The sequence below is a fragment of the Sceloporus undulatus genome, chromosome 2 (genome assembly GCF_019175285.1).
Source record: "Sceloporus undulatus isolate JIND9_A2432 ecotype Alabama chromosome 2, SceUnd_v1.1, whole genome shotgun sequence".
In the NCBI taxonomy this organism is placed as follows: Eukaryota; Metazoa; Chordata; class Lepidosauria; order Squamata; family Phrynosomatidae; genus Sceloporus; species Sceloporus undulatus.
In genome coordinates, this window is record NC_056523.1 from 161,620,821 (window position 1) to 161,692,909 (window position 72,089).

The 72,089-nt window shown below is 42.9% G+C and overlaps 2 protein-coding genes across 4 annotated transcripts in view; both read right to left on the bottom strand.

The window, feature by feature from the left end:
- RAB11FIP4 (RAB11 family interacting protein 4) overlaps nucleotides 1-6,402 on the bottom strand; it is a 274,208-nt gene extending 267,806 nt beyond the window's left edge. For all 3 annotated transcript variants that reach the window (XM_042453654.1, XM_042453653.1, XM_042453652.1), the window contains exon 1: nucleotides 6,136-6,402. In XM_042453654.1, coding sequence (XP_042309588.1) covers nucleotides 6,136-6,276 — 141 coding nt within the window. In that variant the 5' untranslated portion in view covers nucleotides 6,277-6,402. The remainder of the gene's footprint in view (nucleotides 1-6,135) is intronic.
- Nucleotides 6,403-26,830: 20,428 nt separating this feature from the next.
- On the bottom strand, nucleotides 26,831-58,321 carry SCPEP1 (serine carboxypeptidase 1). The gene is made up of 13 exons (XM_042447574.1): nucleotides 58,195-58,321; nucleotides 51,946-52,011; nucleotides 50,449-50,609; nucleotides 47,289-47,444; nucleotides 45,906-45,980; nucleotides 42,489-42,561; nucleotides 39,681-39,718; nucleotides 39,024-39,152; nucleotides 37,849-37,942; nucleotides 35,984-36,097; nucleotides 32,396-32,533; nucleotides 29,392-29,555; nucleotides 26,831-28,592 (listed from the first exon to the last, which is right to left on the bottom strand). Exons 1-13 carry the CDS (start codon nucleotides 58,247-58,249, stop codon nucleotides 28,527-28,529), a joined length of 1,329 nt encoding a protein of 442 aa, XP_042303508.1. The 5' UTR covers nucleotides 58,250-58,321; the 3' UTR covers nucleotides 26,831-28,526.
- Nucleotides 58,322-72,089: the final 13,768 nt, after the last annotated feature.

Here is a 72,089-nt window from a genome sequence, read left to right on the forward strand (position 1 = left end):
CCTAAAAAGACACCAGCATTCTACATCCACATCCAAAGTCTTCAGCTACATCACTACAAAGCAGCAGCTAAGAAACTCTTGGTTAATAAATTTCAAACAGGTAATGGAATGGACTGTTGCAGTGACCCAGAGCATATCAAACTCAGTTACTACAGAGTTATTGAATACTATTTTTTCTAATCTGCAGAAGCAAGTGTGAAATAAAAAGGTTGACAACTGATTGGAAAACCAGGCTCAACTTGCTGCTGGCTTTTAACAGCATCTTACTTTGCAGAAATAAACTACTGTAGTGATGCTTCTCATGATTTAAAGAGAAATGTTATTATCTGAACCCCTGGCAGATCAAGCTCCTTTTATAAGCAGAAAATCAGTGACTACTAAGAAGTTAGTAATGTTTCAATAGATGCTATGTAAAGGGAAGACAACTCCTTTCCTCACACATACACAAAGATGTAAGGCTAAATGGACCAATAGGGTAATAGTACAAACACAGGAAATCTTATTGTACAGTAAACTAAAAAATTACAACTTGTGTGTTGTCCTGTCTGGCAAAGATGTGTGGCACGTACATCCTACCTTCTAGTGAGTTTCAAAGGTGAAGTAGTTAGAGTATCAGTCTAGGACTGGAGAGATGCCTGTTCACATCTCCTCAGGCTTGAAATTTAAAGCATAACATGCAGTCTTGTACCTATTGCCTTCTCTCAGCCTACCCTACCTTCAACAGCTGCTCACTCTTATGTTAGTGAGGCAGCATACCCATTCCAACCTTTAGTTCAAACCAGGGTTAGGCAACCCTTTTGAGCCAGGGGCCGGGTTGCTGTCCCTCAGACAATTGGGGGTCCAAAGCCAAAAAATAAATAATTAATTAAATTTTTTAAAAATAAATAAATAAATAAATAAATAAATAAATAAACCGGGACAAATGTAGGACAACATTTTCAAATGGAGGACACTTTTTTAATAAAAAATGGAGGACACGTGAAAAAATTTGCTGATTTTTTAAAAAATGTTAGGATAAATGCATGTTTCTGAGGCTTCTATAGACAATTGCCCCACCATGCCCCTCACACGAGACGCCAAAGGCCCTGGTGGCAATCAGCGGCAGGACTGGGCTGGGGCCGGTCCCAAGGCCTCACCGCACCGCATCCGGCCCGCAGGCCGCAGGTTGCCTACCCCTGGTTCAAACTTTTAAGGAGTTATCTGAGGTAGTGAACCTATTTTATGGATAGAGTTCAGGAACTTGACCTTTGGGTTAAAAGATGGAGTGAGTTTATTGTGACACTGCTGTGGAAACTATCAGCCACCACTGCCATAATTTGTGGGACTCAATGGGATTAAGATGAACTCCTTGGGGAAAGTGAATGATAAAAATGTAATATAATAAACTGTCTCCCTCCACATAAACATGTAGCCCAGATCACTGGAAAAAAATATAACATTTACTTCAGGTTTTTCCATTTTGCTTTGCATGTGCTTGGTTCAAACTCTCCATCAGAAGGAAGTTGTCTATTTTCAGATAATGTCCGACTCATCTTGTTGTCCTCAGTCCTTCCCCAATGCTTTGTAACCCTGACCAATTTTAAGGGCTCTAACACAACCACAAAAACATCAAGACTGTCAAACCAATGTGACAATTCCAGGCAGTTGCAAGGATGCCACTAATGCAGCTGTACAACACAAACACTTGCATAGGGTGATCAGCTGCGGGACAACTGTACCTTTTAAGAGGTATGTACAGCCAGCATGGCATAGAGGCTTGAGCACTGGATGATGACTATGGAGACCAGGGTTTGATTCCACACTCAGCCATAAAACCCATTGAGAAATCTTGGGCAAATCACACTCTCTCAGCCTCAGGGGAAGGCAATGGCAAAACTACTCTGAACAAATCTTGCCAAGAAAACCCCATGACAAGTTCATCTTAGGGTCATCATAAGTCAGAAACAACTTGAAGGCACACAACAACAACAACAGTTTAGGGCCATCCCAAGACATTTCACATCCTGAGATGCTCCCTCTTCTTAGTCTAGACTACCAGTGGAATCCACTATACCTGAGTAAACAGTCTAGTTTTGTGGTCACAGAATGGCTGTGTGAAAGACACAACTCTGGGATAGTGGTTTGAGTGTTGGACTATGACTCTAGAGGCCACACTTTCAATACATGCTTGGCCATGGAAATCCACTGGGTGACCTTGGGCAAGTCACACTCTCTCAGCTTCAGAGGAAGGCAATGGTAAATCTCCTCCAAACAAATCTTGCAGAGAAAACCATGTGATAGGGTTGCTTTAGGATTGCCATAACCTGGAAATATCTTGAAGGCACGTCACCACCACCACCACCACCACAACAACAACAAGGACAATAGTGTGAAAGATACAGCTCTGAACCCCCAACAATAGTGAACAGGCAGGAAATTCAGGAGTAGCAGTTGAAGGCTGTTCCTGTGGCCCATTTGGATTACCTCACTCGGCCTAATTGTTCAGTTTTAAGCATCACATCAAAGCTCTCTTTTTGCAGAGCTTATGAGTTAGCAAATGAACATTATTTTCTTCCCATAGTGTTCTACCTTTGAACACACAATCATTGACAGATGCAAGCAAGAACCATAAAATGTTTATATACACACTCTCTCACACACACATCCTGTAGACAATGTTTTACATCTATTCTGTAGTTCTGCTTCAGGTTGGTATAAGCAGTTTTCATGTGATGTAAACCATTTTGAGGGTTATTATAATAAAAAATATCATGCACATAAAAGAAGGTTGCATCTATCAAATTATCTTCCTTCACATGAATATCAGAAGTACCTCTTTGCATCCAGTCACCACAGTTTTGCATGGGCCAGGCAATTACTCATTTCCCCCCATCTTTTATTCTAATGTAAATTTTCATGTAGCATGTCTACTTGGATTTTCTTTAAAGAAGGGGAAAACATGCACAAGACAACCGTATGGAATTTATGAGGTTGCCATAAGTCTACAGGTGACTTGAAGGCACATGCACACACAAGGTTCATTAAGACATTCTTAAAACCTCCCAAATTTTATCTTGATCATGGCAGTTAGTTAGAAAAGAGATGATATTTTTGCAAAGGTTTTTTAAAAGATTGCAAAAACAAGCAATACACACACAGGTTAGTTTGTGAAATCATTAAAAAAACACCAACAACATTGTTAAGCCCATTGGTGTCTTCATCCACTCATTTTAATATTTATACAACAACAGTACCTTGCAGCAGGAGACCCGCAGTGCAAGACTGACACAAGCAAGAACCAGAAGTATATTGCAAACAATAATTGATTCTGAGCATGTTTGGATCAGACATGTAAGTAAAAGCAATGAATGGCAACTTTAAAAGCTGCAATTTATCACTCATGGAAGCCAAATGCCATATTATAGTCCTTGTTGATAGGAATGTTGTCTTGTAGAGGCCATAGATTGTAAACCAACCAATCCCACCCACCCCCACCAAAAGAAACATCTTCAATGTTCAAACTGGTTATGGTATGTCCAGTTGTTCCATTCAGTAACAAAACCGATTACAATCTTAAAAACCAGTTATTCCAGATTTTTACATTTTAGTTTCCTATCTGAAGATTACAATGTAATGCTTCACTCTTCAAACCACTGGCTTTAAAATAATCCCACTGACTTTAGCTGGCTGCAACAATGTAATAATTATTTGGCAGTCCCAGGGCTCCATGCTTTGAACTTCCTTTACAAGACTTTCATCCCACTCTGTAGTACAACTATAGACCTTAATGACGCTAGTTCTCCAAGAGCAAACACTTTGATCAAGTACACCATACAAACCCTCCTTGCATTCACATAGGTTTGTGGCTAAACCAATACCGAAACAACTCAAGCATTCCTGCTCAATCTCTCTCTCTCTCTCTCTCTCTCTAATGCCATTTTAGATAAAACAAGTATGTTCTGTTTACATACTGGTAATAAAAGCAATAATTTGAACAAGAGCTTTTCCCTAAAGATATTGACATTCTTGGTGAAATCACTTGTTGAAACCTGTAAAGTCCTAGCAAAATCATGAAAAATGTGTATATGGGAGACAAAGCAGGTAAGACATGTACCTGTAGAAGGGAGTGGGGAACAGAGATTTTTTAAAGCCAAGTAGCCAACTGAAAGTGTATAGGAGTTGATGACAGGATAAAGGCACATTGTTTCCAGGAGAGGTAGCAAATAAATAAAAAAATGATGATGGTGATGATGATGATGATGATGATGATGATGATGATGATTATGATTGTCCAAGGTTCAATATCGCAAACAAAGAGCACTAAGAAGCAAATGAGTAATAGTCAGAAGTCACCAGTGCTCACAACAGGTACACAGGGCTGCTCTATATTACACATGGCAGCCTGCTATGGCTGCTCTAAAGTGCTGGGCACATTGCCTCCCTTCCTGAACATGTCCTACTACCACATGCAAGATTCAAGGCCATACACCTACCTAGAAGGCCTATGAGAGAAATGGCTTCTATGGGGTTCCTGATATCTCTGTACAAGGGCCTTGTGTTCTTCCGCGACACTTGTATATACCTCCTGCCCCTGGCACACAGGACTTCAGCCATAAAGTCCAGCGTTACAGGGCTGATAGTAGACTTGCCACCATTTCAATTTCTGAAAGTTATAGTCTACCGTGGGCCATTTGCCTCTTCTGCACGGGGCAGGGAAATATACTGTATATACCCAACTATAAACTGACCTCTTGTGTAAGTTGAGGGAGGCTTTTGGGGCCAAAATTATGGATTTTAATGTGATAAATTGAGGGTAATACATAGGGCTATGTAGCAAAAGATCTAAAGGATGAAGCAAAAGAAAACAGAGCCAAAGAATTTACAACATTCCAGCAGACATGTGCTCACACTAAAGGATGAAAGAGTAGAGAGGGGTTACTGCTTCCAGGTCAGATTACACTCTTGACTTTCACCTAGGGATGGTTCCTTGTTAAATAAGAGTTAAAGTATGTGTATTGACCCGTGGATAAATTGACTCTGGTTTTGTGGGTCAATTTTTTGACTAAAATTTCTAGACTCACTTGCGAGTATATACAGTAATTTCTAAGCACTACCCAACACCAACAGCAACAGGGGCATCTTCAAATTGCAAGGGAGGATTCTTGAAACATTGGGAGAGGCTTCCTCACAGTGAGAGCTGCCAGGCTGCCTTGGAAGGTGGCAGAATCTCCTTTGCTGGAGCTTTCCAAGCAGAGGTTGGACGGCCAGCTCTTCAGGGATGCTTTAGTTGTCCTGGCAGAGTCTGGGCTAAATGACCCCTAGGATCCCTCCAGGCTGACTTTCTGAACTGTAATCCCCTGGAAGGTTCAAGCCACACAAAGGCCCTTCTTTTCCTCTCAAACAGGTGGAATTACAGTGGCTAGAGGGAGAGATGTGGCATAGTGGTTTGACCATTGGACTACAACTCTGGAGACCAGAATTTGATTCCCAGCTCAGCCATGAAACCCACTGGGTGACCTTGGGCCAGTCACACTCTCTCAGCCTCAGGGGAAGAAGGCAAGGGCAAAACCTCCTCTGAAGAAATTTTGCCAAGAAAACCTCATGGCCTTAGGGTTGCCATAAGTCAGAAAATGACTTGATGGCACACAACACATGGAGAGAGGGGGAAAAAACCCTCTGCACATGCTTAGAGGCATGCTGTCACTTCACATCCTCCTAGCACCCTTCCTGGAAAATACCAAACCCAGGTCTATTCTGGTCAAGGAGGGCAGAAATCTGAGCAGAGGAAAGATTTAAGGGCAGGGTGAGCAGGCACCTCCTCCGTTTCTAGGACCTGTCCTACATTTCCACCTTCATTTCCCGGATCAGTTCCATAAGCCCCTCCATTTCCAGCCTGACTCGAAATTGATATTTCTAGGCGCTTTCATTTTGGCCCTGTCCTCCATTTTCCCCTCTGCGATGTCCTACATTTTGCCCTCCTTTGGGATGATGAGGCACCCTCTCCATCCGGTGCCTCTGAATAAGGGGCTTTGGGGGCGGACAGGGGGACCAAACTCCCCTTCCTAAAATCCCATAGAATGGAGAGCCCGGGCAGTTAGAGCGGGATGAAACCGGGCGATTCCCCCAATGTGGCTCCAGTCGTATGTAGTGCCTTACCTCCTCCTCCTCTCCCTGCCCAAACTGGAGCCCCAGGGCCACGAAATGCTCCACCCGGATGAAGCCATCGGCATCCTCATCGCAGACGTCAAAGACCTCCTTGAGCTTCTGCAAGAAATGCCTGAGGCTGGGGGCCTCCATGGCGGAGGGAGGGGAGGGGGCTCAGGTGGGAGCCAAGGGGGAAAGGCGCTGGCCAGCCATCGCAGCAGCAGCGGCAGAGGCAGCAGCAGACAGCCCTCCTGCAGCCATGCTCGCTGCCTCCAGCCCCAGCAGCTCAGTGACATCAGCGGAGGAGGAGGAGGAACAATGGAGCAAGGCGGGCAGGAAGGATGCACATCAAAGGCAGCAGCAGGAGGAGGATGGCTGGCTTGACTGGCAGGGAGGGACCCAGGGGGACCAGCCCTCCTCCTTTCCCAGCACATGTACTCCCATTTCAGCCCCCTCTTCCTGGAGGGATCCCAAACCGCCCTCCATTCATAGAATCATAGTGTTGGAAGAGACCACAAGGACCATCCAGTCCAACCCCATTTTGCCATGCAGGAACTCACAATTAAAGCACCCCTGTGACAGGTGGCCATCCAGCCTCTGCTTGAAGACCTCCAAGGAAGGAGATTCCACTACACTTAAGGGAGTGTGTTCCACTGTCAAACAGCCCTTATGTTGAGGTGGAATCTCTTTTCCTGTAGCTTGCATCCATTGCTCGGGGTCCTGTTCTCTGGAGCTGCAGAAAACAAGCTTGCTTCCTCCTCAATATGACATCCCTTCAAGTTTTTAAACAAGGGCTATCATATCACCTCTTAACCTTCTCTTCTCCAGGCTAAACATCCCCAGCTCCCTCAGTTGTTCCTCACTGAGGACATGGTTTCCAGATCCTTCACCATTTTAGTCACCCTCCTTTGGACACGCTCCAGTTTCTCAACATCCTTCTGAGCAGAGCTACGCCTGCTGCATCCATACTGCAGAAATAACCCGGTTTCAACGCCACTTTTAACTGTCCCATGCTATGGGATTCCAGCAACTGTACTCGGTTGTGGCCTCTTCCCATTGGGCAAACGGTTCTCACACCAGATCAACTCAATCAAAGGGACCTCAGGCCTAAATCTACAGGACCTAAACCGAGCAGCCAAGCACATGGGGTCTTGGAGATGTCACTACATGCTCCTAAGTATTACCCTTGACTATCTTATCAAAATCTATAATTTTGGTCCCCAAAGCTGCCCTTGACTTACACATGAGGTCAGCTTATAATTGGGTATATACATTTCCCTGCCTCATGAAAGAGAGGCAAATGTAGTAAAGACCAACAGTAGACTATAACTTTATGGAATTGATGTATCCATGGGGTCGCTACAAATTGAGATCGAAATGATGTCGGAAATGTGTTGCTGCTGAAAGTAAAAAGATGTGTGTCAATGCATCTTTGTGACCTATTTCATGGAGGGATTTTTGTGACATCATTTTGTGAAATCGTTATGCATAATTGTGATGACTTCTTTATTTCTAAACACTGTTCTTTTTTGGTTAACAGCACCCTGGGCCTTTTTATCCCACTGCTACCGCCCAAATTATGTCACTATGACTTGCTTGTAATCACTACTCTATTTAACTTGTGTTCCTGCCACTTTTATTCGACTCTTTAATTCTGTTTGGCTATTAGTAGCGTGGTAAATATATTCAACCAGCAGAAAAGCTTTTATTAAAATAATAACAAAACTTTATTAAGGGGATGTTTCAAACATTGTTTACTTAGTTGTAGATGACTAAGACAACTGTTACTTCAGGCATTTGTGTTACTTGTTTCACTTGAAGGTTTTCCTTTATTCGTTTCCACTTTATCACAATGTTTCCTTTACACAACTTTCCCCAGAGAATATTAGTTATTGTTACTCAGGACCCCCACACACAGACATTATTATTATTATTATTATTATTATTATTATTATTATTATTATTATTGCTAAAACTCCCTCACTTGGAGTGATGTACTGGAACTAAGTCCCTCACTTTTGAACTTGTTCCCTATCAGTCCCTGTCACAGAAGTAAGTTGATTTTTCCCAACTTTAGCTCTCACAGTCCCTAACCTCTGGACTGTCCCTCAACCGGACCCTAACTGTCTGAAAACAAAACCCTAACTGACTTCCAACTGTCACTAACCGCATTTTTCTCTTCTTACCAGCCAACCTTCTATTGGCTGCCACCAACTGATTGGCAGTTGTTAGCCTGGCACGATACTGCCTCTTCTTCACAGTAATTGTGTGATTTTTCAGGGATATCCACAGGATGAACTCCCAGTCTCTTTCGTGTGATAAGCTCCATATAGAAGTGTAAACTCCTGCTTCTTAGTAGGCCCTGAAGCTGAAACCATGCAGCTGGTGTAATGGAATATAGATTGTCCTGATATGGCTCAGGTCCAGGGTATTTTGTTTTTTAATGTTGGAAGCTGCCCTGAGTCCCAGTCCTGGGAGAAGAGCAGGATATAAAAGAATATAACAACAACAACAACAACAACAATAAGTGATGGGACCTAAGAGTGGGGTTGGCACTGTGCTCTGGGGCCACAACCAACTACACTTGTCCCTCCACATTTGCAGCATTGACTTTTGCAGATTTGATTATTCACAGATTTTATTAATACATTCTCTCTAGGAATATCTAGGTTCTCCAGCACAACTCTATGGTCAACTTTAGCCAAAAGTCACACTGAAGGACCTAGAGATTCCTAGGGAAAACACTCAGCTAGGCATTTGTAGCTCCTTCAGTGCAATTCTATGGTCAATGGCCACAGAGTTGCACTGGAGGACCCAGAGATTCCTAAAGAGGTGTTTTTGTGATTTGTGGTTTTTCTACATTCAGGTGGTTCCTGTGCCCCCAGCCCCAGTAAATGTGGAAGGACGAGCCCTGGTGGTGCAGTGGTTAAATGCCTGTACTACAGCCACTCACTCACAAACCATAGGTTGCGAGTTCAATACCAGCAAAAGGGCTCAAGCTCGACTCAGGCTTGCACCCTTCCGAGGTTGCTAAAATGAGTACCCAGATTGTTGGGGGCAATTAGCTTACAATTTGTAAACCACTTAGGGAGTGCTTAAGTGCATTGATAAGCGGTATAGAAATGTACCTGCTATTGCTATTGCTATTCACCCCAAGAAAGATCATACTACCAGCTTTCTCTCAGTTTCTCTCAAAGATGCTACAAGATCCCTTTGCATGCTAAAATAAATGATTTAGTCTTAAAGGTACTATAGGATTCCTTTTAGTTTTGCTTTCTTGTCCAGCCCCATAATGGCTTCTCCAGTTGTCTTGGTCTAGTTTCCATAAGACCTAGTCATCATGGCCAGTGGTCAAGGATTATTGTAGTCTAAAACATCTGGAGGGTATCATGATTACAGGAAAGAGCTGTGATTTGGAAAATTCTGTCTCTCTCTTATTTTAGGACTCTAGTCATATAAATGTTGATTAAAGCTTTCCAAGCTAGAACTGGAGACTAATAAAACCCAGGTACCTGGATGCCTGGAGTCTAGCCAGGGTTTCTACAACCTGCTAGCAGAAGCCTGCTTGTTAATGAGTTCACAAGGCTATTACAGCTCTTTTAACATCTCTTGTAATTTCTATGAGTGATGTTTTAGAATGTGTTACTTTGACATTGAAAGCCAGTTTTTCTCCCTCTCCCTTTTTCTAGGGATATTAACACCTAGGTTTGTGATCAAAGTGCATCTTATTCATTTCTTGATTCCAATAATAAAAATTATTCCATGCCCATTTTCTAGGCCTGGGAATTCTGAACTAGAAGGGAGCAGGGAAGTGAGTTAAGTCTCATTTTTCTAATACAATGCTTCTCTCTGCTTCATACCCAATCTGATGGGTTTCGTTTTTGGTATTTTTACTGGTGACTTTAAGAGTTTGCATTTTACTATCACCCCTTTTTCTTGCTATGGTTGAAGTGTGGGTTTTTTAGTGACATTGCACATTTTTGTAAGCTACCTTCTGTGTCTTTTTTAAGCAAGAAAGATAAAATATAAATCACCCACAAACACAACAATCTTGTCCCAACAGATGCTTCACTTGCTTTAACCTGAGTTGTCAAATATGTCCTTTCTTGACAAAGCATAAGAAATTAAATACATGGAAATTCAGAGTTACTGTTTGCCTTGTTTGTTGCGAGGAACGTGGAAATTCCATGTGCTTTACCAATCCATTCCTAGTCTTATCTTTACCATTCTATGTGCTCTTTGGACATAGTTGCAGGGGAGCTGGAGACTTTCCTCCTTCCTTACCATTCAAATATCTTCTGCAGTCACTACAGTCTCCATCATTCCTAATCAGTATGGCCAATGGCTAACATATCTGGAAGGCCCCAGGTTGCAAAAGACTGGGCTGATGGGCAGAGTGCTCAACTTGAATCAAGAATTGTTGCATTCAAATTTGTAGTTTGCGCCTTGGGTTCAAATCACAGTTCCTTGCTTGGCCATGCTTCCAACACTGACTTCACTATAACAGCATGTTTTCAAGGCTTTCAGTACTGGAAGGAATGAGACAGATTTGGACCCCATGAGAGAATAATCTGGGTTTGAAGAAGAAATAGTGATAGAAATAGCAACACAGCTATGTGTTTGGGGGAATCCGACCTTATTGATTTTTTCCCCCTTGCAGCTTTTGTTAGTGATTCTGGATATCACTACCCAGAGCTTGCCACACTGATGTACATTTCCTACAGAAGTAGGTTAACTGGATGGTTATGCTGTATGTAAGAAAGCAGAAACCTTTCCTTTCCTGACACTGAGGGAACTTGTCATGAGTTCTTTTTCTGCCGGTAGGAAGCATCACAGTTTGGTGGCTGCAGCTTCCCTCTGTCGGAAAAACAGGCACCAGGAGTCCGCCCTTTTGGGGCAGTCTGTCCCACACCTCTGTCTCATCAAATAAGATGATGAGTTAAAGGCAAGAGCTCTTTTATTTTGCTTAATTTTTTCATTAGTTAGTTAGGATATAGGCTTTCTATAGGCAAATATCAATATAAAGCCATTAGTAAACTTTTCTAAGTTTGTACCCTTAAACTGTCTGCATTGTTTGGTTTTTGAGTCAATTTTAAACCTTGGGGAAGCATCATCAGATTGGGGCATGCTTTTCTCCTACTCTGCTAAAGGCTAATTCTTAACAGTTTTAGCTTTTGATATTTTAAATATTTTTCCCACCCAAGGGCTAACATTTTGGGATACATTACTTTCCAACACTTATTAAAGTCTGAGCCACAGGTATAGCTTTCATGTTGCTTCACTACAGCTCCCCCCATCCCTAGGCTGAGCTACAGTGTCTGGGACTGATGGTTTTTTTTCATCCAGAGAAGTTAAAGTAGTCTGAGAACTGGAGAAGCTGGGCTGTTATGGGAGTGCAATGGTTAGGGGTTGGAAGTATATTGACTATTGAGAAAGAAAGGAGGGAAGAAAGCTGAAGAAACCTCCCTATCCATTGCAACCATCCTTTCCCCCCAAGATTAAACAAAGAGACCATTTCTTGGCATTGTTGGCTTGGAGAGCCAAACTGCCTTTTCTTAAAGTATATATATTTTTTGTTTCCAAAGCTTGGCTTGAACTGTGTCTCATGCTGCTACTAAAGTGTAGGCCTCATCTCATAAAACTGAGAAGAAAGTTCTCAGCCCTTGTCTTTCCCACAAAAAATGCCAAACAAGCCTGTTTGCTCACCTCTTATTAGTTTCATGGTCAAATTTGAGTCAGCACTGAGGCTCCAACATAGCTGGAGCCTCAAATACATTTGACAGTGTTGATTTATTTGTCTGCAAAAATTGTTGTTGTTGTTGTTGTTGTTGTTGTTGTTGGTTTCCCCCTCTGGTAGCATATTTTTGCACCAGGAAAAGCATAATTTTCTCAGAGTCATATATGTTATACTTTTTATAGTCTTCTGGTGGGGGGAGGCATGAATCTGTCCCCTTTTCAGCATTTGTTCCCTTTAAATCTTCTCTCCCTTTACTCTCTCTCCACTTCCTCAGAAAATCCAGTGTGCCAAAGTAAAGCAAGATATTGAAACAAACAAATAAGTAATTATTACTGCATACTGTGCAGTAGTGTTGTGGGATTGCTGAGAAAAACAAGAAAGAGAGAGATGTACAATCTTTCCAATGAAGATAATTTGTTTGCGCAAAAACTTCACTCCTGCCCCTCCCCATGCTCCTGCCTTAATGGATACAAATGTAAATGTGCACTTCTTTAATGGATCAAGTCCCAAGGTAATAGAAATACTCCCCCCCACCCCATTATACCATGTTATTTTCAGAGGTATGCAGTTGTGCATGGAATAAAAGTTAACAAAAAGGAGAAAAAGACACACTGCACTTCAGTTACAGCTCGAGTTTGTACATAGGGATATAAGTAGCTCCTTTAGATTGAGACTGGACTGCATAATTATAGCAATCTGATACCACTTTAACTGTCACAACCCCTTCCTAAGGGGTCGTGGAATTAGTAGTTTTGTGATGCAAATGGAATTCTCTGCTGGAGAGTACTAGTCCTGAAGCACAAGGGCTCTTAGCATTCTATGGACCTCACCAAAGTACAAATTCCATGATTAATAGTAGTTAAAATGGAACCAAACTGCTATAACCATGTAGCAGAGATACAGTTGTTAGTCAGGCTAGAGTAGACTTATTGAAACAACCAGCATTATTTATGTATTGACTTGCCATTCAAAAAATGACTGAATGGTTTTATTCTAGTTAAGACTTACCAATAGGGTGGCAGCCTAAGTCAGACTATTTACCTGTCAAGTATTGGAGTACTGTCTCCTCCAAGTAGCAATTTTTTCTGGGTATCAGACAAAGAAGGGTTTTTCTTTCACCCTCACCTTCCTTTCTTGGACATTTCCAGCAATGTAGAGAAAACCACACAGAATACAGACAGAGGCACCACAAACAGAATAATTATTGCATGGCAAGAGCTGCCAAATGAGATAACATAGAGTAGATGTAACACAGTAAGTAAGCATAACATATGTGCCAGTCCCAAGATGGCAAATTCCAAACCTCCTCATGAGTGTGCACTCCTATACAGAGAGCCATGGAAACTCACATAAAAATCTTAAGTGTAGTGCTTTAAGTATGTTGTTATAAATCATACCATTTTCCTAACTGTGCGAATAAAAACAAATTATACCTTGGGGAAAAGTAACATTAGTATGATGAAATAATTATATTTCAACTGAAAACTGCAGGGATATAGATATAGATATCAACAAGGAACTAGTGTAACCTTCCATTTTGAAGCCAAGCCCTCCCTCCAGTCCATCTGCCTTGGTCCAGGCCTCGGAGGTAGAGAGGAACTGCTGGACCTCTTACCCTTTCCCTCCACCACTCCCTTCTCCTTCTGTGTCATGTCTTTTTAGATTGTAAGCCCGAGGGCAGGGAACCATCTAACCAAAAAGATTGTATGTACAGCGCTGTGTAAATTTACAGCACTTCATAAATAAAGGATGATAATAATAATAATAATAATAATAATAATAATAATAATAATAATTTCAGAACATAGAAATTGTTTGTTAAAGTGGTAGGGGTGTAGTTAATGATAGCATCTTTCTTAAAAGAGTTTGCATATTCCCACCACATTGGAAGGGACAGAGATGGAACAGTGGATGATCCAAGCAGAATAAGGCACCTCAGGAAGCAGATGCTGTCCAAAGTAGCAGCCTCTTGACTGTTTTCTTCTGTCGAGAGACAGAAATGTGTGTGTCACATACTCTGTCCCAGGAATTCTAAAGTAGCCTTCTGCTTCATGGGTGGCAATGGCCACAATTGTTGATAACTGCCATCATGTCAAATTTGACTTATAGCACTCCAACAAATGAGAAATATACGTCACCCTTTTATCCACAGCCCTGCTCACATCTTGCTGAACAACTAAAGCCTTTATTGCATTGTTTATTGCAGACATGTTGCTGCAATCTGACATGGAAAGTCTGTGTTTCTCCCATCCTCCCAACACTGATACACTAAAAAAAACCCTCCAGCTAAACAGAAGACAAGGAAAAAAGAGGGGGCTGCAGTCACCCATGCTCACACATTTCCTCCTACTATGTCCCAAGTTATTATCACAGTGGCCATGCTGGTTGGGGGGATTCTAGGAGTCTGAAAAGTAACTCTTCTAAGCTCTGACCCCTACAAAGATTTCTTAACTTTGCCCACAAATGTAACATAACTGAGAAGCAATCCCTTGGTGAGTGTGTTGTGCATATAGATTTTGGGGACAGGGCTTTGAGAGAGCAGCAGTGTCTGCAGCCACAATGCAGGGTGGGCTCTGTGTGATGGCTTGTGGGGCTGACTTCAAGTGGGGTTGGATGCAAAATAACCCTGACGAAAAGCAGCATGTAGATGGATCATAATGTGTCATCTGCTGTATTAGTCACTACCAGAAATATCCTCCACTTGGATCACATGCTATACGAAACAGAGAATTTAGGGAAGGAGAGGTGCCTTCTCAGCTCCTGAAATATCACTTATGATGGGTTTGTCATCTTTGCTTGTTAAAGGTTAGTGACTTAGAAAAGAGAAATTTCGCTGCAAGGCTCTCTGGTGTCTCTAGCACTCGCCCAATTTTTATCTGAGCCAGATGTTTTTCAATCAATGTCACTCCTATTTATTTATTCAATGTGGAACTGGTGTCATGATGGCTTGTGTAGAAAATGCATTACCCAAAGGCTGGATGGCCTTATCGGTTGTAATTTGGGTTGCCTTCCAAGATGTAGTAGCAATGCCTTTAATGGTTTCACAGGCTGGGGAACGCACACACACACACTGTATAACATTTCTGAACAAGAGATTAATGAAGCATTGTTTTTTCATGTGTTTCTAATTCTATTCTTTCCCCCAAAACAATAATATTAGCTTCTGGCCCTAGGGCATTCTAATTAAGGTCTAGGGAGCTGCGGTTGTTCAACAGGATGACACTAGATTTTAGGCCATTGGAATCCACTGGGGTTAGGTTCCAGGACTCCCTTATGGATACAAAAATTCATGGATGCTCAAGTTCCATTAAATACAATGGTATAGTCAAATGATGTCCCTTGTATAAAATGGCAAAATCAAGCTGTGGATGTTTGTATCTATGGATAAAGAATTCATTGATACAGATGATTGTACGGTGACAGTACCTTATTCTAAACACACAGAATTTTCCTCAAAGTGTTTTTCACAGATTCAGCTCCACTCCAGTCCTAGCATCCGGTTTCCCATGAGCACACACTCTAGTTCAGAAGCTGCCTAACACCATTTCAAACTGTTTGTCCATTTAAATCAATATTGTACATGCTGAATGGCAGTCAGCTGCTTTCCAAGACTTCAGACAAGGGCCCTTCCCAATGCATCCCAGCAATACTGGATACTGAGCCTGAGATTATTCATGTGGCCAACCTCTGAGGTTTGTCCCTCTTCCTAAACCTCTTATGTTCTTGCACAATACAATATGGTTGTGGCTAACTATCTTTATTCTCAAAAAGGAAGAGATTTGACCTCTGGAACCTCTGGAAGTAATTAACTAAATGGTCCTAACGACATGGGTGGGTGGGCAAAAGATATCAAGCATTGGGTCTAACGTTGCCAACTGACCATTTTAAAATATTAAAGTGATAGTCTGTGCCTTCCAATGAAGAGCTGCTGCTACATTTACAGAAGAGTTTAAGAAATTGATTGAGGAGAAAGGATACCATCCAAAGGAGGTGTTCAACTGTGATGAAACCAGGCTCTCCCAGGGGAAAATGCCCACTTTTACATTCCTAAAACTGCAAAGGCAGCATAAAGGCATAAAATAATAATAATAATAATAATCTGTTTATTTGTATCCCGCCGCTTTTCTTTGCAGATCAAAGCAGTTACAGCAAGTACAACAGTGTCAATTTGTACAACACAGTTCATATATGAAAGCACAAACAATGCAATAAAACAAGTTAAAAAACAGGATAAAAAAATACAAAATTAAAAGCACAACAGTGGCTAGCATAAAGTGCAGGTGCAACAATACATCGGGGAGAGAGCAGATGTTACATGTCTGAGGGAAGCCTGTTGGAAGAGGAAGGTTTTTTAGCCTCTTCCGAATGAGTCAAGGGAGGTGACCGAGCGGAACTCACCGGAAGGGAGTCCAGGAGCTGCGGGGCCAAGCTGAAAAATGCCCTTTGTGCAGTCCACAGAGTTTTGTACGTGCTGGAACTCTCAGCAATTGCTTCCCGCGACCGGAGAGTGCGGGGCAGATTATATGGGGAGAGGGGCGTCCTCCAAGTACCCTGGGCCCAAGCCATTAGGGCTTTATAGGTAATAACCACACCTTTATTCGCCGGAAGCGAATGGCAGCCAGTGTTAGACTTGTAAAACCAATGTTATATGGTTGGTCCTGGGGCATCCAGTGACCAGCCTGGCTGCCATGTTCTGCAACTAATGAAGCTTCCAGGTTTGGTACAAAGGTTGCCCCATGTAGAGCACGTTACAGAAATCCAACCGAGAGATTACCAGAGAGTGTACCACCGTTCAAGGTCCCCCCGGCCCAGGTAGGATCGCAGCTGGCATATCAGCCAAAGCTGATAACAAGTGCTCCTGACTGTCGCATCCACCTGAGATGTCAGGTGGAATGACGAGTCCAGGAGCACCCAGACTGCGAACAGAGTCTTCAGGGGAAAGTGTGACCCCATTCAGGACAGGTGGACAAATTTCCATCCCTGGGTCCAGGGAACCTATCACGAGTACTTCCGTTTTCTCTGATTCAAGCTGAGTCTGTTTTCCCTCATCCAGCCCATTACTGACTCCAGACAGGCATCTAGAGGAGAAGATGCCATCCCTGCTCACTGCATCAGTCGGAGACACAGAGAAACATATTTTGGGTTGTCATCAGCGTACTGATAACACCGTGCCCCATGTCTCCCGGATGGATCTCTCCCAGAGGTTTCATGTAAATGTTAAAATAGCATGGGGGTCAGAAATCACTCCTTGAGGGGACGCCAGATGTAAGCGCCCTCCATCGGAGCACACGTCCCCCAGCTGCACCATCGGGAATCTACCCGAAAGGTAGGAACGGAACCACTGGAGCGCAGTGCCCCTGATTCCCAACTCCCTCAGGCGTTCCAAGAAGGATACCATGGTCAATGGTATCGAAAGCCACCAAGATGTCCAAGAGCACTAACAGGGACACGCTACCCCTGTCCATGCCCAGACGGAGATCATCGACCAAGGCGAACCATGGCAGTCTCAACTCCATAGCCCGCCCGGAAGCCAGTTTGAATGGGTCTAAAAACCAGTATCATCCAAGATCGATTGAAGCTGAATGCAAACCGCCCCTCGATCACTTCCCCAAAAAAGGCAGCAGACGAAACAGGCCGATAATTTTATGAATCAGGGAGTCTAGGGAGGGCTTTTTAACAGCATTTTACAATGGCCAATTTTAAGTGCTGGATGGAAATCGCGCCTTCCCTAAAAGATGAATTGATTATGCGGCGCAACATAATAGTTACCCGCGCAGCACCCCCCGAGGCGCAGCCAAGAGGACAGGAATCGAGAAAGCACGTTTCTTCCTAACACTTCTAAGAATCTTTCCACTTCCTCAGTATTCACAGACTCAAATTACCATACAATTGAGTCCACGGAAGCTCTGTAGACCTCTATTCTGGATCCTGATGAAATACTGGCATCAGCGAGATCAGCCTTATCCGAGAGGTTTTATCCGTGAAGAAGTTGTTAAACTCATCACAGCAGGCCTTGGATGGTTTTCTAAAATAGAGTTCAGGGAGGAGGGAAGCTGAGTAGAGCTCCCTCACTACCCGGAACAGCTCTGCCGGCGACGCAACTACTCCGCGGACCCGTACATGCACAAAGAAAGAATTCTTTGCTGCACTATCGCCACTCCCTAGGCCTTCAAAAGAGAGTCTAGGAGTGCCTTGTCGCTAAGTCCTTAATGTTTTCCCAGTTCGCGCTCTAATCGTCTCAGAACCCGCTTCCTTCCCCTGATGTCTTCCGTATACCAGGGCTGTTTTTTTGGAAGCAGGCCTGAGAGGAACCTTGGGAGCGTCGGTATAGCCTGGAGAGATCGTTCCCAGATGTTTGTCAGGCATCAACAGAATCGCGTCAGTTACCAACCATATACCCTCTAGGGCCTCTTGGATCTTGTGGGTTCCATCAGCCTTCGAGGGTGGACCATTCTAAAAGGTCCCCCACCCCCGGAGGGTCTGGGGTAGAAGCCTTGAATAACCTCAACCAGGAAATGGTCTGTCCATGACAAGGCGAGATATTAGTTACCTCCGCCCACGGATTCTCCATGTCCATACAAAAAGCCATATCAAGCGTATACCAGCAGAATGCGTGGGCCCCAAGACCAGTTGAGATAGGCCCATGGCAGTCATGGTAGCCATGAGCTCCAAGCTGCCCCAGATGGACCTGGCTGGCATCGAAGGGGATGTTGAGGTCCCCCAGGACACAAAGCCTAGGGGACTCCAACACGGCTCCAAGACCAGCTGTGTCAGCTCAGCCAGGCAGTCTATTAGCGCACGGGGTGGGGCCGGTAACCAACAGAACCCTAACTATCTCTGGCCTTTAGTCAGGTTAAATACATTCGATATAGGTAGTTTGCCGGACATGGCTCCTGATTATGGAAAGGGTGTTCTTATGGATCAGGCAACACCCCCCCCCCCACCTAACCTGGTCTGGTCCTTGACTGAGTACCTGGCAGGAAGGGCCTGGCCCACACAGCTTCACTTTCAGCCCAAGCCAGGTCTCAGTGATGCAGCCAGGTCGCAGCTCTTATCATCCAGTAGATCGTGAACTATGTGGGGTCTTATTTTTTTACAGACCTGGCATTGCACACGGGAGCAGAAACAGAATTTGTGGTACAGTGTGGACGACCCTCAGATCTCTTGGTTAAGAGTGGATGGAAGGAAGATAGAATTACGCATCGATCGCGCCTTCCCTTCTGAGACTCCACTCTCCACCGCTATATCTCCCCCCCTGCCCCACACACTCCAATTGGAGCCCCCGCTCACAACACCAAAACACCTCGCTACCTCCCCCAACTGCGGGCTCCCGCATCCATAAGCTCCCCCCCCACCAAGCAACACAGCACAGAGAATAGATACAGCGCCAATCACCTCTGCTGCGACACAGCTAGCAAAGGACCCCCCCCCAACGCCCTCTACGAGGCTGGCACAGGTGCACAGTTGCGCAGTTGTGGAGTGGGACCTCAGTAGGTGGCTTCTCTGGGTGGGTGCGCAGCTGCGCAAGCCTCACCTAACCCAGAGGGCCACCCGGCCACAGCAAACAGCAACAGGCCTTCAGGGGCACACAACAGGGATGGGACAAAGGAGGAGTCCAGCAGACTGGCTTTGTAGCGTGCCCCTGCCACCGACACGCCCCCTCTCCGCCTTCCCAGCTGTTACCCGGGCACTCCTCAGTCCTGGCTGGGAAAACGCTGAGTTGGGACCCGTAGGCAGCTTCTCTAGGTTGGTGGCGCAGCGGCGCAATCCTACACCCCACCCAGAGAGCCACCTGGCCACAGCAACACAGCAACAGTCCTTCGAGGGCACACACGGGGGGTGGGACCAAGTTCCTTGCCTCAGCGTGCTCCAGATGATAAAAGGCACAGGCACAAACACGGAGCCTCACAGCTTGGCTTGGAGCATGGAAGGACAGTTTAACTCGGTCCTATGAAGCAACTCGGTCATATGGTAAAGCCAGGCATAGTGTACCAGTCAAAGAACCCATGCATTCTTAAACCAAACAAACTATCACCGTGTTTTTGTAGCATAATAAGAAGACATGGGTAGACCTATCTTGTGTTACAGAATGGTTTCATCCCTTGAAGTTGGAAAAAGTGAAGGAAAGTGTGGCATGTAATCATATAACAGTAGACAATGCACTGGGGACCTGACTCTCTTTGCTATAAAAATGAAAATGCGTTGTGTTTTTAATCTCCCAACATGACTCATTGATTTAGACCCTTGACCAGAGTATCATTTATTTTGTCAAGACCACATAACACACTTCTGCTATTTGATTGCATTAGCAGCAATTAATGCAGCCCCTAATGTGGACATAATATGGTCCTGGAAATCCTTCATGTTGCTGATGCCATGACATTCATAAAAGCTGCAATGTAGAATTAAAATCAAAACTGTAATGCCTGCTGGAAGAATTTAGAAGTGATGCTGTGGAGATTTTCACACCCTTGTCAGGGATCGATGGAGAATTAGGAGAATCACTGATGCAGCAAACAAGTTGGTGAAGAAGGATTTTCCAATCGGCTGGATGAGGAGTGGAGGAGCACACTCAACATGAAGAATGTTAGCCAATGAGGAATTGGAGGAACTGTTAGACATTTCAGAGGAAGAGGAAGAAGAAGAAGGGAAGCAGAACCAGCAATGTTGGAGAATTTGCTGATGTATTTCAAATGGCACAGACATAAAGGACAACATTATGGAATACATTCTTGGTTGGACTCAGCATCATCCTATGTTACAACTTTTGCAGGAACACTGTGGGCTGTAGGAACCACACAGGTCATAGTCCAGAGCTAGAACCCGAAAACTAGATGCAGACCAGTGGATCTAGCCCTATCCCAGCCCAAAGGGCCTAAAAGGGTAAAGTAGTCCCTTGACATGAATGTTTAGTCGTAACCGACTTTAGGAGGTGGTGTTCATCTCTGTTTCTAAGCAGAAGAGCCAGCGTTGTCTGAGGCTGCTCTGGCTGGTCATGTGGCCAGCATGACTGCACCGACATGCTGTTACCTTCCCACCAAGAAGTGTGTACCTATTTATCTACTTGCATTTGCTGCTTTTGAACTGCTAGGTTGGCAGAAGCTGGGACAGAATAAATAATATAATAAATAATAAAATTTATTATATCCCGTCTTTTGTTGCCAAAATCAAAGTGGGCATACAACCTTTAAAAAATACAACAATAATGCAACCCCCCCCCCCAAAATAATTAAAACAGTTCTATCCATTAAATTACAGCATAAAATCTAAAAACAATAGTACAATGCAGAATACGGTGGGCAGAGTCTTCACTTATATATGTCTGTGGGGGATCTACGTGGTCGGTTCTATCCGGGAAGGCCGGCCGGAAGAGATCCGTCTTTACAGCTTTCTGCAGTTCTCTAGGTTGGTAACTTGACAGATCTTGTCCGACAGGCCATTCATAAGGTGTGAGTGATCATGGAAAAAGTCAGTGGGGGTAGCCGTCAATCTGTCTTTGTGGACTGCAACAAATTCCCCAGAGGATCTGAGTGCATGGGGTGGATTATACGGAAGGGGAGGGATTCCTTAAATAGGTGGGGCCCAAGCCATGGAGGGCTAAAAGTAATGACCAACTCCTGTACGTGCCCGGAAACTAATAGGCAGCACTAGTGACGGGAGCTCACCCCTCATGCAGCAACCAAGCCTCGAACTGCCAACTTTCTTTCGGATCTTCTGTTCATCAGGAACTGGCATCTCCAGCCACTAAGCTACCGTATCCCAAAGGCCATAAACTGGGTCTAAAAATGCAGGCTTTTTGCTGCTGAGTTCTAGGAAACTTCATGGCGATAGCCAGCAGACAGATGAACACACACGTCCATAACTGCCACATGTCTGCTGAGAAGACCCCCACATGGCCTGGATGTCAAATGGGGTGCCTGGCCAGTGGGGGTGTAACCAGATACCCGTTTCATCTACGACTGTGACAGGAGTTTTCTCAGTAGATGTGGTCGTGAGGCACGTATGAGGTGTTTGGTGGTAGCAGCTCGATGGTATAGCAGCAGGTAGGTGCGTAAACACCTGCCGTCACCATGCCAGCCTGGAACTGACCAGAACAGGATAAATACAGGCCTTGGCCCATGCTATTTTGCCCATTTTTAGGGCCATGATGGAGGGATGTAGCCGGATTTGGGAAAGGGGGGGGGTCCACTAAGTGCCACCATTAAAATGGGGCTTGGGTGCGGCGCGCGCAGCAGCAACACACCATCATTTTTATCTAACAGAAGGGGGGGGGGTCCGGACCCCAAGAACCCCCCCCTGGCTACGTCCCTGATTGATGAGTTAAAAAGAAAAGACAACTGGCCAATCACACAAAATCCCAAAAGGTTTCAGCAATTAAACCTTCAGCCTTTGTGACCCTCAACTACAGTCGTCCTCCCATACGTGGATGCCATAGCGTATTTGAGCATACGAGCATGGCAACACGGATTTGTTCTATGGCAGCGCACGTGCACACGCGCCGCCATTAGGAACAAAGTCCCTCTCCTCCCTCCTCTTTACCCCTCCTTCCTAACTTCCCCTCCCCCCTCCCACCTACCACCTACCTAAACTAACCTACCTTCCCTCCCTCCCTCCCTCTACCTGGGTCGCCGCGCCGCGCTGCTGCGTCCTCGCTGCTGCTGTCTGCCACCCCCTGTAAGGGGCCCGGTGCAGCCTGGAGGTCTCTTGGCCCCAGGAGCAGCACCCAGTCGTTTTGTGGCGGCGGAGGCCGAGCGCGAGGAGAAGCAGGCTTGGCCTCGTCCTCCTCGCGGCCTCGTGTCTCTGCCACCACAAAGGGCCGGCTGCTGCTGCCTGGAGGCCAAGGGGGCCTCCAAGCTGCAGCCGGCTCTTTAAGAGAGGCGGCAACCAAGGAGGACAAGGCCTGGCCCGTTCTCCCTGGTCGCTGCCACTGAGGAGAGCGGGCTGCAGCCTGGAGGACAGGGGCCCCTTGTCCTCCAAGCTGCAGCCGTCTCTTTAAGAGAGGGCGGCGACAGAGAGGACGAGGCCTGGCCCGTCTCCTGGTCGCCGCGCCGAAGGAGACCGGCTGCGCCTGTAGGCCCTTGTCTTCCAGGCTGCAGCCGGTCTCTCCTCAGCGGCGGCGACAGGAGAACGGGGCCAGGCTCCGTCCTCCCTGGTCGCCGCTCTCTTAAAGAGCCGTGCAGCTTGAGAGGCCCCTTGGCCTCCAGGGGCACAGCCGCCATTTTGCGTGGAGGAGACCAGGCCGCGAGGAGGACAAGGCAAAGCCTCTTCTCCCTCGCGGCCTGGCTTCCGCCGCCACAAAACGGCTGGGTGCTGCTCCTGGAGCCGAAGAGACCCCAGGCTGCATCGGGCCATTTACAGTGGCGGCTGGCGGAGCCAGCACAGGACCGGCAGTGGCCGAGCGACCCAGGAAGGAGGGAGGGAGGGAAGGTAGGTTGTTTTGGTAGGTAGTGGGGGGAGGGAGGGGAGTGAGAGATTGAGGAAGGGGGAAAAGAGGAAGGGGACTTTCTGTCAATGTACACGCGCCGCCATGGGACAGAATGGTGCTTGAGCATCCGTGGATTTTGGTATACCGCAGGGGTCCAGAACGAATCCCCGCGTAACCGAGGATCCACTGTATTGACATGGGCGTTCCTGAAACTGAACCATTAACACATCTGCTTCTCAAATCAAACCATCAACATAGTCTGGCTGCTATAATCTCGGACCACTTTTGATGGCCCTCCTTCCAATTCTGTTTCATCTCTTCTGACAATGATTTGAAAGTCAATATTGAAATTTTTCAGCGCTGCAATGCCTGTGTCATGTATTTCATGTAAGAAAAGCAGTGTTGGCTACAGTTCACATGTTTTGTTATCTGTGGAAGGTCCCAGGCGTATCCCCTGCAGATATGTTTTTTTTTAAAAAACCTATATATCATTATATTCAGATTTTGTTGAAGTAAAGAAGCAGAACAGCAGTATCATCTGGTGGGATTACTGCTTCCAGTAATGGTCAGGCCTTACCCACTATGGTTTAAACTGTATCGTGATTTTAAACCAGCATGGGTTCCTACTTAATTCAAATCGCTGAAGTGACAGGGAAGGGGACCTGGTTTTTTGCCATTGAACTGGCGTCAAAAAGACGCTGGTAAATGAGGTGTTTGTTTGGGCTGAATAAATTTATTTAGAAATAAATCAATTCAGCCCAGTGGGAAACCTGCCCGTTCCTTGGCTTCTCGCAACCTCCTTTCCCCGCTTCCCTAGCTGTGGGGAATGGAAGGAGGCCACAGGGAAACCGGTAAGAAGAACTGGGCCAGGGACATGAGGGCCAGGAGAGGCCAGTGACGGGCTGGGCCATTACAGCTGCCCCCATCACCTCATTCCCTTGGCCGATTCCTAGAACCGATTCCTGAAACTGGCGCAACACAATGGGAACCACGTTTTTTGCTGAACCCATTCAGGAATTGGTCCAGGAATCGGTTCTAAAGGTAAGTGGGAATGAGGCATTAAAAGGTTTTCTTTAAACAAGTATTTATCCACACATCAAATAGATAAGTTGAGATTTAACCTGTTGTTATATGTGCCTTCAACGCATTTCTGACTTTTGGCGATCCTACGTGAACCTATCATAGGGTTTTCTTGGCAAGTTTTGTTCAGAGTGGATTTTGCCATGCCAGCCCTTGAAACAGAGTGTTGTGGACTTGCCCAGGGTCACCTAGGTGGGTTACATGCCACTGGAGTTCAAGCCCTGTCTCCAGATTCATAGATCCAAAACAGAAATAATCCAATTGAGACCACTTAACTGGCGTGGCTCAGAGCTAGGGAATCCTAGGAATTGTAGTTCATAGCCCCAGAGCTCTCTGACAAAGAAGGCTAAATGTCTCACAAAACTACAATTTTTCGAGATTCCTTAGCATTGAGGCAGGCAGTTAAATAGGTCACAACTGGATTATTTCAGCAGTGTGTTTTGAGACCTAGCCAAGGCTGAAACAACTACAGCACAACAGGGCTGCTGAAGATTAACTAAAGTAAAACATATAACAAGCTTGAGTACATTAGCCCTTAATTCTCATCTTTCTTTGTGCATGAAGCTCCTTGTGAGGTTGCTGAAGAAAAAAATATATTGGAAATGTTGAGGAGTCCGAACTGTAAAAAAAAAACAAGTACAATGGGGCCATCTTGTGAAGAAGATAAATTGCTGCAGCTGAGAAAGGCTCGACTTCAGCAATTTTATTCTATTCGATACAAAGACAGCAAGTGTCACCGTGGGGAATTAGTTTTCATTTAGAAATCTTTGAAAATAATAAGAAACAAGGGTGCTTTACAGAGCATCCAAAAAGGGCGCGTCTGTCGGTGCCGCAGGTTGCTGCGTCCGGAACCGCAGCAGACAAACCAGCACGATTGCCCGGACAGCAAACGAAAAAGAAGCTGCAAAATGCAGCTTCTTTTGCGCCGGGAAATGGTGCCACAAGTGGCCAATGGCGCTCGACATGTCACTATCCGCTGCACGATGTGCAGACGCTATGCGCGCTGTGATTTCACGATGGCGGCGCCCGTGTATAGATGGGGCTGCCATTTTGTACGTGACAAGCACGACTTTTTGCCCGGCCAAGGAAAATAGTGTATGTAGGGCATTTAGGGAGAAAAAGAATGGAACTGTGTAACGGGCCACGGAAAAACATTGCCATTTAATGGAATTTTCCAAGTAGCAACTCTCTCACTGTCAAAGATCCCCTCACTGGTCAAAGTCAACACAGGTTGCTGTTTTCATTAATCTTTATTCTGTGTCGCAGGTCTGTGATAATAGTTAACACCATTCGAACATTTTTCTTTGGGAACTTTCTTGGCTTCCAGGCCTTTCTTGAATAAAAGGCCCTCGCCCGCTATAAAAAATGACTACTCCCTCACAACCACGTATCATACTACATTCTCTGGCCCATTTGTTAATTGATATAATGAGTTTATTTGGAAATAAATTTTAATTGTAATTTGTTTAATTTTATTTTAAATAGTGGGGGACATTGTAATATTAAGAGTGTATGTCAATTTTTTTAATTATGTAAGCCACTTTTGTTTTTATTACAAAAAAGTCGGGTTTAAATAAAGTTTTATTATTGTTATTTTATATTATGTATTTTTCATTGTCTCCACAGTCAAGGTTTGATGTCGGACCAGCAATACGTTCCATGTCCCTTTGGAAACCTTTTACCAACTGATGTTTCCCTCCTAACCTCTGGAAATCATTTCAGGCAGTGTTCTCGTTTTTCTTCCCCAGCCGCACCTTTGTAACGTTTTCAAAGCCCATGCAGAAGATGGTTGTTCTTCAGACTCCGGTATCCTGCTGCTTCTGCCTCTTACGCCGGCATGCAGCCGTTAAACAGCAGACCCACCGCCAAGTGGACCCGAAGCAGCGTTATTGTGGCCTAGCTGTTGGGCCCATTATGCCAGCAAGTTCAGCCAGGGTTCTGAAACAAACACTGTGCCAGTCCAGGGAAATGTCCAGGGAAATCTCCACAGCCATCAGGGCTATTAACTTGCCTATTACAAATAAAAATGTTAAAGGCAGAGTTTCTCAGATTGAAGTCTATGTTAAATACTGTGTTATAGGCTTTAACAAAACTGTGGTATACCCAAAGCACTAAATGAAACCACTTCTTAAAGAGCAACAAATGTGTAGCAAAGCAGACCATGCTGTTACAGCGGAAGCCACCAGGACTGTTAAATGGATCTCAGATGGTTTGCTAGGTTTCCATTCCAAGCAGTGGGCTCAGGGATGTGATGTCTGGGCCTCCACAAAGGGCAACTTGAGAGAAAGGCAGAAACTCTGTTTTGAAACCAAAAAGTTTCAAGTGTGAAAATGCATGTTAAATGCATGTGCAGAAGAGCCAGCTAGGCATGCTTCCTAAATTTAACACTCATTAAAACCATACATTCAGCTTGAATTCTGTGCTTTAAAAGTTACACTTTCAGACTTCATATAACGAATGAGATGTGGTTTCATCCCTGGGTTTTATTAGTATTTGGAGTCATTAAAAAGACATGCATTAGATACACGTAGAAAGAAGCAAGTGAATTTCACTGCCAACATAAATCATGTTTTCAGTTATACCTCTCCTGGAAACTTTAGTTTTTCAGGTGAGGTATCATCATTTAAACCTGGGACTTACCAGCTATAGAATATACCAATTTTCCAGCTAGAGAATGAGAAGAAAATGGGACAACCATTTGCTGAGCAAGGTTTCTGTATTTGTTTCAAGATTATCCAGCAAGATCATTTCCTTCATTTTTCTGTTATTTTGTAGAGGCATGAGGTTGTCTGCTCCTTATTCAGAGCAGACAATGAGATTGCAAACAGTAGAAATGAAACTAGAACAGGAACACTCATTGAAGTGTGACTTCTCTTATTGTGATTGCCCAATGGGACATAAAATTTGAACCACAGGAAAGAATACTGTACATAGTGATATTAAGTGGAACTCAGCAGCACTATGACTTGGTCAACTCCACTGTTCCTCTAGTCTGGTACTCTGATAACAAAATATCCATAACTGACTGGTCATATGATGTTAGGTAAAACATCTCAGCATCTTCAGCATGAATTGCTGGCATTCCCTATTTTAAAGAACCAGGTAGCAGGTGGCAAGAGAAGACTTCTCTCTGCTTCAGGGACTGTGCAGACTGCTGCCAGAGCAAACAATATGAGGCCAGAAATGTCCAACTCTGACAACCTCCCATATATTATGGACCAACAACAGGCCAGTGCACAGACACTGAGTCCTTGTATAACATCAGTACACATAGCTAACATTTCATTACAGTAACAATGTTTGCAAGCACTCCAAGAACACTGGTTAACCCAGACATGGAAGACATGTAGTTCTCTAGGGTTTTTTTTTTTTTTTTACATCAAATTGCAATGGGCTGTAAAAAGCAAGTATGAAGCCAAATGTGACTGGTTATCTGAGAGTCAGTGACATCCCCACAATGGGTGACATCCAGTGTGGGGTGCAGGACTTCTGGGGTAGGCGGGACTTCTGACCCTGGACTTCTGGTGGGGTTTCTGGAAGTCTGGGGCCAGAAGGATGTCTGTGAGGGCCACAGCCATGCCCCCACAGGCATGGGGAGAATCTGCCCAGTCCAGGAAGAGCTGGCACAGCCAGGGGGAGTGCTGGCATGAGATTGAGCAGCTCCCGTGGGGCGTGGAGGCTAACTGCAAAGCTACTCCAAGTAGAACATTTCACAGCCTTAGTAGGTAGGACATACATACTAACCCACAAAATTGCCTCTGGTAATTCATAGCAAACAGTGTGGTCTGACAAAGACAATCCATCCACTATTCCTCTCTTGAGTTTGAGACCTTAAGAACTATACCTCTACTCTAGTTGATCAAAAGCTTTTCACTTTTCATAAAAGAGGTAAGACAGAAGAAAACAGGTCTTCGGTGAATTATTTATCGCATTGAAAGTCAGCAGGGTAATTAATGCAGGGGCAGAAAATTCCATATAAAAGATAATATATCTTCATCTCCTTAAAATGTCTTGCATAGTACCAGATAGCAGAAAGACACACTAGATGCTGAACAGCAATCGTTCCTCCTGCAGTTCAATGTGCAATGAAGAGGGTCAGGGCCCACTCCAACAGCAAGCTGCAGTTTTACTGGGAAGCCAAACTAGCTGGTTCCAATTTTGTTAATGGTTTTGATGTGTCACTATCCTCACCATTTTCAGTGCCATATCACCTTGGTCAGCTGGCACCTAATAGGAGAAGGACAAGACAGTTATTAGCAGTTGCAAACAATTTCTGAATTAGCCACTACACATTAGCCCACCTTTTTTTAGGGGGAGGAGGAACAGGAAAATAATACAAAGCTTGTAAAAGTTACTTTTTGGACTATACTACCCAAACACAAGAAACTCATTCCCCTTTTTTTACAGTATTGTTCATTCCAATTTAAAGGAAACAAGTCAAAGAGGTCACAACATTTTTCCAGACTGCTTTTGAGGTGAGGGGAAGAAAAAGAAAAAGAAAGAAGAAATCCAAGGCCAAGTATTTTTAAGTGCGATCCAACAGAAGCTATGCACTTGTAGGCCCTCTGATTTCAAGGGCTGAGAGTTCAACCCAGTCCAGTGCAGTTTTCTCATACCATTATGGTAAAATGAAAGGTCTCTGCTTACTGCAGCCTGATCTCTTGAATAGGAATGATCTAATAATCATCACCATGTCTGATTCAGCCTTTTATGCTGTAAAAAGCAGCCAATAAAAAGTTAATTCTCGCACGTTCCATACTCCTTCAAAAAAAACTGAACGGCGATAAGAACTGACTCCTTTTGCCTTATTGCTGTGAGATATCTAATTCGAGCATGTGTGAAAATTCTCCATCCATATACATTGCTACACTTTTTCTTGCCAGAGTACTGAACTGGCTTTCTGCCACCTACACAACTTCTTAATAATTGCAATTAATTGACTGTAACAGAAGCATTCAAACACAGAAAGTTATTTTTAAAAGTATTCTGATTTCTTTTTCCTCCTAAAGCACAGAAATGAGTTTACCATGTGTCCAGCCTTGAGGATCCAGAAGAAGTCTAAGTTATCATAGGACTTATGGAAAGCAGCTGTCTCGCTGGATTCTGGGGAGGTATATAATGCCTGCCATTTCTGTGCGCTAAATTTTTTCAGCTTTGGCCATTTCAGTTTCCGGAGCCATGCTTCTTGGCCTGAATGTATAAGCAAAAAATGATAACCAGTCCTCTGAAATAAATGCTCATGAGAAAAACCAGCACCCAGTTCTACCAGGCATCATTCTCAACAGTACAATAAATGGATTATAAAGGAAATGGATTATAAAGGGGGGGGGGAAATAAAGAGGAAAAAGCTTGAAGCAGGATTAACTGGTCATATCATTTCCATTTCCATTACAGAGCCTCCATCATCTCTTCCCATCCTCAACCTAAGAATAAATTACTCTATCCTGATTAAAACCATACTGCAATATAAGCAGGGGACAGATCATAACACCATGACAATGATTAGAGTCAACAATTTAGAAAGCATTAGATTATAAAATTTAAAATCTCAGCATTAAAAAGTTAAAATCTGTTTTCATAATTACAGCAGCCTTGTTTGGCTTTGTTGTCTGTTCAGAGGATTGTTGTTAAAGAAAAACATCACTGTAAGCCACTTACAGAACACTCACTGACTGACAAGTATTAGATGCAGCTAAATTTTTATTGCTAGATTTTTATAGTAGGTAGATACTGATGAGAGATATATGTCAATTGCCAAGTATTAACTATCATGTTGAAAGCCAGTGTGATATAATGGGGACCAGGGTTCAAATCCTGGATCAGCCATAAAAACTCACTGGGTGATTTTGGGAAAGTCACACTCTCTCAGCCTCAGAGGATGGCAAGGACACCTCTAAAGAAACCTGCCAAGAGAACTCCATGATAGGTCGGAAATGGCTTGGGGGCACACAACAACAAAAACAACAACAACACATATCATGTTAATACTTGGCAACTGTGCTACTTAAATGCCACCTGTTACTGACTGTCTGGTTGCTGTTATAGTTGTTGTTGTGTGCCTTCAAGCCAGTGAACGGTTTGGATGATCCTGTCTTGGTTTAATGAATAAGCTTTGTGCTATTGCACAGTCCCATTCTTTTCTCCCTAAATGCAATACATACAATAAGTGAAAGTGTCTCAGACTAGTAATAATTTTCTCATTTTGCCCAAACAAGGAAACCATGGTCACCTGTTCAGAACTAGGATCTTCACGCCATGGCTTAAGATGCTGGCCTGTTCCATTAACTGAAAATGGAAGTCAAGGTTTCAAGTTTCTACCTCATGACTGCATGGAAGAAGTAGAGAGGCAATGGGAAAGGGGGAAACAAGTGAGTCCAAGATTCAGGCACACAATGTAAGGCTATAATATTCAAACTGAAATGTGGTGTAAAACATGGGTACTAAAGATGGTAACCAGAAATGAAGGAGTGACTTCACTGACAAGAAGATGAAATACTGCAGAGATATTTAAAAGGTGGATTGCAATTGCTCAAGGATTCCCATTATAAGATCAGTGAGTCACTTAAGACATACTTGAGCGAATAGACTGTAGATGGGAATTTATAGTCAGTGGGGCTCACATCTACTACGTTCATGAATTGCTCTTATCCTGAACCTCTTGAGTCATTTCCTCTCCCTCTCCAGTGGAGTATAGATTTTCATCAGTTTTTTCTCTTCCAGTTACTTTCCTCTCAATCCACTGCCTATTTTTGTTCATTACTTTGTTTTCATTATTCTGATGTCCTTCTATTCCCTTCCCTCCCTCACAAAATTCCAGTTTTCTTATTCTCAGCTTGTCTTTATGGCACCTGTATAATCCTAAAATCCTAGCCAAACTGCAACCACTCATTTTCCCCTTCCTTACAGAAGATGGATTGTGTCTATTTTGTTGCTGATTATAGTGTTTCCTGAGCTGATAAAATATTCATTAACATCCTAGTCATCACCTGCACCATCCAACTTGCATTAGGCTTTGCTGCTACAAATATTACTTATTTATTTACATCATTTATATGCCCCCTTTCTCCCAGGGTGGGACCCAAGGTAGCTTCTAGAGAAAACAAATTAAAAACATTTATAATAAAAAAAATTTAAAACAATTTAATATCCCCACATATTAACCAATACACATGATAACTTACACAACTGAAAAATCATCCAAAGTACTGAAGGGAGATCAAGTCTTAAGAAGAACTTAAGCAGTCATCTCTTCAGTCACCATCCACCACATGAGGACTTGTAAAATGTGTGGCAGTAAACTGCTTAGTTCATGTAAGGCATTAAATTACTGAACACACAGAAGTTAAATCCCAGTTTCCAGTGATCCCATAGCTACATCAGATATGGCACACTTATAACACTTGTGTAAAACAACATATTCCTTCTTCCTTATATATCTCCATACCATGGCACACCACATATTATCTCCACTTCATGACATATAGCTTTAATTTCAAATAAATAATACAGTGAGCCCTTGTATCCACTGGGGATTGGTTCCAAAACCTTGAGTACAGTGCGCCCACATCATACATGGGCGTGCTTTACGCAGGTTTCAGCATACACTGAAAGCCATGCGGGGAGGAAGGGGCGGCATATCCCATAGGGACGAATGGAGCACGCACCCATGGCACGCACGCATCGCTGCGCCACCGCATGCACGAGCCCCATTCATTTAAATGAGGCTCGAGCATATGCGTTATTTGTTTTACACAGGGGAGTCCGGAATGGATCCCCCGCGTAAACAAAGGGTGCACTGTAGATACCAAAATCTCTGGATACTCAAGTCCCATTAAATACAATGGCAAAGTGAAATAGTGTATCTTACAGAAAATGGCAAAAACAAAGTTTGCTTTTGGAAATTATATTATTTAACATTTTCAAACTGTGGATAGTTGAGTATGTGGATACAAAATCTGTTGGTACAGAGGGCCAATTGTATCTAGCAATACTTCCATTACTGATCCATTCGCATAAGAAAATATCCTTACCTATGGTAGAAACGATGAGATCCAACTGCCCATTATAGACAGTAACATTGACATTGGCTTCCAGCAAGTCATCTACAATATCAATTGCATGCTTCATGAAGTCTTCAGCCATATTCATAAATACATTTTGGGATTGACCTGGAAGGGAATGCAAAAAATGGAAAGGAAAGAACCTTTCTTGATAATTCACAACAATAATAATAAATAATAAAACTTTATTTTACCCCACCTCTCTGTCAGAAGACAACTTGAAGCATAGAGCCAATGTGGTATAGTGGTTTGAGTATTGGGTTAGGACTCCATGAGAGCAGAGCTTAAATCCTTTTTAGCAAGAAACTTGGACAAGTCCCACTTTCTTAGCCTCAGAAAAAGACAATGACAAATCTGCACTGAACAATGCTTGTCAAGAAAATCCTGCAATAGATTTGGTTTAGGCTTGCCATAAGCTGGAAATAACTTGAAGGAGCACAACAATAAGTAAGCAAAGACAGTATAATTTGCAATACATTACCCTAGACCAGGGGTCGGCAATCTATGGCCCACGGGCCGGATGCGGCCCGACGAGGCCTTGGGACCGGCCCCAGTCCGGTCCTGCCGCCGATTGCCACCGATCACGCTCCTTCCCTGGCCTTTAAGGAGGCCCAGGCCTCCTTAGAGGCCAGGGAAGAAGGTGGAGGGCCAGGCGCGATCGTGGTGATTGAGGACGGCCCTTGCGCTCCTTCCCTGGCCTTCTCTGGCCCCTTGGAGCCTGTTCGGCTGAAGGAAAGGACCGAGGAGGAGAGGGCGGGCACACGCCTCTTCCTCCCCGCAGGGCTTCGTCTGACCTGAGGTGTCCTTCGGAGGACACCTCAGGCCTGGCAAAGCCCCGAGGAAAGGAGCTGCGTACCTGTTGCTCCTGCCCCTCACGGGCCCTTACTGGTCCCCAGCTGTCTCTGAGAGGCAGCTGGGGGCCAAGGAAGGGCAGGAGGAGCAGGCGTGCGCCTGTCACCCCCTCTCCCAACCCTCCCCCCACTTCTAGCTGTCTCTCAGACAGCTGGAGGTCGGGAAAGGGAGCACAGAAAGCCCCGCCCCCGGAGGGTGGAAATTCCATCCCCGGCATGCGGCCCCGCCCCCAGAGGGTGGAAGCTCCCCCCTGGCTTTGGACCCCCAGTTGTCTGAGGGACAGCAACCCGGGCCCCGGCTCAAAAAGGTTGCCTACCCCTGCCCTAGACCATGTATACCTTTCCATTTTATAATCGTTTCTCGTTCTTTCATAGCCACTCTTCCCATTCTTAATTTAATCTGATTTCCTCACTGCAGCCTCTGTTTCTATTGGTGTTTGATCCCAGGTATGAAAAATCTTTCACTATTTCTCATTTTAGATTATAGGCACTTTTGGTCAAGGACCAGACCTTTTATGTTTGTACCTAAGATTCACTTTCCTCTACAGAAATAAGAAAAACCTCCTCTCCACCTGACCCACAGCAAAATCTTTTTAGGATTAGCCAGAGTTTGAACAACTAAAGTGTGCTTCAATAAAGCAAAGATAGATATTAACATTAGAATCCTGCTCTTCAGAGTCCGCTCAAATCACTACACCATACTAGCTCCCATGTATGTGAGTGCTTCCAGCCAATTCATATCTCATACAGACGGCTTCCCCCCCTTTCTAAGAGAATATTCCAGAAAAGTTGCAGAATGGTTTTCAGAGCTTGAATTCAGAGGTTTTTTTTAAAGCAACTATTTAGACCAAATAAGCAACTGCAAATGTTATCTGTTATCACTTTTAGTTTAGATTTCTTTTCACTGAAAGCATTTGGAAGCCTGACTATGCACTGGCTTTCTTAAAGCTAATTACTTCAGGGCTCCAAATCATTATTGAAATAATGTGGGAATCTAATTATCTGTGAACTCCAGGGAGATATGGAATACTTACAATAAACCCTTATTTAATTGAAAACTTGCAAACAAGCAAAAGTTTAAGACCAGCTCTTGCAGTTTTAATCAAACAAAAATAATATTTATTAAGAGTCTAGCAACTTCATTATTCTCTTCACCTTTGGATTAACCAACTTGTAAATCCTGTCTGTACATTTAAGAATATCTTTCTTCAAAACTTAACACAAGTTTCATGCCATTTAGTTGCTTGAGGTTTCCCCCAAAGTATCCGGGGAATTGTATTCTGGTGAAGGTAGTGAGAAATTAGATTCCTATTTTTCCTAGTCTGTAACTGAGGTTATTTGGTGACTTCAGGGAAGAAATAACTACTATTATCAGCTTTCAGGGCTGGCCCTAACATTAGACAGAACAAGGTAGCTCCTTGAAGCAGTAAATTGTTTTATTTTTACTGACAGAGAAGGCTGTAGCTGGGAATTGATGAATCATGAGTCAAAATAAAGTGGCTTCAGGTGTTATTGGGGGGTGGATTATTTGCTACTTTACTTCAGGCACTCAACAATCCTGTTAGCCTTTAGGATGGTTAAACTCTGCCCATCTATAATTCCTGAAGCTTCTGAGGTCTCCCTCCCCTAAGGAAACATTTCTGATAAGAAACCAGTCCCAACATCCCCTGATGATGGAGGACTAGGGCTGGAGTGTGGTTGCTGTGTACCCTCAAGTCAGTTCCAACTTATGGCAACTGTAAAGTGAAACTATCATTGTGTTTTCTTGGTAAGATTTGTTGGGGTGGGAATGTCTGCTTTTTTCTGAGGCTGAGAGAGTGTCACTTGCCCAAGGTCAGCCAGTGAGTTTCCATAAGTGAGTGGAATTTGAACCCTGACTTCCTGGAGTCCTAGTCCAGCACTTAAACCATTACACCACACTGGTGTTTTTCTGGTGTAATAATACTACTAGAGGGGAGCTGTGGATGTCTCTCATAAAAAGTTCCCCCATCATAGCCCTACTTCATACTTGTTGGACAAAACCAAAACTCCTATGTCATTATGATACTTTGAAAATACACAACCATCACCACAGCATCTTGAACAAATATCAAAAATGGCTAACTAGTTTTACAGGTAGAAGACTGAAGCAACCTGCCCCCCTCCCATACCATGTTAGACTGGAACTTGGAACATGTATGTTCCGGTCCTCACTGAGTCACAAAACCCACTAGGTGACCTCCAGCCAGTCACTTTCTCTCAGCACGACTGTACAGGGTCGCTATGATTTTAGGAGGAAAAGGAAAGAATCTTTGTACTCCAACTCAAGCACACTGGAAGAAAGGAAGAAAACACATGCAACAAACAAACAACTTACCTTCTTAGTTTAATTGCACTGTCCTTTTACATCCTAAACTAGAAGTGCAACTCTTGAGCAGTTAACTTTCTTCTCATTAGAAGAGATTAAAATTGCTGAGTAAGAATACTTTCACATGGTTTCTTAAACTATCTCAACAAGACAAATACACTTCGCCAGTCTGCCTAATACAGATAACAACTGACACAATGTGAAAATGTAATTTTAGTCCCCTCAAAGCAGAAGAATCAGATTAGAGACACATATTCTATCAAAAAGTAATGACATCATTATTTTCTAAGCAGTCAAGAAAATAGGAAACATTGTCTTACTAGATGGTCTTTAGATATAGTCTGAAAGATATCACAGTACCTCCCCATTTCACATGGTCTGGAATTATTTTGAGCTTCTTCCTGATGGGCCCATTCATCAAGTCACTCAGCTTGTCTTTATTTTGATACTGAACATGACGTTGGAAGAGTTTTACTTAAGAAGAAGGAAAGAGAAAGAGAGAGAAAAAATGGTTTGGCGATTTGCATTAGACAGCTTGTTCAGAGAGAAGACAGTTTATTTAAAAGCCCCCTGCCCTTTCATTCAAAATCTTCAAGGGACGTTACAGGAGAAAGGTTTTCTACTTTTTTTCAAGCTCCAAAACAAAACAAGGAAGGGTTTTGTAGTACATTTAGCCAGGGAAGAATAAAACATTCTGTGAGCAAAACTAAAATGCACATAGAAAGGGCTTCACAATGAGAAACAAGATTTAGCACCAGACAAGCATCCGTTTCTCTTCATATAATCCAATAATATAGTTCTTGGACTTTGTACAGAAAACATGAGATTTCTAACACCATGTTTGCCACCCAAAGTGAAGGTGGAAAGAAATTTGCAGGAGACCCCCCCCTTCCAAAAAGGCATGTGTCTGTATGTGTATTTGTGTGTGTGTGTGTGGGGGGGGTATTCCTACACTATTTCTCTTGCCCATTAATTTCCCTCTGAAATGTTTTTTCTCTAACTGCCTTTCCAGAGTTGGACTCTCTGAGACGTGAAAGCAAAGCAGTAGGGGGCAAGATGTGGCTGCAGAAACACTTCCAATACCCCACGTCACCTCTGCAAGTTTTCCTCTCCCAACATCCTGTCTCATTTTCATCACAATAAGTTATAGAGATGGGGAACATTTCTAAGGTCTGGAATCCAGGCTTTATAAGGAACAACTGAGGGAGTTGTGTATGTTTAGTTTGGAGAACAGAAGGCTGAGAAGGGATATGACTGCTGTCTTGAAATAGCTGAAGGGATGTCATACTAAAGACGGAGCAAGCTTGTTTTCTGCTGTCCCAGAGATAGAACACAAGCCAATGAATTCAAGGTACAAGAAAAAAGATTACACCTTAATGTTAGGTAGAACTTCCATCGTATAAGAACTGTTCAACAGTGAAATAGACTATGGGGTGATGGATTCTCCTTCTTTGGAGGTCTTTAAACAGAGCTTGGATGGGCATCTTTGAGGAGTGCTTTAGTTGTGTATTCCATGGCAGGGGACTGGAGTAGTGTAGGAATACCCCACAGACACACATATACATACAGATTCTGTGATTTTATACGTGCACGCGCACACACACTCTTCATCAAGAAAATCCTGAGGCAATATTACAACAGATTAAAACATTAAGATACAATTCCTAGTGACATGAGGCAGGGCATCTACAAGTCTGCTTCTGCTTTTGTGTCGTGTCTTTTTAAATTGTAAGCCTGAGGGCAGGGAACTGTCAAATTAACAATCTATAAACTGCTCTGAGAGCCTCTGTGGCTGAAGAATGGAGTATAAATACTCTAAATAAATAAATAAATAACTTTTTCATACAGGCTTTACTTGCAGCCTGAACTAGTCAGTTACAGTCTTATTGTTGATTGGCAGAAACAATTTCTTCATTTTTGTATGTGCATTCACCATCTTGATCATAATGGTGGGAAACATTATATGAATGTATGAAATAAAATAACAGACTACTAGAAAAATAAGAGTGCTGAGATTTATTCTGTAAATCCCAACCTGCTTCAAAAACTATAGTTTGCAAGATTTCTATGGAGAAGTGATAAGTGCTAAACCTGTTTAACACTTATAGAGCAGGGATGCCCTTCATCTTCTAAATAAAAACTCCAGTACAAAGAGATGTCTTGCAGCAGGAAAACACCCTTTAAAAGAGGATGCTTCCCACAGAGCAATCTCTCTCTCCACTTACAGAAGGGGAATGTTTCACTTCCTGGTGATGCCACAGCAACCTTTGAAGTAGTTTCCCGAGTTAGAATGTTATAGAAATTCACACCATTTGTATTCTAGAAGACATGGAAGAATATAGTGAGAACAGTCAGAAAATCTGCTTCTCACCAGCAGACATGGCTACACCTCAGCACAACCCCCTTCCACAAAAACTCTCCTGGATTCAGCCCAGTGCACAGGTCAAAGATGTAAAGTAAGCAGGATTCCTGTATCTTTAATTGTGTTGCAGATGATGACACCAAGTTAGGCAGTTTCTGTAGTCAGATGCAGCCTTTTAGCCAGTCTTCACTCTGCCTGTGCTGTTAACTAATTGAATCTGGGGAAACAAATCTTTTCTGCTCCTATACTATGGTGTGGGTAGCTGCCAGAGGTTAAGAGAGCTGCATCAGCCCACTGCAAGACATCAGGGGTCTACACCCACACTATACCCCCTCTAAAATGTTTTTTAAAGAAACTTTTTGCCCTAAAATTCCCACACACAGCATGATAAATGTTGCCATAAGAGAGAGTGGGTGGGCTGTTCTAGCACCAAGAGAGGCCTTTTAAAACTGTTTAAAACCTCCTTCCTAGGAGGTGTGAGGGGCATTTTACAAATTTCCTCCCTATTTCTTTTTTTAATTATTATTTTGGGTTGGCTGGGGGCTTTTCCAAAATGGCCAGGATAGGATGCTTGCAGCTCATCCACTCTTGCTCTAATATTGAACCTTACTGCATTGCCCCCTGGGACATGATGGGGGTGTGATGAAAGGGAGTGGGATAAGAACAGAATGGGTGTTCTACCTTACAGCACAACGCTACCACCGGAAGTTCCCATTGCGTTCCGGATCCATCCCAGAGCAGGCGATTTTCAGGAATGCTTCTAAACAGTTCCTGAAAATCGCCTCCTCTGGGACGGATCTGGAACGCAATGGGAACTTCCGCCGCCAGTGTTCTGCTGTATGGTAGAATGGGTGATAGCATCCATTTTGTTCTCATCCCATTCCCTTTTATCATGCCCCCATCATATCCTAGGGGACAATGCAGTAAGGTCCATTAAAATGGGTGAAGGTGTCATCAATCTGTGAAAAAGCATTATGCATTTCTTCCCTCCTCCAGCTAATATGCTCACCTGAGTTCACCACAAAACAGCCACCTTACCTCTTCTATGATATCCTCTGCCTTACTCCAAAGCAGTGTAGCCAGTTTGAATTCTCTTTTATTCATAGCATCCAAGATTTTTTTAGCAGCAGTAGTCACTTCCTTTAAACCTTTATCATCAAGCAAAGACTGTGGCGCACATATGGAAAAACAAACCAAACCAGGAATCACTACAGCATGTACTGTACAATTACAGTTTTACCTTACTGCATTACTGCATTTGCAACAACAACAGAGAACATTTATGCACATATTTTAAATAAATTATCATTGTTTGTAAACACTACTCATTAACATAAATCAATTAAACATTGAGAAATCACTGGAAGTACAATTTATTTTAGTTGTCTTCTATAAAATAAATAGGAAGGGGGGCTTAATTGCAATGAAACCTGTGTTTCAGATTTTTTCCCCCCAGTTATAATGCGTAGCCTGTGGCTACACTCAATAAATATAGATTGTATCATATGGCAAACATTTTGTCAATAACTACCAGATGCTCAAAACAAACAAGGGGGGCGCTTTTAAGCTTTCCAAGAACATCTGGCTGCCTTTGGAAAACAAGAATCCTGGATTAGATTTGTTCTAGTCCAGCAATTCTCATGAAAACTGAAAATGTGAAAAGAACTGATGCAGTAGGACAAAATAAATACTTACAGTGCTGTAAAGATAAGGCCCCCAGGAAAGCACAGAATCTAAAGAGTGCAAAAATTAAGAACTGTCATGATGCAGTAAACTTTTTAAATAGTAGGAATTGCTACTAGGCATAATCCACTAAAATCTCTGCTTAAACTGGACATCTTTATTTGGAACAAAGTACAGCTGGACAGGAAGGGTAGATCCAGTACTTGATTCCAATCCAGACTGGGTGACTGTACCAGTTTCTTGTTTAAAAACTGCCACTCTAGTTCTGCACACAGAAGGGAACCTGGCCCAGATGAATTTTTCTACCATCTCTCCTCACACCAATTATCTCTACACATGGATTGCATCTTTCTGTGACAGAAAAATTTTTATGTACCTACAGATAGAATAAAAGTCTTTCCATTGTGGACAAGGAGATGAGTGTCCATGACATATGTCAGCAATGAAGGGCAGGGGTGGGTCGGTGACACACTCCCACATGCTTTCAACCAACAGTGTTTATAACAGTGCTTCTTATCAGGCTTTCTGATATGCAAAACCACCATTCTCCCTCCCCAATATTTTGAGATGAGCATCATCTTTGTACAACTGCTTATTTCTTTCCTGGAAACTCCATGGAGGAGCAACTGATGGTTTGTGGACCAGCACTGGTCCTTACGCCACTGGTTTTTAACAAACTAGCAACATTGTCCAATCTGGGCCAAAACCAAAGGGAGCACCTTAACACTAGGCATCACTCAGTGTGGTAACTCATGGTGTCACCCACCATTAATCTCCTCCCATACAGCACCATCAGACTCTTTAGTAATGCTTTTTGTACTACTTTCATAAATCATAATTCCCATATATCACTGAATGTAATGGCAATGTTGTAAGATAAACAACTAGCAAAAGTAAAATATCATACGAACAGCCTAAATGTATTCACACATACATAATTTCATATAGTTAAAGTGAAAACTTGGTAAGATTTAATGTTTTTAAAGAAAATTTAATTAAAAAAATAACTCAATATGTAAAAACCTGGGACCTCTCATATACTCTCCTCACCTCACACACACCATCTCTTAAGCATTTTAAATGGAAATATGTGAATACCACAGCCCACTTCTGCTAAAAGGGAGATCTTTGGGGAACAGTGGTGTCACCCCACCCCCACCCCTTTATATCACCTGCTGCAGTCTGCATCCCCTTCACTCCCTAATGATGCCACTACCTTAACAATCACTTTGCTGTGCTACTCATACTTTTATTCCCTTATTACAGATTAGGTTGAGGAATACTATATAAGGAGAACCTGTAGAGCAATTAATTGTTTCTTCCTATTGCAAGATGTTCTGAGAGCCGAGGTTAAACAGTAGTCTAGTGTTAATACTGCAGCATTCAGTCTCATACAGAAACCTCTTGCTCTGCTGACTTGGGTGCAACTGTTCTTTTAAATAAGCAGTGGATAAATTGTGGCCCAGTGGTGCAGGCAACCTTCCAATGGTCCCAGCCCTGCTCCAGTCTCCTTGTTTACTGAAAAAGGTCCTTGCACCTGGGATGTGGCATTTTTGTCAGGTTTCTTTTTTATCCTGCCATCTACTGTTTTAAATCACAGAGGTTTAAAACTGAAAATTAGGGTGCAAGGGTCCCTTTTCAGGGGCAGAGGAAGGTCATAGGGGAGGTGCAGGCCTCCTCTGTCTGGCTGGAGTGGGGTGTTGTTTGACTCTGAGACCTCAGGAAAGTTATACTGTATACCATGTTTTAGGACATTACTACATGTGGCTTTTAAACAGCGATTACACCAGAAAATAAGTGGCTCTGGCAATACTTATTCCATGACAATGCCTCCGACCTGTAGCAGCTTTGTCCACTACCTGTTCCTTTCCATTGATGGGTGAAAGTAGTCAATGACCTGGCAAGCACGCAAGTCCCCAGGGTGCAGAGTATTGGTCCCGCGACAATTGTGGGATTGCCAGTCATGTGCTGCCAGTGTTCCCTCATCACCCATTTCAATTTCCCCTCATTATTTCCAAGAACCCATATTAACATTTATTTATTTATTACTTTTTTTACTTCAAGCATGACAGTAATGCTCTGGTTTTCAGGGAAATAGTGGGGATTTTTAAAAATTAGTTAAAGGGGTGGTGGGTAGAGCATAAGGCATGGAGATGGGGTTATAGATAGTCAGGAAGAGAATGTGATGGGGGCAGGAGCCCCAGTAGTGATCGAGGAGAGGTTCCATGATGGTTTCTCTGCAAGCAGTATGTTCGATTTTATTTTTTTCTAGCACGACTGTTGCGTGAATGGTGCTCATGTGGTAAAATCCTTAAATGACCAAGAGGAAACTATAAATAAAATCACATTTTGTAGACAGACCCAGATTAGGACAGAGACTTCTGTTTTGGATGCTGTTTTTATTTTTCTAGCCATCATACATGTACACCAGAGATATGCTACAGTGGTACCTTTTTGCAAGGTGATGATGGTGGCAGATCTCACTTGTTCCATTTAATACAGAGTAGGAGAAGGAAGGTTTCAGTCATTACTCTGCATGTTTACCTGAAAGTAAGTCCCACTGAACCAATGGGGTATAATTCTGAGTAGGCAGGCATAGTACTGCCTTGCAAGTGGATTGTCCTGACCAATGATTTTTATCTCCTTTACCATTTTGAAATGTTCAGAGAATCATTTAACATATCTACACATAAGCACATGCAACACAAAACTCTTATTGGGAAAATACTTTTCTTTGAATCATTACAAAATGAATGACAAGAACTCATACCCTCTCCTTCTCCCAAACACAAGAAGTTCTGAAAACTTTTGTCAACATACCTAGAGGAGAAATCCACGAATCACCCAGGGCTACCCCGAGAAAATTGCATTTGATTGTTCCAGCTTGAATAGACTTGTAAGGGAAAAGAGAGAGAGAGAGAGAATGTGAGATTGTGTCCAGGCAGTTTATGGCAATGCAGGACAGAAACACATAACTTTTTAAGTGTGGTAAAGCCAATTTGATGGCACTATCATTGTTGTAAAGAGTATATGGACAATTTGTTTTAGGTCCAGAAGCAACATTTAAAAGGTGTTTTTAAATACACACACACACACCTAGTTCTGTATATTGTTGGTGTGGTTTCAAGTTCAACCAAGGGAAAACACATTATTCAACTGTTATGAAAGCAACCAAGAGAACCCTGTGGAAATACTCTCTGCTGTTTTTGCTGAAACAGACTAACATAGCCATCACCACACCTCAGTAAATTTCTTCAATTGATGCTGAATGTGTTGTGGAGAAAGCTTATTAGGAAGTACCTGTGCTTTGTCATCAGGAACCTCACACACATAAATTCCTGGCACAGTGTATTTTAATTAATTTAATGTGTATTTATTTAAATTAGTAGGATGAAGTCTCAAAGCACATTTCAGTGTCTCAGCACATACTCTGCATGCAAAGCATGACCAGATTCAGTCTCGGGGAAATCAGGTAAAACTCTTGGCTGAGACCTCAAGAGCTTTTGTCAGTCAAAGAAAATAATACAGGCATATTTAGCTTAACAAAGGCCCCATACAGACGGGCCAAAATAAAGCTGTTTCGGGCCACTTTGGAAGTATGCTGTTTAATTGATGCATGTGCCCTAAGCGTCCAGAAGCCACGCCAAAGCCACTATCCAGTCCTAAGGACTGGAATGCAGCTTTGGTGCAGCTTCCGGACTCTTAGGACGCATGCATCATTTAAACAGCATACCTCCAAACTGGCCCAAAACAGCTTTATTTTGGCCTGTCTGTACGGGGCCAAAGCTCCTGAAAAAGAAGTTCCTTTTAACAAAGTTTTTAAATGCCTGCCCATACCCCCCTTTCTTTTCTTGTCTTCTGTTGAGCTAGAATGTGGTCTTTTTTTTTTAGCACTGTCAGCATTGGGAAGATGGTGAAGGAAAGATGTAGAAACACATACTTTTAGTGTCAGGTGGTAGCAGTGTTTCTACAGTAAACATTACAATAGATGTTTGAGATGGGAAAGAATTGGATTTTACTCTAGCTGATCCTACTTTAGCTATGTTTGCCTGTTTTTAACAAGCAAAATAAACAGCAGCTGTCTCCAGAATCCCTTACTGAGCATGCATTAACAGCATAACAGGGCAAGTAGATAAGCTTACATGTCCAGCATGTTAAAGCAGCCATGGGTTGAAAATATATTTTTTAAAAATTCCAGTATGCAAACCTTGATTTGCCATTTTGTATAAGGGACACCAACTGACTATGCCATTGTATTTGAAGGGACTTGAGCATCCACAGATTTGGTATCCACAGGGGAAGGGTCCTGGAACAAACCCCAGCAGATACCAAGGGTCTACTGTATATGTTTGGCAACCAAAATGGAAATCATGAGAAAAATGGAAGCTGGTGAAAGAAAAAGAAAAATCCTGGACACATTTTGGAAGAAGCTTTCAGATGATCTCTGGAAAGTACAAAATGTTTTTGTTTATTTATTATGAAAGGCTTATCTGACCTCATTGTTTCATTTCACACGTGCATAGTGCTAGTTTTAGACAGAGAGTTTGCTGGAACATGCTGAACTGTTCTTTTCTTTTGATACAGAACCTATCCCATTGATTTCCTTGTTATTTCTGCTTCTGGTACCAAATTTTCTGTTAAAGAAGTAATGCCTAGGAACACATCTACTTTATTGACTGATGCATATTTTGTACTAAGCATCAGGCCAGAAAAACAAGTATCTTAATATAATACAGTTCCATGTGTTTGCCATTCAAGCATCACACATACATATGTATATGGTGGGCCTCTTTAAAATAAAATTTCAAAGGAGGTCAGACAGGGGAAAGGTATGTTTATGGGCTGGATCACTTGCTGAACCAGTATTCTACTTGCTGTTGTGTATGTTTATGCCATCCTTCTCCAACTTGGGTGGCCACCAGATGTTTTGGAACCATCACTTGTGACTCCTGTGGCTATGTGGGGTGATGAGTGGTAGGAGTTGTAGTCTAAAACAGGTTATGGAATTCTAGATTTTTTTATTGTTTGAAGTGTCATCATCATCATCATCATCATCATTTATTTATATCCCGCCTACTCCAACTAGGACTGAGGCGGCTTACAGTAAAACAATCAGGGCAGTTAAAGTGATCTCAAACTGGATTATTTCTGCAGTGTGTTTTGGACTGGAGAGCCCTGTCCTGTTTTGTTTCTGTAAACTAATATTTCCTCATGAGCTTACAGCACCCATTTTTTTTGTTTCTAGGAAGTCACCCATTTGGAATTTCCATATGAAACTTGCCACTTAAACTTGGGCAGCAATAGTAGTCAAAATCAGAGCCATTTAGCACAATGTACTGAGATATTATGCCTCCCACAGACATGAGTCCATTCTTTTATTATATAAATTTGTTACTCCTTCCCCTTTTCTCCAATGAGCTCAACATATAGCTCTCCTACTCTAAATTTCCTTTTCAAAATCCAGTGGTGTCAATTGTGAACAGCACAAAGAAAGCTACTGAGTTTCATAGCTCCATGCAACACTTGAACCTCAGTCTTCACAGTCCTAGTTAATAAATAATAATAATAATAAAAATTTTATTTATATCCCGCCCTTCCCAAGATCAGGGCGGCTTACAACGAGGTTAAAAACAATGGTGCCATAACAATATAAAAAATACAGCTACAGGCAGGCCATACAAACAATAAAAAAAACTATCAACAAAACCCAACAGGATTAAAACCCCTTGGCCACGGAAGAGGAGGGAGGCCCACAGGATTTTTAGTCGGGGAATGCCTGTTGGAACAGGAAGGTTTTTAAGTTCTTCCTGAATTTGGGCCAGGGTAGTAGTCGAGCGGAGCTCGGTGGGCAGCGTATTCCAAAGGGCTGGGGCAGCCGTGGAGAATGTCCTCCGTGTGGTGGAGGATAACCTAGCCCCAGGCACCTTCAGTAATTGCTGCCCAGACATTCTGAGGGTGTGAGGCGGAATGTACGGGGAGAGGCAGTCCTTTAGGTATCCTGGGCCCAAGCCATTTAGGGCTTTATAGGTGATCACCAACACCTTATATTGAGCTGGGAAGAATATTGGAATATTCTAATCTCTGTATCACACCGACTCAACTACAAGTAAAGAATCCAATGTAAATACATGTGTTACATCTGCCTCCCACCCCCCAAAATGTTGCTGAAGACACATCAAAACAGGTATGCTACTAAGAAAGTATTCATTCTCTTTAGCAGGAAAGTATTTTCTTTACCTTATGAAGTTCCAAAGCAATGGCAGCTGCCATTTTTCCTCCATAAGATTCTGAGAAGATGTAGAAAGGGATTTGCTACAAGGAAAGCCAAACAGTAACAGTTAGGCTTTGGCCACTGTATACTTTATTCACGTTTGACAAATAAAAGACCCATTTTTCATCCTGCTTGGTGCCCACAGCACAACAAAAAAACAAACAAGCGAAGCCTGAAACATCTAGTACAACGAGATATGAAAGATAGACTAAGGATTGGGGTGTAAAAAGAAGGTTTTATTCTAGAAACACGTCTTTAACCTAACACATTTCAGCCAGGAAGTGTTTACATAGCCTTCTTCAGGGGCAGTAAAAATAGGAAAAGGGATGATATACATACATTAGTAACATCGTATTTTGTTTATACTTAATAATCTATGTGTATTGTCTTTTTTCCCCTTTTGAAACAGTCTCTAAAGAAGATGGCTTAAATATTTGTCAACTGAAACATGTTGGGGTAACTTCTGAAATAAAACCTCCTGTTTGTACATCCTCAGACTGAGCCCATAAACACAACAGCAAAATCGGAATTATTCTCAATAACAAGACAGAAATATAGAACCACGACTTACTTTCGCAACCATAAGAACACATAAGAGCGTTCTCTATGTTTTTGTTTTTCTCCACCCTAGATATCTTTGGCAAGTGACAAAGTAAACTCAAAAAACATCATGGGTTGAACAATTATTTTATCTTATCATCAGCTCAGAATATCTGGTATTTCCAATTAATTCTCATCACAACCATATAAGATGAGTCATTGATCCACAATAAACTAAATGGCTGAACAAGTAGATATGTATGTGAATTCTTTTGTTTCAGTCAGACACTACACCACACTGGCTTTCAGTTAAGGAAGAGAAGATCTGGGGGTGGGTGGGCAACTATTGTGAAAAAAGAAAAATTAAACCAAGTGCTGTGCATGCCCCTGAACTCTCACTTCCTGTGAAAACCTACTCACTCCTGTGTTGCCTTTGGAGACTTCAGCATGGACTGGCTCATAGGTTTCCAAGCCTTCTTTGAAAAGACTGGGAACTTGAAATACAAGATGAGAAGTGGAGTTTCCCAGGCTGAAACACTATCCTACACTGTAGAAATAGTGGTGCTGGGGTAGTGAGTGGCAAAATGCACAACACATTGACACATCATCCATTTTACCTTACTATGACAGAGAAATAAGAGCTGCCAGCACCTATAATTATGTATAAATGGGTCTCAGAATGACACACGGTGGGTATTTGTTTCTGTGGTGCTGATCCAATGGGCTCTTTGCAGTGCTTGTGAAAACAATAACTACTAAAATTTTAAAGGGATTCTCCCATGGGAAAGCAAGCCAGTAAACATACTTACCTGGAATTCTGTTTTAGACCTGAAGAACTCTCTAAGAACTACCATCATATCTGAAGTGACAGTGCAGAGATCTGTGGCATAGGCCAGGGTATCATTCACATAACTGTATCCAGTGCCAACAGGGTTATCAACAAACAGGACACTTGCTGCCTGCAGCTGCATCACCAAAAGAAAGCAGAATAAATCTTTAGTCATTCCAACTACACACATATGAATGAACAGTCATGTTGTTCAGTCAGGCCTTAGAAACACAGACAAACACAACAATGCATTCAGTGAAGAAAACCCTTCCAGGTTTCTACATATACCTTTTCACTTTAGTTTCAGTGGATTTCAACAGCCAGATTCAAACTCTCCATAGTACTTATGAGGCAAAAACAGAAAACAGTGTTGCTATTTTGTAAGTGGACTAATTTCAGTTTTTAGGCACTGTTTTATGGTGAACAGCTGAAGTGTAAATAGAATGAAATGAAAGTGAATGTTTGCAATATGCACTTCTTTTTGACACATCTGACTTTCAGTCATACTTTGGAAAAATTACTTTATGGTGTCACAGCTCCCAGAATTCCCCAGCCAGCATATTCCAGGGCTGTGGTAGCTGGGCAAATCTGAGAGCTATACTTCAGAAAGGTTTCCCAAGCTCTGATTTCAATATATCCAAGAGTAAGCCTTTGGGATTTCATAAGGTTTCAAGACAGACAAAAACAAAACAAATAAATCTGAAATGGTACTCATGACCTTTCCACCATCATAAAACAGAAAGGAGCAAACAATATTTTCCCTCCTACGGTGTTAAGTGTTGAAAAATGCTTCACCTGTTACATGGGGGGGGGGGAGGAGAGGCGTGACAAGCTCTTGTGAAAGTCATACAATCAGTGTCAGTTTAAAATAGGCCATATGTAGATACTCAAGGGAAAGGATTGCAAGTTTTTAAAAATGCAATATGACACAAACAAAAGCAACATCTAGAAATTAAGATCTGGAAGAACTCTTCAGCTTAAATAGCACAGAACACTTCCTATCCTTACCCCAACTCCCAGTTTAAGGCCTCATTCACACTACGATTTAACACGGTTTGGAAACCAGGTTATAGGTGCCTCATTCACATTCTGTTTCTCCTCTCAGCCCTTGCAGTTCGATGGGGCTCTTTGTGATTTCAAATTTCCTGTGCTGTCAAGTGGTCCCTTTAAATCACCGTGCAGCTGTTTTCCGCTTATGCCAGTGAATCAGTTCTCTTTCCCCTGTTGGCCAGAGGTTGGGGGCAGTTATGTGGGGGTGGTTCCTTGGAGGGACATGGTGTGGCATGTTTTGTTTTTTAACATTGACAGCTTCTGTGAACCATGCAGCCATCAAAGAATCCCCCCCACAGTACCCATGACCCCCCTGCAAACCGACACAAAAGCGACAATGCACAGAAGCGTCAAGTTTTTTGAAAACATGCTGCACCATGCTCCTCCAAGGAACCCCCCCCCCCCCTTCCCTGACCTCGGGCCAGCAGGGAAAAGGAACTATTGACAGTGTGGGAAATCTGAAATCACAAGGAGCTCCATGGAATGAAAGTGTTGAGAGGGAAACAGAATGGTATTTGCCAAGACTGGGATAGGTATGTTCCACCCCTCTGTCCCCGGCCCCTCTTCCTGGGTGCTGGCTCTGATCACCATTTTCAATTGGTTACAATTAAAATGTGAACTTTAATGCGAACATGGCAGTCTCAATTGTGGCAAACATAGTGTGAACATCTATTCGGTGTTGAATTGACTGTGCAATCTGAACTGATATAGCGCAAAAACCTGAGTGTAAATGAGGCCTAAGTATATTAGTATGTGAATGAGGTGGCTAACTGCTCACAACAAGCAAAAGCTAGATTTTCTAGTGATAAGTCATGACACATACATACCACAAGTTGTCCTTCTTGTTTTAAATCAGCATCTAAAGGGCCAACTCTTCAAAGTTCCCAATCCACAGCCTGAGGCTCCAGGACCTCCCACAAAACCACACACAGTGGGAAAAGAAGAGGAGGGAAAAAATACACATCAGAAATTATTTTCTTCTCTCCACAAAAGCCCTTTGTAGACATTTTCTTTTTGAAAGTGGGAGTGAGAGGTATCTCTCAGAGTTAACAGTTGAATAATAGCTTAGCCCGAATGTGCTCTCCTCAGAAACCTTGATAACACAGTATGCTGTTTTTCACAACAGCAGAATTACTGCACCTGTTGAGATTATCAGTCCTCCATGATACCCTCTCCTCCACAAAGAGAGCTTCAAGCCTTTAGCAGCAGCCCAACAAAAAGAAATTCAGCAGGCATAGGATTTCATGACCTGAACATGCAAGATGAAAAAAATTTCACTGGCTGAATTCCTGCTTGATCAAAATACAAGTGCCTCAAGAAACAAACACATCCACAACAGGAAAAGCAAGATCAGCTCCATATGAATGTATCCACCTCCAGAGCATTCCCAGTCTAGAGGTTAAGAATCTTTTGTTTTCCTGATGCTTTAGACTTCATCTCCCATCATCCCTCCCCTTTGGCCCTGCTGGTAAGAGTTGCAGTTCAACAATATCTGGAGGGACAAATGTTTCTCACAACGTTTACAGGCCTAAAGTCTCATCTGGATCCAGAAATGGCAAAGAGGGAACACCTGAGTGCAAGATCAAGCCCAGGATATGTTTCAAGGCTAATGCACCTGTGTAAAATTCTCTTCTTGAAAGCAGTTGTGAAGAACATGAACCCCCGATGTTATTAGATTGCAGCCACCACAATTTCCCCATTGGCTATACTGGCGAGGGTTTCTAGAAGCTGCAGTCCAACAATATCTTTGATAAGAAAAAAGTGAGAGCAGAAAAGGATGTAGCGCCAAATGTAATAAATGTGGGTATAAGTTGGCAATAAACCAATTAGTGCAAGAAAATTGTTTAAGCTAAAAAAAAAACCCACAAGTTTGGGGGTACATTTTTTTAACTGTATTCCCCCCCCCCCCAACGCCTGTGGGAAAATGCAGAGTGTATTACACTTGGGAGATGCTGTCCTCTGAGTCTTTTGAGTTTTGTTTGGAAACAAGGCAGATTTCAACCCATTTGATAATGAGAGAACTATACTCCCACGGCAGGGGTTGGGTGACAGGATATGCATAGAGCAGGGGTCGGCAACCTCCGGCCCACGGGCCGGATGTGGCCCCGGAGGCCTTTTGGCCGGCCCCTGCTGCCCCTGCTGCCGCCACCAGCCGTTGATTGCGGCTTTTCCCAGCTCCCAGGCGCCGCCATTTTTTCCCAAAATGGCGGCAAAGTCTCGCACGACTTCCCCGAGGTCACGCAAGATTTCGCTGCCATTTTGAAAAAATAGGCGGCACCTAGAGGTGAAGTCTCGCGCACCACAAGAAAAGTCGCGCAAGATTTCGCTGAGGCCCACGCAGCAGCCGCCAGAGCCCTCAAACAGGGCTCCGACAGCGGCAGCAGGCCTCTGGGAGGCTGTTGCCGTTGCTGAGGCCCTCCAGGAGGGCTCCGGCGGCGGCAGTGGGCCTCCCAGAGGCCCGTTGCCTTCACTGGGGGTCCTCCAGGAGGGCTCCGACGGGGCAGCGGGCTCTGGGAGCCCGTTGCCTTAGCTGGGGTCCTCCAGGAGTGGTTTCGGGGGTGGCAGCGGGCCTCCTAGAGGCCCGTTGCCTTCCTGGGGTCCTCCAGGAGGGTTCCTCGCAGCGGCAGCGGCCTCCCCAGAGGCCCGTTGTGCCTTCGCTAGGAGCCCTCCAGGAGGGCTCCGGAGGCGGCAGCGGGCCTCCCAGAGGCCCGTTCCCTTCGCTGGGGCCTCCAGGAGGGCTCCGGAGGCCGTTTCCTCGTTCGCCCTCCAGAGGGCTCCGGCAGTGGCAGCGGGCCTCTGCGTGCAGGGCCGGCAAAGGGGGGGCCTCCAGCGCTGGCGGCCCCCCGCCCGGCTTTTTTGCCAGCCTTGACAGGGCCTGGGGCCCCATCAGGGGCCAGCAAAGAGGGTGAGGCCTGCAGCACGGCGGCCCCCCGCCGGCTCTTTCCCGGCCTCTGACAGGGCCTGGGCCCCGTCAGGGGCGGCAAAGAGGAGAGCCTGGCCCCCCAGGGGGTGGAAGCTCCACCCCCGCACACGCCCCCGCTCTCAGAAGGTGGAAGCTCCACCCCCCGGCTTTGGTCCCCCAGTTGTCTGAGGGACAGCAACCTGGCCCCCAGCTCAAAAAGGTTGCCTACCCCTGCTATAGAGATTTGACATTTCACTTCTCATAGCTAAAGCACTCCTGTTGACCACAGTAAACTGCTACAAAAAATTAAGCTAGCAAAACTCTTCCAAATACAGTGGTACCCCAGGATACGAATGCGCTGCCTTACGAAATTTCCGGGTTACGAAAAAAATCAATTAAAAAAACTGTTCCGGGTTACGAAGGTTATTTCGGGTTACGAAAGAAATTTTTGGTGCTTTTCGGCGCTTTTTCCGCACCAAATCGCGGCTTTCGCTATTAGCGCCTATGGGTTTCGGCTTGCGAAAGCTTTCGGGTTACGAAAGCGGCGGCGGAACGAATTAATTCGTAACCCGGGGTACCTCTGTATTACAAACACACCCTGTACAAACGTACCTGAAGCCACATGATAAGAGGAAGCTTTGTGAAATTTGTGTAGGTTGTCTGCAATACAGCCACCAGAACATACTTGCATTGCTTCTGACAGGAACATACCCCAGCCTGTTTTGGTTCTTTGGGGTCCTTATCAAATAACCTAGAAGGAAAAGTACCACATATCTATACATCACAAAGGCCAGCATTCATTTGCCATTCTAAATAAGGACACAAGTACAACTTAAAAATTGTTTGTGGGAAAAAGGACTATGAAAAGGAATTTTGCTTTCCAAGGTCAAAAAGAAGGCATGTTTTATTTAACTTTACTAACACACAAGAGTCATTTCTTTTCTTTTTTTTCCTGCACCATTTAGACAAATCTCCTGAAAAATGTTTGCCAGTGACAGGTGCTCCAGACTAAGGATTTACCTGATGGTTCATTATTGGAAAGATGGGCCAGCCCTGAAAAGGCTGGAATAAATTATTGTCAAAAGTAGAGAGTAAAGAATGTTTGCTTATATTTATTTATTATTATTATTTATATCCTCAAGTGAGAAAGGATCTTAACACACCAAGCCACCCTGTGGAGAAGAAGGCCAACAACTGCACAATTTTTCACTATTAGCGGTTTTTTCCTTGCAAGACTATGTAAAAAAAAAATTCAACAAAGAGGCCCGACTTGTGAAAAATTATCAAAAATGCACAAAAGCTCTGTCTTACCCAATGAGAAAGAGACATCAGAAATTATGAGATGTTACTCATAAGATTAAAAGCAATGATTTACACCTTAGTCAAGCTACACATTTTTTCTCTGTTCCAAAGGTTCAATATAGTGCACCTTCAGAAGCCTACAGGTTTGTCTTGGACACATTCAAGGTTGAAATGTAGAAAAGGTTTTTGCTGCCATTTTCCCAACAATGGTGTTTGAAAGAATTTGAGCCTTGAGACCTATGAAGGTGTATAACTAGTGACCTCTGGAAATATATTTATTTTTCCAAAATAATCACATGGGGTGGGAAGGAAGGTAAGACACCAAGCATTATTTAGTTACATTCTCTTAGGTTACATCTACACTCAGAAATAATCCACTTTGACACCACTTAACTGCCTTGGTTCAATGCTATGAGACTTGTACTTTTTTGTTGCACTCATTCATTTCAACAGAATGTAGCTATGCAGGAACTTCATTCTTGCCTTCTGAGAGCATACAAGGTGCCAGGAAAAGGAGACTATGGCTTGGTCTAAACATGCACAAAAAGGGGGAGTTTACTCCTATGATGGCAGGTAGAGATAACATTGTCTGAACCAGCTCTCCCTCCTCAGAAAAAATAGCACCATCAGGAAAAGAAATCTCTCTTGGTTCTCTCCCTATCAATGGATGATCCCAGGGCTTTATTTTTGAATACAGAGGAGACAGCAGCTCCTCCTGCTGCATGCCCCAATATCCACCAGCACCACCTACAATATCCTGCAGTTCAAAGAGAAGGGTCCAAAAAGAAGGGCACATTCCCTGTGTGGAGGTAGCCAATCTCAAGATTTAACTATGAGTCCGGATATGGGATTGAACATAGTTCATGCATTTGTGGTTCATGGCTTAGTTACATCCCATTGAGTACTGTAACAGGTTCTACTTGGGGCTGCCTTTGAAGAGTGTTCAGAAACTTCAGCTGGTCCAAAGAGCCTGCAGCCGCTGTTAACCGGGGCACATTACAGAGACCACACAGTGCCCCTGTTGAAACAGCTCCACTGGTTGCCAGTTGCTTCCAGGCACAATTTAATGTGCTGGTTATGACCATAAAGTACTATATGTCTCAGGTCTGGGCCCTGAGATCTCAGAGAGGCCCTTCTCTCATTCCCACCACCATCGCAAGCATGGTTGATGGGGACACGAGAGAAGGCCCTTGATGGTTGCCCCTGGACTCTGGAACTCCCTTCCCAGGGATGGCCCCTTCCTTGTCCTTCTGCCAGCAGGCTAAATCTTTTTGTTCGACAGGCTTTTAAAACAAAGATTTTAACAAATGTCCTAGGGTGTTGTACTATTTTGAAGTGAATGGTTTTTAAGTGCTTTTACCTTTTAAATTGTTCATATTCTATTTTAAAAAATTATCTGTTTTAATATTGTAATAATTTAATTCTATTTTAGTTGTCACATTTGTAAGTTTTTATTGTACTGTGCTTTTAAACTATGCTGCTTTAAATCCCATTTTGGGGTCTTCCTCCTGAGTAAATATACATAAACAAAATAAGCAAACAAAGTGCTATAGATTACCAGGATCTTCAAAGCTATAAAGGAGAAGGAAAATTCAGTGGATGTGACTTTGCTTACTCTACAAGGCAAGCCAGAATTCCCTTGTCTGCACAGCCAAACAAAGTGTCCCTCCTTCACATCCCAGGGTATTCTTTTCCATTACTGTTTGCAGGTCCAGCATGAATCATGGCAAAATGACTGTTATTCTTATTGGCATTCCATGACTAAGGCTACTAGCAGGGCAGCACCATCCCAGAAATATGTCTCTTAAGGTATGGGCGAAGGATGTTTGGTTCTCCATAACTTTGGGACTAAAACTCCCACAATCCCTTTCTATTGCCATGCTGGCTAGTACTTCGGGTGAGGAAATCGAAACATCTGGAAAGCCAAAGGTCCTACTTTTAGTAAAGTTTGCTTTACTTGCTCCAGCAGGTGGCTTTTATTGTAGTTAATACTGACATGCTTTTAAGTGATGCACACTCTACAGTTCTAGTTTCCTTCCCATCTGAGAGAGATAACAAGAGATAGGTGAACTCAAAAGAATGGTTTTTTGCCTACAGCTCCCAGAATCAGGCAGTGGGTTTGCCACCTGGGGAAATTCTGAATTTATTGTTGTTGTGTGCCTTCAAGTCATTTCTGACTTATAGCAACCTTAAGGCCATATAGGGGGTCTTCTTGGCAAAATTTGTTCAGAGGGGGTTTGCCATTGCTCTCCTCTAAGGCTAAGAGCATGTGACTTGACCGAGGTCATCCAGTGAGTTTCATGATCGAGCGGGAAATCGAACCCTGATCTCCAGAGTTGTAGTCCAATGCTCAAACCACTACACCATGTTGGAGTTCTGGGAGTTGAAGTCAAAAATAATTTTTCCAAAGTCTGGAGAAACGATGTAAGTGGAAAGTAGTTGTGATAGCTCCTGTCCAGAAAGAGAGTCTTAAGCAGACCAGGTTTCATTCCAGCAACACAGTTTGGCAAACATGGGCACAGAAACCAATTCCTTTGCAAGAGCTTTGCACTGTTATGTAGGTTTCTAATCCGCTCCCCATCAGCTTTCATAACCTCTTCCACCAACCTTCTGAAGGGCACTCTCCTCCACAATGTTACGCCACAGTACTCCTGCTCAAGCCAATGCAATTACTCTGTGAGACAGTAGTTTCTCCACCCATGTGTAGGTGGAAAGCCATGGTTGTGAGTGAACCACTCCCAGAAAACAATGCCACCTCTCCTTGGCCTGTAACAACTTCCTTGGGCAAAAATTCAAAAGGTACAGTACACAGCTAACAATTTTTAGTGCAAATAATTACTCCCTGTTGAATTTCTACATCAGATTACATGCCTGTTTAGAGAAGGATGACTGCTCCAAGGCAGGAGTGTGCAGCTATGGCCCTCCACATATTTTTGTCTTAAACTCTCATCAGTCCTAGCCAGCATGGTAATGCTGAAAATTATGAGACTTGCAGTCCAATTTTTTAAAAAGAAAAATCTGAGGGCCAAATTTTGCCCAGCTGTCCTGTAAGTGGAATAGAGTTTTTATTTTTTTACTCCTGAAGATTTTGTCCCATTTTATCTTTGAAAGTGTAACCTATCATGATCTTAGTTAGCATAAAGGTGGTTTTTTTTCCTGAGTTGGATCTGTTAAAGAGAACCATTGCTGTTGATCTGGAAAACTGATTGTTTGAATGATGTTAACAGATATTTTAAAACAGCTAAATTTTATGTGCTACGCTGACAACACATAGCAGCAACAACAAGATGGCTTGTAGTTGTGGGAAAACATTAAAAGGATTAATTTGAATTAACATAACAGTATTCTCCTCCTGAAGTTAGTCTGAATGTAAAATAGGCCTAAATACTCTACAGGCACCTGATCGCAACAGCTCTTGAAAGCAAAGCAGAGTCAGCACTGGTTAGTACTTGGATGGGAGACAACCAAAGAATACCAGTCGCTCTATATTACATTTTAGAGGAAGGAACTAGCAAAACCACTTTGCCTAAGGAAGCTATGAAAAATTCATGGAGTCACTGTAAGTTGGCAGGCGACTTGAAGGCACAGACGCAAACACTGGCAACAATGGCTTCATTACAATAAACTTGACTTGACCATTTTAAAGAAGCATGTGAACTGAAACCAATAAAAATTCTACCAAATTAACTGAAGATATTTTAAAATCAATTTGCATGCTTAAGCAGCCTATGAAAGGATTGAATATTGCGGTCTGCATTTCCTAAGGATTCTCAGCTCTCACTCAATCAAAGCAGGCATCCAAAGGGCAGCCCTTCTGGCTTAGTACACCAGGAGAAGGTATTGTGCTAGGATACAGAGGGGAAACAAAGCTGGTACAAAGGACACCACTTCACTGTTTTTGATAGCAGCATGTACACAAGGAAGTCTTAGCCAATGCAACTCTTATTTTCCCCATGCAAGTTGGTCAGATGATGTGACAAGCCAGGACCTGCCCCGCACCCATCCTTCACATCTATTGATTCCACAGCTGAAATGCAGGGAGAAATGAGTCCACGAAAGAGGGACCAATCCCATTCATGCAGGGAGTTTAACAAATGAATAGTTAATTCAAATTGAGCTGAATCTGAGTTCAGAAATTTGTCTACACAGGTCAAGGTAGTCTGCAATTTCTCAAAGGCAGCAGGGAAAGTTTCATTTCTCATACCATGGATCCAACAATGACCAGAATGGAGGCTGCAATAAAGTAATCAGGAGAAGATTGGGACTGGGAAGGACAGCTATGAAACAACTAGACAAAATCTCAAAGTGCAAAGAAATAAAACTGAACACTAACCTAAGGGTAGTCTAAGGAGATTATCACACAGAATAAGGAGAAATCACCCCTGTCCTTGCCCCATTCTTTGCTTACCCTGTCCTTCCCGTCATTGTATTAACAGGAGTAAGTGATAGTGAAAATTAGAGTAAGTAGGATGAAGATTTTTTTGTATACGTAAAAGGGAAGATAAATATGTGTGACAAAAGAGATAAAAAAGAAGGAGTTGGGGAAGAAATATAAAAGGACTAAGGAAAGAAGAAGTCTGTCAGGTGGGTTGGTATTAGAAGATGTGGTGATTTGAAGAGAATGTATGCCAGTAGTTGTTGTGTGCCTTTAAGTGGTTTCCACTTTATGGCAACCCTAAGGCAAACCTGTCCTGATGTTTTCTTGGCAAGGTTTGTTCAGAGGAGGTTTGCCATTGCCTTTCCCGAGGCTGGGAGAGTCACCCAGTAGGTTTCATGGCCAAGCTGGGAATCGAACTCTGGTCTCCAGAGGTGTAGTTCTGCCCTCAAACCACTATGCCACGCTGGCTCTCAGTACTGAGATGCTAATATATATGTGTGTGGGTTTTGATATTTTTTTACATGCTTAATAATTTTTCTTTAAATCAATAAAATTCTAGTTCCTAAAAGTTATTGGCACTTGAACCCTACACGCGGTGATGAAAACAGAGACACCTACAGGGTGACCTAGCCACAAAGGAGGACACGGTGCTGCAAAACGTAGAACCTTCAAGCAAAATGTAGGACGTGACCAAATAAAAGTTAAAAACACTCATAGAAAATGTAGATGCCTGCTTCCCAATCATGCTCAAAATGGAGGGCATTCAAGATAAATGGGGGACACGACCAAATAAAAGCTAAACACACTCACAGAAATATAAACCCATGCTTCTTAGTCATGCTCAATGTGGAGGACATTCCAGGAAAAACAGAGGGCATGCCCAAATAAACAGTCTAACATGTCATGTAAATATATACATTATGTAAAAGCAAAGGTATACATTATGTTATTTCAGTGTAAATATCGTAGCAATGTAAATCCCTGATTCTTAGTCCTGTACAACATGGAGGACATTCAAAAAATTGGGGGGACACGACCAAATAAAAAGCTACACCCACAGAAAGGTAAATTCCCTGCTTCTTGGTTCTGCTCAACATGGAGGACATTTGGGAATTCTTCCTGGACAGAAGGTTGACATATAGGACTCCTGATCACCCTGGAGACTACTTCTGAACTGCAGCTGAACTGGAATCCCCTCCCCTGTTTTTAAGAAAGAAACACAGAGAGACAGGGCTTGTTCCCGTTAAGCCTTACCTGAGCTCAGAGCCAGCAGGGAGAGGAGCAGAAGCGGGTGCTTGCTCTGCAACATTTTTGCAAAAGCTCAGCTGCTGTGGTGCTTCCCTGGCTGGAAATCATATGACTCCAGTCCCTTGTCAGCTGCCTAGAAAAGAAGGGGAAGTGTCTGGGAACGCCTCTGAGAGACAGGCAGCTTTATGCAGATCAGGGACTGCCCAGGGGCGCCCCCTTCCTTCCTTCCTTCCTGCCAGCCTCTGCCTGGGAAGTGCAGCAGCCAAGCCCTAGTTTGGACACAGCTAGATCCCAAAAGCTTGGTGGGCTGGCTGGGTAGGTGGCTGTTGTCTGCCTTCCCAAGGGTTTTCTTGGCAGGTTTCCTCAGAGGAGGTTTGCCATGGCCATCCTCTGAGGCTGAGAGAGAGTGACCAGATCTCTTCATTTTCCAGGATGTGCCCAACATTTCTGCCTTCTGCCCAGGAGGAATTCCTTTTTTAAAAAATTAATTTTTATTATTTTAAAAAAGCATAAAATATACAGAAAAAATCATGCCATCATGACACTTCATACATTCATATCAGAACTTAACAAATTTACATGCACATACTCTTGAATAAACATATATTGTGCTATCCTATCACATTGTTACCTTATCCTTCCAGTTCTTTCCTTTCTCTCACTTTTAACCTTTCCATTGCCCTTCACTTCTTTTATCCATCTCCTACGCTCTCCATACCTCTCTATTCTCCCATTTCTCCATTTCTCCCTTCTTTCATTCCTCTTTCTCTATCCTTCCTTCCTATCATTCTTCTCCTCTTTCCTTCTCTACTCATTTCTTCTCCAAAATGTCCTCCATTTTTCTGAGCAGGAATTTACATTTATACAGTGTGACCAGATGTCCTAACCACAAAAGAGGACAAGGCTAAAAGCGTAAAAACAAAAAAGCAAAATACCTGTAAAAGGTAAAGCACTAATATATAGGCACAATGACCTAGCGTCCTCCTGTTCCAGGACATGTCCTACACTTCAGCTTTCTGTCCAGGAGGAATTCCAAAACGGCCTCCATTTTTTGAGCATGACTAAAGAGGAGGAATTTACATGTATACAGTGTGGCCAGATGTCCAAACTATACAGGAGGGCAAGGTTGAAAGCTAAAAACATAAAAGCAAAATAAAAGCTAAACACTCATATTTTTAATTGTCCAAACATCCTCCATTCTGAGCATGACTAGGAATTTACACTTATATTATTGTATTTATATGCTTATTTTATATGATTTATATATTTTATGTGGTAAATGTCCAACATTTTTCTTGACTATTGTACATTTTGCACTGCCTGGTCCTCCTTTGCGGTTATGACCTCTAGTCACCCTGATTTGAGAGAATGTGACATGCCCAAGAACACCCAGTGGGGTTTCATTGTGGTGCAAGATCATTGTGCACAGAATACACATGTTTCACACACTAAACATATGAGCCTGCACCCACACACTGTAAAACTGGGCCAGTGGCAATTAGTAATGTGAACAAGTTTGTACTGAAGGAGGGATGGCTGAGTGTTGAAAATGCAAGTGCTGCTGATGAAACTGGCATAGAGCTGGCTATGCAAATGGAAGAACTAGAGTGTTTCTTATATGCAGTGCTGTTAAGACTAGCTTCCTGTGCTGTTCGAGAATAGCCAATTTGACTAATATGTTTTGTTCTTTTCTACTCAGCTTTGATGCCCAACCAAAAACAGAGTGAGAGATCTGGGTTTAAAACAGTTTTTGACTGTTGCTGGCAGCCTTTTTAATGACTGGGCCATGAACCCAAAGCACAAGAAAATACCACGCAAAGGATGGTGCACTGTCAGGGCTGGGGCGAGGAGGCTCCAGATCTCTCTGGGGGTGCATCTTTGTTGTTGTTGTTGTTGTTGTTGTTGTTTTTGTGTGTCTTCAAATAGTTTTTTTTAAACAAATATTGTTTTAAAATTCAAAACAAAACAAAATAATACAAATCACACACAAAGATTTACATGCACATACACATTAATTTACCACACAATTAATCATCAAACATTCTGCAATTTAAATACACTTAAATGTAGTTCCAGAAAATAAAAACAGAGTTCAAAACTGTGCTTATTTCTAATATTTTCTAGTCTTCTTACCTATTCTTATTATTTTCTTTCACCATCCAATACAATATCTTCCGCATTCACTCTTTGTCTTCCTTCTCCATTCTTCCTTTTACTAATTTTCTACCATACATACTGTACTAATTTCCTTCCTACCAACTTTGTTCAAAGGTGTCAGTTCTTGGCTATCATGTTTAACTATCTTATCTAACTATCTTATTTATTTTGTTTTGATTGTCCCTTACATTTATTTTTCACGAAAACCCATCTTACTTGAGGCAGACTTGAGGTAGGTGATTTTGAGATTAACTACTGCTATTTTCCCCCACTCTAATTCAAAAAAGGTTATAACTTTTCTCCATCCTTTCATAACTTTAGTATCAAAATCATTTCATAAAGCATGTGTTAAAATATCCATTCCCATACCTTCATACAGTTTCAATAACCAATCTTCTTTAGTTGGGATTTGTTCACTTTTCCATTTCTGGGCAAAACATATCCAGGCTAAAGATATCATATAAAAACAATTTTTTCTTCATCTCTTTTTACCTCATTTCCCATTAGGCCTAGTAAATAAAACTCTGGATTTAAATTTATTTTGTACCCAATACGCTACTGATTGTATCATTTACCATTTTCCAATAATTTTTTGCTCTATTACATGTCCACCAACAGTGAAGGAAAGTACCTTTTTCGTTTTTACACTTCCAGCAGGTCTCTTTTTTGTTTTATATATTTTTGCCAATTTGTATGGGGAAAGATACCAAAAATAAAACATCTTATAGAAATTTTCTATTATATTTTGAGAAATCATCAATCTACCAACATCCTTCCATAACTTTTCCCATTGGGTTAATTGTATGGGATGACCAAAACATTTAGCCCATTTAATAATTTGTTCTTTGACAACCTCATCTTCCATTTCCAATTTTAAGAGTACCGCATAGAATTTTCCAATTAATTTTTCTTTTTCCTTAGTCATAATTTTACCTAGATCAGATTTATCACCATCCAATTCAAAATCATATATTTTTGCATCCATTTTGAATCTTTCAAAAATCTGTCTATATGTGAACCAACTAATATTCCACCCTTCTCTAATTAATTTCTCTCTTGTTTTTATTTCAACTTTGCTATCTGTTATTTCCCAGATATCTTCTTACCTAAGCCATTTAATATCACCACTCATTTCTTTCCTATAAATGGCTTCATGAGGAGAGACTCATCCACTTATTTTTGGGAGAACGTATCTTTATAAATTCAAGGGTTTCCTGATACAGTGATTAATAACAGTTTTGTTTTGTTAAATTTCCCCATAAACATGCTATGCATGCCAACCTAGGTTTATTCTGTCTCCCTCTAAGTCTAATAAATTTCTGTTTTCCAGTGTAATCCAATCTTTCATCTATAACAGACAGCATGCCTCAAAATATTTTAAACTTAGTCCCCCCCCCCCCCTCCAATAGTTTCTAAGGTGAATTCACCATGAGATTTTCTTGGCAAGCTTTTTCAGAGGAAGTTTGCCATTGGCATCCTCTGAGGCTGAGAGAGTGTGACTTGCCCAAGATCACCCAGTGGGATTCCATGGCTGAGCTGGCATTCAAACCCTAGACTCCAATCCTCAAACCACTATGGACCTTACCACACTGGGATTTTTTGAGCGCGGAAGTAGGGTCAGTTCGCATTGGTTGATGCGTATTAACTTTACAGTATATCGCATCGTTCATTCACACCCGCGCTCTCTGAATACGCTTTGCCAATTCGTATTCGCGTCATATCACATTGTATTTTTCCACCTGGGCGGCCTATGCCACTCTGGCTCTTGTAGGAGTGCTTCTATACTGTACAAATAATGCCGCTTAATACCACTTTAACTGCCATAGGTCCATCCTACAGAATCCTGGGATCTGTAGTTTAGTGAGGCACCAGCCCTCTTTGGCAGAGAAGATTCAAGACCTTGTAAAACAACAAATCCCAGGATTCCCTAGGATGAAGCTACTGCACTTAAAGTGGTGTCAAACTGCAGTGTAGTTGCACCCTAGAACCCTGGGCTTCTGGGGGCTCAGGACAGTGAAAAATCATGCAAAGTATTCCAAAATAAATTTTAGTATATCAACAGCCCAAAGAGTGGCTATAATGTCTGTTGCTAAATTTAAGGAGGAAGGCTCGCCTCAATCATACATTTTGCATGAGGCCCAGCGCCAGCTCTCACCACCTCTGAGCAGTGTAATTTGAAGTGTATTCTAGTTCTTAACACCCACACTACCTTGCCACATTCAGTTGTAGCAAGAAATAACATGCACACACACACACACACACACACGCATATCCTCCCGTCATTTGTTACTGAAAACAAAGTCTCCCAAAAGTTAAACATAGGCACTTTCAAATCTGCACAAACTTTCCCTAAGCCAAGATATATGGACAGCTTGTACTTTCACAAACAAAAACAGAACAGCAGCAAACAAAAAAACATAGAAGATACCATCAGACGCAACAGACACAAGCACAGCAGCAGGACAAAATGACCTGGCAAAGTGAAAGAAAAGGCTGCCACTAGTCAAAGTGAAACATCTCTTTAATTCCCAAGCAGTGGTGTCAAGATTCCCTGTATTTACAGTGCGTCCAATCAAGGAAATACAGCCTTAATCCACAGGAATCAGAAATCCAGTGTTGTAGGCAAAAATCCTTCTCCAGTTTGGTGTCTTCCATACATTTTGGACTTTAACTCCCTGATCATTGTTTATGCTGGTTGGGGCTGAGAGGAGCTGAGGCCCAAAACATCCAGAGAACACTTGGATAAGGAAAGCCATCTTAGGGCATGGTTTGAGGTAGTACAGTACACAATGGAAACATCATGCTAAAGCTAATGTCCAGATAGGAGACCATGTGGGGATCCCAAGTCTGCTGCTTTAATTCCCATAGCAGAAGAAAAGCTAGATTTATAAATTGACTGTGTTACATGCAATTGCCAGCTCATTCCACCACCAAAACCCCCAGACAAACAATGGCTGATGAAAGGCAGAGAGGAAGTTCAGCTGATACAGTTGACCTGTATGCCAAGTTGTTCTGAAATGCTTTACATCAAAATGTCATTGGAAGACATATTCTGGTATTGATTTTCACCTACTCAGTTGCATAAGGAGGTTCAATCACACCTGAGGTCCTTAACAGCATTCTCAAGTGGTGCAGCCCAAGTACAGTGAGACCTCTGGCTCATCTCTCTGCCCTTATTTAAAATGGAAAATCAAACTCTGGTTTTCCCACAGATTTTCATGAGTGTTACATTCCACATAGTGGTGCCTGAAGAAAATATCCAGCCTCTTCCTTAAGTGGCATCCAGTAACAATCAGCCTGTCCCTTAAGATGATCACTCATGATATTTGGCTGTTGTTCTTGATGTTGTTGTTGTGTGCCTTCAAATTTTTTCCAACTTATGGCAACCCTAAGGAGAACCTATCATGAGGTTTTCCTGGAAAGTATCTTCAGAGGGAGTTTGCCATTGCCTTCTCCTGAGGCTGAGAGAGTGTGACTTGCCCAAGGTCACCCAATGGTCTCCAGAGTCAGAATCCAATGCTCAAACCACTATGTGACACTGGCTCTATATTTGCCTAGCAAAGCCAAAAGCAAGAGAGGCAAAGTGAAGAAAGGCCCATGCTAAGGAAAACACGTTCACATTACAGAAGTCTGGATCCATACTGGGGTGGGCAGCTACCAAAGACTACAAGTGTCCTCACTGGAATTTGGAATGCTGTATCTTTCTGCCACATTTTAAGCTTTTCAAATTATTTTCTAACTCTCAAATTTCCCTCTACAGCCTTTAGCAGGTAAGGGATAGACATCTTGCCATGTTGGGGGTGGGGATGTGGGGGTGGGGTGGCTGGCTCTGGGTTCTCTCAGTCCTTTCTAAAATCTCTGAGCTGCTTTAGGTCCAGAAAAGACCTCTTTTAACTCCCCCCCCCCAAAAAAAAGGAGGAAGGGGTTTTGTAAAGGAAACAAGAAAAAGAAAAGAATATAGCAGTACCTTTAAGGCAAATTGGCCTTTATTTTAACATGAGTTTTTGAGGATATCAATCCACTTATTCAGATACAGTACAGTGATAAGAGTGAAAAAACTAGTTAGTCTGAAAAGTGTTGCTACATTTCCCCCCTCTCCCTCCCTTCCTTCTTCCTTTTTATGTTGCTAGAGACTAATACGACTACTGTACTTATTTGAAAACTGATGAGGAATTAAAACAGAAATCAATCTCTGGTGTTGAAGACACACAGGCCTAGAAGATCTGGGGGCATTTTGAGTTCTAAAAACATTTTTGGAAGTGGGTCTCCAGTGCTCCAACAATAGTCTGAATTCTCCCCCTTGCTGTATACCAGGGGTAGGCAACCTTTTTGAGCCGGGGGCCGGGTTGCTGTCCCTCAGACAACTGGGGGGCCAAAGCCAAAAAATAAATAATTAAATAATTTTTAACAAAATAAATATATAAATAAACCAGGAGAAATGTAGGACAAAATTTTCAAATGGAAGACACTTTTTTAAAAAAAAAAAATGGAGGACACGCGAAAAAAATTGCTGATTTTTTTTTAAAAAATGTTAATATCAATGCATGTTTCTGAGGCTTCTATAGACAATTGTCCCCCAAAGGCCCCAGCAGCAATTGGCGGCAGGACCGGGCTGGGGCCGGTCCCAAGGCCTCGCCGGGCCGCATCCGGCCCGTGGGCCGCAGGTTGCCTACCCCTGCTGTATACAGACGATACCACTGAATCTGATGGTGGCTATCTTTTAAGCAGCAGTCTAGCTTGTGAAGCCTTTCCTCCCAGTAAGATAAGAGCCGGGGAAAGTTTCACCCACTTGCAACTTGATCCTATAGTACATAGTTAGGCACATTTATTCATATTGATTTGAAGAGCTCTGGACTGCATCTGCATTGCAGAAATAATGCAGTTTGACAACACTTAACTGCTGCAGTTCAATGCTATGAAATCCTGGGATCTGTAGTTTGTCATGGCACCAGAGCCCTCTAATAGGCAAGGTTAAATATTTCACAAAACTACAAATCCCAGAATTCAATGGCATTTGGCCATATCAACTAAAGCACTGTCAAACTGCATTATTTCTGCAGTGCAGATGCATCCTGAATTGCACCTAAACTTGTATCCAATCACAGGAAATTTGCATTAATAATCAGTTCTGAGAAAGAGGGAGGAATGTGCAAGGAAGGAAGACCATATCTCTGTTTAAAACTAGAGAGGCTTATCTACATATTTTCATGGTGCCACAAGATCTCAAACATCCTACAGACAGTCTAAACATATATTCCTGTTTCTTGTTTTCACTGTTAATTTACATGTCATTGTATTGGTGTGGGGCAGGATGTTCTTTTAGTAGATAATTTACCAACCTTGGATCTATTATTATTATTATTAACCTTTATTTATAAAGCGCTGTAAATTTACACAGCGCTGTACATACAATCTTTTTAATTGGACGGTTCCCTGCCCTCAGGCTTACAATCTATGAACAGCTTCCACTTTAAACCCGGTAATTTTTAGGGCTAGCAGCTAAGTAGGGTCAGCTCTGTTTAGTACTTGGATGGGAGTCCCCAATGAATACCAGGTGCTGCATGCTATATTGCAGAGACAGGAACTGGCAAAACCACCTCTTGACTCTTCCTTGCCTAAGAAGCCCAGTATGGTGCAGTAGTTTGAGTGTTTGACTCTGGTGGTGCAGTGGTTAAATGCCTGTACTGTATGAGCCAGCACCTGAACCATGTAATACTGTAGTCTTCTTCCACCAATTAGATGAGCCATACTTCATAACTGTAATGTTAACTAAAAAGTTGCAGTTATAATAGTTATATTAAAAGTTAACCCTTGCTAATGTATAATCATAAGGTTATTGTATGCCTTCCAGTTGTGTCCAACTCATAGTGACCCTAAGGAAATCCTATGATGGATTTTTCTTGGCAAGATTTGTTCAGAAGTTTGCTATTGCCTTCCCCTGAGGCTGAGAGTGTGTGACTTGCCCAAGGTCACCCAGTGGGTTTCATGGTGGAGCTGGGAATCAAACCTACGTATCCAGGGTTCATAATGGACCTTGCATGAGTATATTTTGTGTTTTCAGAGAAAACAAGCCAGTTTTTAAGGAAAGGATTCACTCCAAGCATCTTTTTTGAAGCCAATTAATTCCAAGTTCAGTTATGCTGTGCACAGTAGGTTGAGATGGGGAATATTTGGTCCTCCAGAAATTGGATGTGTTCTTTCATCAGTCTTGGCTGTCATAGACAAGAACAATACAAGGGGATTTCAGGAATTGCAGGCCAACATCAGGAAGGCCACGCCTTTCTCACTCCAGGACTAGGCTGTTTCAGGTGCCATATTCATTTCATAACGCATATACAGTATTTTTACATACTGTACCATATTTTTAAGTGACTGCAATATACTTAAGTGGGTGCAATATACTTTGCACAAGCGCACAGAAACAAGATTGTAAAATTATCACCCTGGAATGGCCAAACAGGATAAAAGGGGCCCATTCCCTTTCTACATGCTTTTGCTTCACTGCCTGATTTTCTCCCTCTGGACCCAATCTGAAATGCTAGGTGGCGGACACAGAGGGGGTATTGAACAGGCAGCAAAGCTGGGCAATGTGGAGAGGCAGCAACCCAGGGGGCTTCCAAGACAGAGCCCCTCTGCCCTGGCTAGCTGGTGGGTCTTGGCAGGGCCCCAACAAGAGTGGCCCCAGCAGCAAAGCTTGGCTGTCTCCAGAATTAAGCAAAATACTTGTCTCAAATGTTTAAAAAGCATTTATACAGGGATAGTCTAAAACAGGGGTGGCCAAAGTGTCACTCTCCAGATATTGTTGGACTGCAACTCCCACCATTCATCACCACTGACTATGCTGGCTAGGGCTGCTGGGAGTTGCAGTCCAACAACATCTGGAGATCCCCATGATTCTCACCCTTGAGCTGTGGGTATCTTGGAAACAAGATACAAGAGGACCTTGACCTTGCAAGAGTATATTTTGTATTTTCAGAGAAAACAAGTTTCCATGTTATAACAAAGGCACTGAATCCATGGCACATATGCAAAGGCTAAGCTATACAGGGCAACTGTTAGACTCACTTGACATAAGACTCCTCTCTGCTTAGGTGCAGAAATAGTACAAGTTGACCATGGATGTGTTCTGCTATGGATGCAAATGGAAGAAAGCTATTGCTTGTATTAGCATCATCTTTGGTTTTGTTGTTGTTGAGTGCCTTCCAGACGTTTCTGATTTATGGCAACTCTAAGGTGAAACTAAGGCCCTTATCAGATGAGTCTGGAACTGGGGCTCTTCAGCACTGGGCGGTTCGAATTCACGTTATTTCGCACAATACCATCATACCTGGGAGCCCCTCTGAATTGGCAGGATTCAAATTGGCCAATATGCATTCGCGCGAAGTGCATTCAGTGCAGAATGTTTGGTCACACCGGTGCTCAACATGAGGATTGGCCGATTCGTATCGGCCCCCTCGCACATGCTCAGTGGTGCCCTGCATGGGTTGCGACCTTAAACGCTTCCGGGGTGAAAGGGGAGGTCACGTCATGACAGCCCGGTAAACAGCTGGAGAGCCAGCTCATGCACATTAACAATCGCGATACAACGTGCCCTCTATACATTCCTCTCTGTTTCCTCTCTACATTCCTGCTTGGTTTTAACGTTAACAGTACCTTCCCTTGCAACAAATTAGCAATGCCCGGTTCTACGTGTGTGTGTGTGTGAGTGTGTGAATATGTATTCTGGGGGGGGGACCAGTTCCAGCGGCTGTCAAAGAGGCTGGATGGCCAGTTCCAGCGGCCCCCGCGCCTCTTCCCTTCTTGTGATGCAGCTTATGCTGGCTCCCAAGCCGGGAGGAGGAGGAGGAGGCTGTCGGAGCCACGATTCCAGCGGCCCCCCGCGCCTCTTCCCTTCTTGGGATGCAGCTTATGCTGGCTCCCAAGCCGGGAGGAGGAGGAGGAGGCCGCTGGAACCGCCCCCCCTTCCATGGAACCGACAAGAGGAAAGACCCACCGGAAGTTAACATTGGAATCTGGGGGTCTTGCGATGGAATTCAGGACTGGGTGGTCACACCAGAGCCATTCGCACTGAGATCGAACAGAGCCCCAATCCAGTATATTGCCAATCCCCTTATCAGCGCACTGGCCAATACGCTCCAAAAAGAGGAGCCAGTACGCATTTAGTTCGGCATCTCGCGCATTCACGTGAGTTCGGATTGGGCCATTCGAATGCTGGTATGATGGTATTGTGCGAAATAACGTGAATTCGAACCGCCCAGTGCTGAAGAGCCCCAGTTCCAGACTCATCTGATAATGGCCTAAGATGAACCTAAGGGATGTAGTCGCATAGTGGTTATGATGCCAGTTCTGATGATCGGAAGATCAGAAGGTTGGCACTTCCAGGCCCGAGTGCTGCATGATGGTGTGAACAACTGCCACTAGTCCCAGCTTCTGCCAACCTAGCAGTTAGAAAGCATGCAAATGCAAGTAGACAGATAGGTACCACTTCTCAGTAGGAAGGTAACAGCATTCAGTGCAGTCATGCTAGCCACATGACCACCAGAGCAGTCCTCGGAAGGCTGGCTCTTCGGCTTCGAAACTGAGATGAACACCACCCACACAGTTGGTTACAGCTAGACATTCATGTCAAGGGACTACCATTACTTATACCTTTCAGGTGAACTTTTCCATGGGGTTTTCTGGGGCTGTGAGTGTGCAACTCACCCAAGATCACCCAATAGGTTTCCATGGCCGAGTTGAGAATTGAACCCTGATCTCCAGAGTTGAAGTCCTATGCTCAAACCACTATAAGCACATTAAAAATAGCAAAATTCAGTATTGCCATCAGAGCATTTTAAGTTTTTAAAAATCTGCTTGACTATGAGCATTTATGTTGCCAAGCACAAAAGCTCACAAATTTCATTGACAAATCATTAGTTCAGTGTAACAAAATGACTAGTGTTACAACTCTGGGTAAAATTCAGTGGCATTAAAGTTAGTTGATGTTTTATCACTAACTTCAGCAGAAGGCAACAGAAATGTTTTCATTTAGACACAAACATTTTTATTAATTAAATGGGTGGTATTTAAATCAACATTGGGAATATTTTTAATAGTGTTAATTTTTAAGCTGTGGAATGCACACACACACATGCACACAGACAGACATCTTTGACTGAATGAGCTTGAATTGTTTTGGAACGATGAGTCTCTAGCGTTACAATTTCTTCTCCTAAATTTTCTGCTTCTTTTCAATTGTTGTTGTTGTGTGCCTCCAACTCATTTTTTACTCAGCAAGCTCCTCCCATAGCTTTTTAGATTTGCGCACATAATTGCCTAGACGTCATTTTATTGTTACACCATAAAATGATACACAAATATGTCTACCAAACAAAGGTGGGGTACAGAGTGCCAAAAAGAGGGGCTGGGGAGGTGCCTCTCTTTGATCCACAGCAGTGCCACAGCAACCAAATTGCGTGACACTGCTGTGCAGTAAAAAAGGAGCACCCAGAAGCAGCTCCTTTTTGCGGTGCAGTTGCACTGCTACAAACCACCAGAGGTGGCATGATGGCGTCACAGCTGTGCAGCACTGTTTGGACACTGTGCTGCTGCGACGTCATAGCTGTGCGTGCCGTGCAGATGGTGCTGCGCAGCTGCGATGTCCTCATCATGTGCTAGGGTTGTGGGGTGTGTGCACACGCCACCCCGAGGCACCCCTAGCACGTCACCATAACACCATAAAGGGCCCATCTGTCCAGGGCCAAAAGACCCTGAATAAGCTCATTCTTTACAAGACTAGAGCACATGATAGCAGCCTGGGAAACACAGACCTGACAGATGCAGGCCCGTGACAAGGCCTGGAAAAGTGAATGCCCTCAGCTCCAATAGACCAGTTAACTGACTTTTAAAATAACTCCTTTTTTCACAGTTCTCCTTGGCTGAGCACAAATCGCTGTCTTGAACTTTTAATGGGACAAAATAGCTGCCAATGAAAGTCTAAATGACACAGACTTTGAAAGCATACAATGACCACATCATGACATGTTTTTAAGTGATGTATTATTTAATAAGTAGCAGCCTCTTAATTCAAAATAAAGGAGAAAGGGAGGTGATGAACTGGGGTGATAGAAGCCATGGAAATCCTCTGTGTATGTGTGTGTACATGTCCCCTTCCACATAAATCAGGGGTAGGAATTATATGACCCTCCAGATGTTGTACATCCACATAAAGCAGGGATAGGAATTAAGCAGCCCTCCAGATTTTGGGCTGCAACTCCCAGCTGCCCTAACCAGCTTACTCATGTTGTGAAATGTTGGGAGGTGCGGTACAGTATCTAGAAAGGCAAATGATTCCACTAGCATGGCAATAAGCACAGTTTGAATACATTATTTATGATTCACTGAAATATCAAACTGTAACTGCAGTCATGTCAGTAGTGAGATCTCTGGATGAAGACTGGTACTTTTTAAAATCATCTAACAAACTAACTAACTGTGGTTAGTGGAAAAATCAGTACTGATGAAACTACAACATGGTGAGGTAAAATGTATGTGGGTAGAATGACACCCAGGCAGAAGCAGCACACAATCTCAAAATACACTCTAAATGGATCAAATCCACGAGGCCTTTTGTGGCATTCATGAGATCTGGATCAAAGACTTTCCCATTCACAGTTCAACTGTACACTTCTGTCCTAAGCATGGTTTTATTCTCTGCTACATCCCACTGAATTAAATTACTTTTACAAATTTAGAGGCAACATGTTTACGTTTTCCACAAACATTAGTCCATGCTAATGATAATCACAATTTATTGAACTTTCAGTGAATGAGATTTGAGGCACTGCATAACCAGGCAAGGTAGCCTTGGATATATTACATTTGTCACTGTTTGAGATGACAAAAGGCAAGTTACAAATCAAGGAAAACAAAAGTAAGACCCTAGAAAAAATAAGAGCCAATCTTAAAATCACCCACAGATCAATGTTGTTATTTATAATCTGAAATACTGACATTTGCTAGATATTCTGTAGATTTGCATACATCATTTTAGAGATCACACAGTGGCACCTAGGCATAGCCATTTAAATGTTCATTATTCTATGTAATGTTTCAGTCCAAATATTCCTGCATGCTGAAACCATTTCTGCCAGCATCACTGGTAACCCTGAGACTGCTTTTAACTAATTCTGTATGTAGAAAAGTTTACAAAATGTGTTAATTTCCAACATCCAAACATGGGAATCAGAGAGCATTGTTTTTTAAGCAAAGGGTTTCACCAGGTCAGAAAAAACCTTCAGCTCATACAGTGGTGTGCTTCTAAGTCAGAGAACCACTGACTTCAAAAGCAAAGCAAGTCATGAAGCTTGGCTCACTTCCAGTGAAACAAATGCTTTATACTCACAATCAATTATTCCACAACCTTGCCATGAGGTACAGTGATTTTTTTTTCTTATGAGAGCTATTCATGTATAACTGTAAGACAATTGTATAACTGCAAGATTATAACTCTACAAATATAACTATATTGATCAGAAACATCTATCACAATCATAGCACAAAGACTCTTGGATGCCAGCAAAGTCACCACAGTGAACACATCCCAAATCCAACAACCTTTTGATAAAAGAGACTGGATCCACTGCTCCTTTTATCTTCTAGGATTTGTTTTAGCACACAAAAAGTGTACCTAAATCCCAATGATCATTTGTAAGAAGAAAGGTTAAAGAGACTCCTTTTGAGCAAAAGTGCTCACAAAAGCACTT

Bases quoted from the DNA above. Each gene is read 5' to 3' on its own strand.
- SCPEP1 (XM_042447574.1), bottom strand. From the start codon at position 58,249: ATGTTGCAGAGCAAGCACCCGCTTCTGCTCCTCTCCCTGCTGGCTCTG. The intron at 47,445-50,448 runs GTGGGCCGGAGG...TTGGTGATGCAG, and splicing joins TCCGGGGCCACATCCGGCCC to CTGCAGGCAGCAAGTGTCCT. The intron at 28,593-29,391 runs GTAAACTCATTT...TTCTCCTATTAG, and splicing joins TCCTCAAGGCTGGACACATG to GTGCCAGCTGACCAAGGTGA.